At 47.6% G+C, this 70,742-nt stretch overlaps 3 protein-coding genes and 1 long non-coding RNA gene across 5 annotated transcripts; 1 reads left to right on the forward strand and 3 right to left on the reverse strand.

Moving 5' to 3' along the window:
• Positions 1-21,149: 21,149 nt before the first annotated feature.
• On the reverse strand, positions 21,150-24,217 carry LOC109777579 (uncharacterized). Its single transcript, XR_012204311.1, has 5 exons — positions 23,918-24,217; positions 23,367-23,564; positions 21,795-21,880; positions 21,486-21,572; positions 21,150-21,370 (listed from the first exon to the last, which is right to left on the reverse strand). It is a non-coding gene; the product is annotated as an uncharacterized lncRNA (long non-coding RNA).
• A 19,465-nt stretch (positions 24,218-43,682) lies between these two features.
• Positions 43,683-48,445, forward strand: LOC109777352 (uncharacterized). Of its 2 annotated transcripts, XM_020335993.4 has the most exons (4): positions 43,683-44,143; positions 45,056-45,202; positions 45,575-45,840; positions 46,345-48,445. In XM_020335993.4, exons 1-4 carry the CDS (start codon positions 43,879-43,881, stop codon positions 48,193-48,195), a joined length of 2,529 nt encoding a protein of 842 aa, XP_020191582.1. In that variant the 5' UTR covers positions 43,683-43,878; the 3' UTR covers positions 48,196-48,445. The 2 variants fall into 2 exon arrangements, with proteins under 2 accessions (XP_020191582.1, XP_020191583.1); XM_020335994.4 differs by lacking the exon at positions 45,056-45,202 and having other exon boundaries at positions 43,734-44,143.
• Positions 48,446-49,586: 1,141 nt separating this feature from the next.
• On the reverse strand, positions 49,587-54,297 carry LOC109777351 (uncharacterized). Its single transcript, XM_073511603.1, has 6 exons — positions 54,222-54,297; positions 53,451-53,519; positions 53,333-53,346; positions 50,311-51,153; positions 50,168-50,230; positions 49,587-49,961 (listed from the first exon to the last, which is right to left on the reverse strand). The coding sequence occupies exons 1-6, from the start codon at positions 54,295-54,297 to the stop codon at positions 49,587-49,589; spliced, it is 1,440 nt and encodes a 479-aa protein (XP_073367704.1).
• A 2,015-nt stretch (positions 54,298-56,312) lies between these two features.
• On the reverse strand, positions 56,313-56,699 carry LOC141042726 (uncharacterized). Its single transcript, XM_073511604.1, has one exon. It carries the CDS (start codon positions 56,697-56,699, stop codon positions 56,313-56,315), a length of 387 nt encoding a protein of 128 aa, XP_073367705.1.
• Between the last annotated feature and the right edge of the window lie 14,043 nt (positions 56,700-70,742).

Genomic DNA, 70,742 nt, shown 5'->3' on the forward strand with positions numbered 1-70,742 from the left:
TACGCTGATCGGATAGAGAATACGCCGCGTCTGTCATAGTGCCAGGCCCAGAAGTAATCCTGCATCCTAGAACTGATTGGTATGTTGAGAATTACTTCGACATCCCCAGCAATAAAATGATCCTCAACAATTTGCTTGTCCCACGTGCGAGTAGCTGGATTGAGGAGGTCAGAGACCAAAACCGGCGGGTTAGCTGATTGAGCACATATGGGGCGAAGCTTATAGTTCCTCGGCATCCAATTTTCTTCCCAAATGCGAGTGCTAGAACCTGTGCCAATCCTCTTGATTAGACCCAATGACAATACATCTCTGCCTTCTAATAATGAACGCCAAACTTGGGAGGGAGCCGAACCCAAAGTTGCGTCTAGAATGCTGGTATTGGGGTAGTATCGGGCTCTAAGAACACGTGCACTGAGAGTCTCTGGCTCTTGTAACAATCTCCATACTTGGTGAGCAAGAAGTGCCAAGTTGAAAAGCTCCACATCCCTAAAACCCAAGCCGCCCATGAACTTTGGTTTAGACATTGTTGTCCATGACACCCAGGCTGGTTTCCTCTAGCCATTCTTACTTCCCCACCAAAACCTTCGAATAATGCTGTAATATGCTCACAAAGTCCACGAGGTAACTTCAAGCAAGCCATCGAATAAGTAGGGATGGATTGAACCACTGACTTGATTAAAACTTCTTTACCTCCGGCTGATAGGCACTTCTCCATCCACCCTTGAACACGTTTCCAAATTCTGTCCTTTAGGTATTTGAAAGACCCTTCTTTTGCTCTCCCCACATCCGAAGGCAAACCAAGGTATTTTTCTGACAAGGACTCATTTTGAACCTCGAGTATGTCCTTGATTGTGCCCTTAGTGGATTCAGGCACACCCTTACTAAAGAAACTGGAGGACTTATCCACATTTATCCTCTGACCCGAGGCATTACAATATGTTGTAAGGATCTCCTGCACTCGAGTAGCACTAGCATCAGTAGCCTCAAAAAATAGTAGACTGTCATCAGCGAAAAGCAGTTGGTTAACTAGAGGGGCACTTGGTGCAACGAAATCCCCCACACCGCTCCTTCTGCCTTTATCAAACAAGATAGACCCTCAACTGCGAGCAAGAACAGATATGGCGATATGGGATCCCCTTTGAAAGGATCGATATAGTTGACTAGAGGGGGGGGGGTGAATAGGCAACTAACAATTTTTAGCTTTTCTTTACCAATTTAAACTTTGCATCAAAGTAGGTTGTCTAGATATGCAACTAGGTGAGCAACCTATATGATGCAACAACACTAAGCACAAACGCAAGCAAGAGATAAAGCACAAATAAGCTTGCACAAGTAAAGGCACGAGATAACCAAGAGTGGAGCCGGTGAAGACGAGGATGTGTTACCGAAGTTCCTTCCCTTTGAGAGGAAGTACGTCTCCGTTGGAGCGGTGTGGAGGCACAATGCTCCCCAAGAAGCTACTAGGGCCACCGTATTCTCCTCACGCCCTCACACAATGCGAGATGCCGTCATTCCACTATTGGTGCCCTTGGAGGCGGCGACCGAACCTTTACAAACAAGGTTGGGGCAATCTCCACAACTTAATTGGAGGCTCCCAACGATACCACGAAGCTTCACCACGATGGACTATGGCTTCGCAGTGACCTCAACCGTCTAGGGTGCTCAAACACCCAAGAGTAACAAGATCCACAAGGGATTAGTGGGGGGATTCAAATTTCTCTTGGTGGAAGTGTAGATCGGGGCCTTCTCAACCAATCCCTAGAGAATCAACAAGTTTGATTGGCTAGGGAAGGAGATCGGGCGAAAATAGAGCTTGGAGCAACAATGGAGCTTGGAGGTGGAAGAGATAGTCAACTAGAGGAGGAAGACACCCTTATATAGTGGAAGAACAAATCCAACCGTTATCCACCAACTCAGCCTGCGCAGCGCGGTACTACCGCACCTGAGGCGCGGTACTACCGCAGGGGCACGTGGTACTACCGCAGTGCCCCGCGGTACTACCGCCCACGCAGCAGAGACTAGAACAGCCAAAAATGCACTAAAGCAGAGGGCGGTAGTACTGCTGGTGCGGTACTACCGCTCCCCCTTGCAGTACTACCGCAAGGCAGGGGCTGTCCAGGGATGGGAAGGCACGGATATAAAAAATTACATCCGTGACTACTTCCGCAGAGTTGGAGTCGATGCAAAAACCCGACGCGGTAGTACCGTAAGCCAGCAGCGGTACTACCGCGCGAGGCGCGGATGTAAAAAATTACATCCGCCCCTTACTGCCGCGTACTTGCGGAACTATGTCAGAGACCACGATACTACCGCTTACTAGAAGCGGTACTACCATGGGCCCTTGCGGTACTACTGCACCAGCGGGCGGTACTACCGCTCTAAGGAGCAGTACTACCGCACGCCCTAGTTCAGCAAGCAAGAGCAATATTTGCATAGACAAGGAAAACATAGGATACTCCAAAGGCTAGAGGAAAGGAGGTGCAAAGGAAGATGTGTACGTGATGAATCCACCCAACCTTTCCAACGCGGACCCCCTCTTAATAGTACGGCTTCCCTACGACTCAATACCACCGAAAAGAAACGAAGAGAAACGTCGTCTTCTATAGCCTTCGAGGGAAACCAAATCATCTTGTGCCTGGTCAATATATCTGAAATATTCGATGCACATGATTAGTCCGCAAAAGCATTGTCATCAATCACCAAAACCAACTAAGGGATAAAAATGCCCTTACAATCTCCCCCTTTTTGGTGGATTGATGACAACACGGGATTTGCAAGAGGGTATAACGCAAAGAGCAAGGGCAAACCCCAAGTCTCTAAAATATAGACGGGCTCCCCCTAGATGTGTGCTATCTCGATGAGTGCTTTGGACTGCACGGCACACATACTAGGATCAACACTCCCCCTATATTTTATAGACATGGCAATTGTTGCAATAAGGCTAAAGCTAAGCAAGATAGACAGGAGCATAGTGTAATAAGCACAAGATAGAATAAGCTCACTACGGTACGATAGAGGGCATATGTCTTACACCATATGATCGAAGGTCTCACGAGCACAAACCAAAGCAAACCAAAGCAAACGAAATAAACGAAGTTCAACTGACCCAAACACGACACAACTCGCAAATCCTACACTCTCTCCCCCTTTGGCATCGAGACGCCAAAAAGGCAGAGAGGACACCTACAGCAATAGTGGTGGCTCAAGCGGAGTAGTCACTTGCACGCTCCCCGTCATACTCTGCAGCTGGGACGGACTCCTCCTCAGACTCGGTCCACCGATAACCCTGCTTGTGCATCCATTCTGCCTCTGGGGTGATGTTCACCTCTGACCCGCTAGAAATGTTCTCGCCAAAGGTCCTGAAAATCCGCTTGTCGCGGCGGCGAGTCTCCTTGGAAGCCACATGGGTCTGGTACTGCCCCTTTGCCTGCATACAGAACAACATCTTCATCTTGTTCTTCAGTCGCTTAGCCCAAGAAGGCTCAGAGGTGGGAGGGATGTAACCCTCAGAGTTGTCCTCATCTGCTGCCTCCTCCTCATCTTCACTTGCATCCACGTCCATGGCAGCCGCAGTATCAGCACGAGAGGTAGTGTTGGCCCACTGAGGCTTGATACGGAGGTTGATGGGCTCATGCCGGATCCAACCAGGGGCCTCAAACTCATCCTGAGGGTAGACCCGCTCCCAAGTAGCCGAGATCAACTGAAACAGATAAGGTCCATAGATGGGGACCTTGCGGTTGTAGACCGCAAACCGAAGCTCATGCCACATGATATGTGAGACATAAAGTGGTAGTGTCTGAGAGTTGCGAGCATCTTCACACAGGAGCATCATATCCACAAGATAGGCATGCACCTTGTCCTTGTCCCCAATGCGTGGGAAGAGAGTGTTGCGGAAGATCCGGTGCATGATGTCAAGAAAGGAGTTGAGAACCCAAGATGACTTGCCATTGGAGAGCCTCTTCTCCACATAGAAAGGCATAAGCTTGTTCTTGTTGGCAGACTCGGGATTGGCATGAGGGCGAACACCTTGGGGTGTGGCGAGCCCCTCATCCGGAACCCCAAGCAAAGTCATGAATTCCTTCCAAGTAGCAGTCAGCTGCCGACCATTGGTCATCCAAGTCATGGTCCTTTCCTCATTGGGAAGAAAATGCACTGAGGCAAAGAACTGAGCAAGGATCTCAGGATCATAGTCTTTGTGGAATGAGATGATATGCTCAATGCCAAATTGCTCCACTAGGTCCAAAGCCTCACCAAAGTATTCCCGGTGCGCCTCTTTTTGCATGTGATGCATGTTGATCCACTTCACATCCACATAGGTGTTTTGCTTGGCCTTGATGACATCCAGATAAATGAGATTCTGCTGCTTGGTCCAGAATAGCTCATTCCCTCGAAAGTTGGCACGAGGGTTTCCATACGGATTGATCTTCCTCCGAGCGATGAACTCAGCAAGCGGTATCTCATCCATACCCATGGCGGGTTCCTTCTCTTTGGTGGCGGTGGTCTTGGTTCTGCGTTGGGGGCATTGGAGCCCTCTGCTGCCTCTGTGTTGTGCATACGCTTGGATCCCGTGTCACGTCTTGGATTGGAGCGGCGAGCCGGAGCACCTGAGCCACCACCTAAAACACACACCACAAAACAAACACGCACGAAACACGAGAAGGATCAATGCAAAGACCACAGCAAAGCAGGTGAAACAAGTAGACATGGTACGTGAGAAGTGCCACAAGAGGGATTTGAGACAACGGTAGTATCGTGTGCTGCGCCACGTGCGGTAGTACAGCTCCAAGGAGCGGTAGTACCGCACCAGCAGGGCGGTAGTACCGCACCTAAAGAGCGGTAGCACCGCACGGTTGCAGATCTGAAACTGCCACGGAGATCTGAGCACAACCGTGTCAATACGCGGTACTACGGTCGATCAAATCCATCACGGGACAACTATAGCAAGTACCATCACTACACAAAACTGCTCTCCTACATCCTACTCTTGCATAGATTTGGCCTAAAATCTCAAGAACAACTTGCATCTCCCCAAAACCTAAAAACAACAAGACGAACAAGAAAAAGGGAGGGATTGGGGAGAAACCTTGTTCTATGGCAAGAGGGAGTGGTGGGGAACGATCCCACCGGTCGGAATCCGAGGAGAGCGGCCGGAGACGGAGATCCGGCGAGGACCTCCGGCGCGTTCTTGAGAGAGAGACAGAGTGGGGAGAGAGACGAATGGGTATGGGGGAGTTAGAACTCCCCCTGCCCGTGTTTAACCCCCCATGCGCCCTCGACCGCACGGTAGTACCGCACGTCATCGCGGTACTACCGTCCCGGGCGGAAGTACCGCACCGTGACCTAAGTACCGCTCCCCCAGGCGGCAGTAAAAAATTACTGCCGTGTTGGGTGCAGAAGTACCGTGCCCTCCTCACGCGGTAGTACCGCACGTCATTGTGGTAGTACCGCCCGGGCGGAAGTACCGCACCGAGGCCGTAGTACCGCTCCCCCAGGCGGCAGTAAAAAATTACTGCAGCGCTGGGTGCGGAAGTACCACGCCCCCCCCTTGCGATAGTACCGTGGCAGGCCGCGGTAGTACCGTGAGCTCAAGAAAAGACAGTTTCAACCAAAAGAGAGAACACCGAAGCACGGAACCTTCAAGCGAGAGACCACACCAAAGAGCTAACACACTGGACACCATAAGCACAAGCTCGGCACGAAGGAAGAGAGGCAAGAGACAATACAAACCAAAAACGAGACACAAACTCTCCAAGGAGAGGGCGGTGGCCGGAGCCACCTATGTTTGAGTCAATTGGTATGGCACCGCGAAGAATTATCCTTGGGCCCATGAACAAAACTCGTCTTTGAAGCACAAGTACCATCAAAAATGGCTAATGTGAAAGAGTTGATCACTTTATGCATAATGGGGGGAGGGAGAGTTCATTGAGAGAACAACACTCCCCCTATGTCCATGCCTACACCTAGATTAGACAACAAGTTGAGTGTGGTGGGGTGTGCAAGGGTTCAAGCAACATTGCTCGAATCAATGATATTTAGCTCATGCCTTAACTCGCGAAATCTTGCTTCATCCAAAGGCTTCGTGAAAATATCTGCAAGGTTATCATGGGTGTTGACGTAGTTGAGCTCGATCTCCCCTCGCCTAATGTGATCTCGGATGAAGTGATACCGAATCTCAATATGCTTCGTCTTGAAGTGTTGCACGGGGTTGAGAGAAATCTTGATGGCACTTTCATTATCACACCAAAGAGGCACTTTGTCACAAATGACACCGTAATCCTTTAAAGTTTGCCTCATCCATAAGAGTTGTGCACAACAACTACCTGCCGCCACATACTCCGCTTCGGTGGACGAGAGAGACACACAACTTTGCTTTTTAGAAAACCAACTTACCAAAGAGCAACCAAGGAATTGGCACCCTCCGGAAGTGGACTTCCTATCCACTTTGTCTCCCGCCCAATCGGAGTCCGAATACCCTACAAGCTTGAAGTTTGCTCCTCTTGGGTACCATAAGCCAAAGTTTGGGGTATGAGCCAAATATCGAAAGATTCGCTTGACCGCCACAAAGTGGCTTTCCTTAGGTGCGGCTTGAAACCGTGCACAAATTCCCACACTCAACATGATATCCGGTCTAGATGCACAAAGGTAAAGCAAGGAACCAATCATGGAGCGATATACCTTTTGATCCACCGCTTTACCATTGGGATCGATGTCAAGTTGGCACTTGGTGGGCATTGGAGTGGACGCCGACTTGACATCACTTAGCTTGAATCTCTTGAGCATGTCTTGAGTGTATTTGGCTTGGTTAATGAAGGTTCCTTCTCCTCTTTGCTTCACTTCGAAACCGAGAAAGAACTTCAACTCTCCCATGGAAGACATCTTGAACTTTGAGGTCATGAGTGCGGCAAATTCCTCATTGAAAGCTTTGTTAGGGGAACCAAAGATAATGTCATCAACATATAGTTGGCACACAAACAACTCCCCTTTGACCTTCTTAGTAAAAAGAGTGGGGTCGATTAGCCCAACTTCAAACCCACGATCTTGTAACAACTCGGTAAGGTGGTCATACCACGCACATGGGGCTTGTTTAAGGCCATAGAGTGCCTTATCGAGTTGATACACATGATCGGGAAAGTAGGGATCCTCGAACCCGGGGGGTTGCTTGACATAAACCAACTCATTAATAGGACCATTAAGAAAAGCACTCTTCACATCCATTTGTTGCAACTTAAAGTTGTGATGAGAAGCATAAGCAATCAACAAACGAATAGATTCAAGGCGAACAACGGGAGCAAAGGTTTCACCGTAGTCGATACCCTCGACTTGGGAGTAGCCTTGTGCCACCAATCGTGCCTTGTTGCGAATGATGGTCCCATGAGCATCTTGCTTGTTCTTGAAAATCCACTTGGTTCCAATGACATTGTGGTTCCCCGTTGGCCTCGGCACTAATCTCCAAACCTTGTTGTACTCGAAGTTGTTGAGTTCTTCATGCATGGCATTAAGCCAATCCGGATCTTCGAGTGCTTCATATACCTTTTGGGGTTCAACACAAGAGACAAACGCGTGATGTTCACAATAGTTTGCCAATTGTCTACGAGTGCTTACCCCCTTTTGAATGCTTCCAAGCACATTCTTCATGAGATGACCCTTGGTGGAGAGCTTGGATGCAATCTTGGCGGTACGACGCTCCAATTCCTCCTCGGTGGTGAGTTGAGGAGTGGTTACTTGATCATCTTGAGCGCCGTCTTGAGCTTGTTCTTGATCTTGAACTTGCTCGGAGGAGAGAACTTGACTTTGGGCATCACTTGGTGTGTCACCACCCTCTTGAGCATGATCTTGCCCTTGGTCTTGTTCATGAGGTTGAGGGCCTTCACTTTGTTCTTCGGAAGCGTGTGGGCCTTGGGTTGGTGATGGCTCCACTTGAGTGGAGCATTGTCCTTCTCCTTCGGCCACAAGGGGTTCCTCAATGGGTAGTATAAAACCAACACCCATTCTTCTTATGGCTTGAGGAGGAATTTCATCACCTACATCACAAGTGCCACTTTGCTCCACTTGGGAGCCGTTATTCTCATCAAACTCCACGTTACACGTCTCCTCAATAAGTCCCGTGGATTTATTGAGGACACGGTAAGCATGAGAGTTTGTAGCATAACCAACGAATATGCCTTCATAAGCTCTAGCCTCAAATTTAGACAACCGAACACCTTTCTTGAGAATGAAACACTTACACCCGAACACCCGAAAGTACTTGAGGTTAGGCTTGTTACCGATGAGTATCTCATATGGAGTCTTGTTCAAGCCCTTGCGGAGGTAGAGCTGATTAGATGCATGACACGCGGTGTTGATGGCTTCGGCCCAAAAGTTGTATGGAGATTTGAACTCCGCCATCATGGTCCTTGTCGCATCCATCAACGTCCGGTTCTTCCTCTCCGCAACACCATTTTGTTGAGGGGTGTAAGGTGCGGAACATTGATGCTTGATCCCCTCATCACTAAGAAACTCATCCAAGGTGTAGTTCTTGAACTCTGTGCCGTTGTCACTTCTTATTGTCAAAATCTTTGCATGTGTTGACGTTGGGCTTCATTCGCAAAGTCAATGACGATTTGTTGGGTCTCGCTCTTCCTCTTGAAGAAATACACCCAAGTGTATCTTGAATAGTCATCCACAATCACCAAGCAATACTTCCTACCCCCAAGACTATCAAAGGATGGAGGCCCAAAGAGATCCAAATGAAGGAGCTCCAAAGGCCTCTTCGAGTAAATGATAGTCGTGGGAGGGTGAGCCATCTCATGTAGCTTTCCTTCGATACAAGCACTGCAAGCACAATCTTTAGCAAAACTAACATTCGTTAGTCCACGGACATGGTCACCCTTGAGAAGACTTTGCAAAGATCTCATATTGACATGGGCTAAATAGCGATGCCAAAGCCATCCCGCGTCAACTTTAGCCATTAGGCATGTCGCGGTCTTAGTGGGTCGCTCCAAAAAGTTAATCACATAGAGACCGTTCTCGACATGCCCAACAAAGGCTACTTTAAGAGTCTTGCTCCACAAAAGGGCCACGGTATCAATATCAAAGAAAGTGGCAAAGCCCATGATTGCAACTTGACGAACGGAAAGTAAATTGTATGCAAGGGACTCAACAAGCATGACCTTCTCGATCGTGAGATCATGAGAAATGACAACTTTGCTGAGTCCCACTACCTTAGAAGACGAGGCATCACCCCTCTCGACATTGGTGGGCATAGATGGAATCTTGTGCACGCCCACCACCAAGTCCTTGCTTCCGGTCATATGATTTGTAGCTCCACTATCGAGCAACCATGATCCCCCACCGGAAGCAAACACCTACAAGAGATCAATGCTTGGTTTTAGGTACCCATTTTGTAATGGGTCCTTTGATGTTAGTAACAAGGGTCTTAGGAACCCAAATAGACCATTCAATATACCATGAGGAGAACCAACAAATTTGGCATAAACATGCCCATCACTAGCACGGCATAACACATAAGAAGGATTAAAGTCGCCGGCTTTGTTGGAAGGGGTGGCATTGCCCTTCTTGACACCGCCACCCTTCGCATTGTTCTTCTTCTCCTTGGAAGCACCCTCTCCCTCCTTCACAAAAGATTGCTTGAGAGGAGGAGGTCGTTTGGTCTTGTCATTCTTCTTGTTCTTGGGCTTGGGTGCGAACCCAATCCCCTCCTTGGCCACAACTTACTTTTGATTGCTCAAAAGGTCGTTGAGGTTCTTCTCGCCTTGTATGCATGACACAAGGCCTTTCTCAAGTTGCTCCTTCAACTTAGCATTCTCCTCAACAAGATGCACATGCTCACAACAAGGGTTAGTAGCATTTGCATTATCAATTAACACCATATGAGGAAAGGTGGCTTTCTCCTTAGTTAGCTTCACTTGGAGTTGATCATGAGACTCCTTGAGGCTAGCATGAACACCCTTAAAGACTTTGTGAGCCTTGTCGAGAATGTCAAACTCCTCTTTGAGTCTAGCAAGATCAACCCCAAGCTTTGCCTTCTCGGAGTTTAGCACACGAGAAACAACAAGAGCATGATCAAGATCTTTCTTTAACTTAGCGTGATCATCTTTGTGTGACTCCTCAAGAGCCAAACGAAGACCACACTCTTCGTCAAGAGCATTGGAAAGATCCGAATCTCATCGGCATAGTCGCGACTATGCCCCTCCATCTTAGAGATGGTATCTTCGTGAGCCTCGATCATGTCATTGGCTTCACCAAGTTGTTCCAAGAGAGCAACGAAGTGCTTCTTGGATTTACCCTTGAGTTTACCCATAAAGGTCTCAAACTCATTCTCCTCCACATTTGTCCCCTCATGTTCATCAATGCTATCCGTCGAAGAAGGATGATTAATGATGGTAGTTTTGATGTTGGGGGTTACCTTGTTGGTGGCTTTAGCCATGAGGCACTTGGCGGTGATGTTCTCATTGGGTGAGTCGAAGAGAGACATCCGTGGAGTCATCGCAATGGCAACGGAGGCCATGGCAACCGACTCACCATCTTCATCATCGTCATCATCCTCATTGTACTCTTCTTGTACCACCAATGCCTTGGGAGGAGTCTTCTTGGTGAAGTTGCTCTTGTTGGGGAACGACTTGGCCTTGTCCTTTCGGATGAGTTTGCCACCATTGTCTTCCCTCTTCTCGTAAGGGCACTCCGCAACAAAGTGGCTCACATTGCCACAATTGAAGCAAGTCCTCACTCGTTGCTTGCCCTTTGCGCCACTTGAATTGTTCTTGTTGAAGTTTGGCCTTGAGTTCTTCTTGCTCCAAAATTGCCTTGAAGCAAGAGCCATGTGTTCATGATAGGCATACTTCGTATCTTTGAGGTTGCTCTCCTCTTCTTCCTCTTCATCCTCTTCCTCCATACTAACCTTGTCCTTTAGAGCAAGGTTGGGCTTCTTCACTCTTTGAGAGCGAAGAACCTCATTGTCGGCGGTCTTGTCCAAGATGCTCATAGCAACGAACTCATCCAACACTTCACTTGAGGTCAAGGTGTGGAAGTCCGGCCTTTGACGAATGACGGAGGACATGGATTTGTGGTAGGGCATCATTACCTTGAGGAATTTGCGCTTGATCCAATTGTCATCCGTGTCCTTACTTCCATGATCTCGGAGAGAGACTGCGAGTTTGCTTACTCTCCGATAAAGCTCACGAGGTTCTTCATCTTCTTTCATTGCAAACTCATCGGCTTCATCTTGCACCACTTCATAGTTGGAGCGTTGAATGCTTGCGCTTCCCCGATAGAGGGAAACCACTTGTTGCCAAGCATCTTTGGCAATGGTGTAGGGCCGGAGATGGGGAAGATCTTCGGGTGGGATTGCTTCTTGGATGATGAAGAGAGCATTCTCATTGAATTGATGGTCCACGGCTTCTCTAGGAGTGAAGTTGCTTTGGTCATGCGGATAAAAACCTTCTTCAATGATTCTCCAAAGGTTAGTGTTCACATGATTTAAATGACGCTTAAAACGATAGACCCAAGAATCAAATTCTACATTCTTCTCAATCTTAGGGGCCGGGCCGGCATGATTCAAATGAGTGGAAGGAAGCGGTCCACCATAGACAGGTGGAGGTTCCACATGGGCAAAGATGCCGGTGCCATTTTTACCACTAGAAGAAGGAGCTTTCTCGCTAGTAGCTTCCCCCTTGTCGGAGGTAGCATCCGTCACCTTGTTAGCGGGATCACCCACCTTCAACGGTGCGGTGGAAAGTTTAAGCCCTTCTAAGAATTTATTAAACATGCTTTCGACCTCGGTCGTCATGGAGGTTTTCAATGTGTCCAACGCCACATTGAATTCCTCATGAGAGACCGCGGTTCCCCCATCTCCCGTAGACGAGACCGGATTCACACCGGAGTGCTCCTCCACACCGTCTACGATGTCAACCATACTCTTCGGACGGTAAAGTCCTTAATAAAGAGACGAAGCTCTGATACCAATTGAAAGGATCGATATAGTTGACTAGAGGGGGGTGAATAGGCAACTAACAATTTTTAGCTTTTCTTTACCAATTTAAACTTTGCATCAAAGTAGGTTGTCTAGATATGCAACTAGGTGAGCAACCTATATGATGCAACAACACTAAGCACAAACGCAAGCAAGAGATAAAGCACAAATAAGCTTGCACAAGTAAAGGCACGAGATAACCAAGAGTGGAGCCGGTGAAGACGAGGATGTGTTACCGAAGTTCCTTCCCTTTGAGAGGAAGTACGTCTCCGTTGGAGCGGTGTGGAGGCACAATGCTCCCCAAGAAGCCACTAGGGCCACCGTATTCTCCTCACGCCCTCACACAATGCGAGATGTCGTGATTCCACTATTGGTGCCCTTGGAGGCGGCGACCAAACTTTTACAAACAAGGTTGGGCAATCTCCACAACTTAATTGGAGGCTCCCAATGATACCACGAAGCTTCACCACGATGGACTATGGCTCCGCGGTGACCTCAACCGTCTAGGGTGCTCAAACACCCAGGAGTAACAAGATCCACAAGGGATTAGTGGGGGATTCAAATTTCTCTTGGTGGAAGTGTAGATCGGGGCCTTCTCAACCAATCCCTAGAGAATCAACAAGTTTGATTGGCTAGGGAAGGAGATCGGGTGAAAATAGAGCTTGGAGCAACAATGGAGCTTGGAGGTGGAAGAGATAGTCAACTAGAGAAGGAAGACACCCCTTATATAGTGGAAGAACAAATCCAACCGTTATCCACCAACTCAGCCTGCGCAGCGCGGTACTACCGCAGGGCCCCGCGGTACTACCGCCCACGCAGCAGAGACTGGAACAGCCAAAAATGCACTAAAGCATAGGGCGGTAGTACTGCTGTCGCGGTACTACCGCTCCCCCTTGCGGTACTACCGCAAGGCAGGGGCTGTCCAGGGATGGGAAGGCACGGATATAAAAAATTACATCCATGGCTACTTCCGCAGAGTTGGAGTCGATGCAAAAACCCGACGCGGTAGTACTGTAAGCCAGCAGCGGTACTACCGCGCGAGGCGCGGATGTAAAAAATTACATCCGCCCCTTACTGTCGCGTACTTGCGGAACTAAGTCAGAGACCACGGTACTACCGCTTACTAGAAGCGGTACTACCGTGGGCCCTTGCGGTACTACCGCACCAGCGGGCGGTACTACCGCAAGGTCCTGCGGTACTACCGCTCTAAGGAGCAGTACTACCGCACGCCCTAGTTCAGCAAGCAAGAGCAATATTTGCATAGACAAGGAAAACATAGGATACTCCAAAGGCTAGAGGAAAGGAGGTGCAAAGGAAGATGTGTACGTGATGAATCCACCCAACCTTTCCAACGCGGACCCCCTCTTAATAGTACGGCTTCCCTACGACTCAATACCACCGAAAAGAAATGAAGAGAAACGCCGTCTTCTATAGCCTTCGAGGGAAACCAAATCATCTTGTGCCTGGTCAATATATCTGAAATATTCGATGCACATGATTAGTCCGCAAAAGCATTGTCATCAATCACCAAAACCAACTAAGGGATAAAAATGCCCTTACACCCTTGTCGCAAGCCAAGGGAAGGTCTGAAAACATCCAAACTACCACCATTAAACAAGACCGAGAATGAAACCGATGATACACACCTCATAACAGTATCTGTGAACCTGGGGCTGAAACCCATCTTGAGCATAACTGCCTTTAAATAGGACCACTCCAAGCGATCATAGGCCTTCATCATATCCAATTTTAGCGCGCAAAATTTGTTTCCCTTCACCCTCCTGGTTTTCATATAATGCAAACACTCATAAGCTGTGATGAAATTATCTGTAATGAGACGTCCAGGGACAAAAGCTGATTGCTCTTCGGAGATGACCTCGGGGAGAATAGTTTTCAACCTGTTTGTTAAGACCTTTGAGGCAATCTTGTAGATTACATTACAAAGACTTATAGGTCGACATTGTCCTAGAACTTTTGGACTAGCTATCTTGGGAATCAAAACAATGAACGTGTTGTTTATCTTCTCCGGTGAATCCACTCCTTCAAGCACTCGAATGATCATCCTCGTGACTTCATCACCACATAAATCCCAATGCTTCTGAAAAAAATGTGCCGGGAAGCCAACCGGTCCAGGGGCCTTTATAGGGAACATTTGAAACAGTGCGTCCTTAACTTCTTCTTTGCTATAAGTGTCATTAAGTCGTGCATTCATGTTGCCATCTACACGCATAGGTATATGAGACAGAACTACCTCCATGCCAACGGTGCCCTCAGAAGTGTACAGATTAGCATAAAATTCCGTAGCCATACCCTCTAGCTCGTGTCGATCCGTGCACACAGCACCATCACTTCGAGACAGCTGCATTATCATGTTTTTTGAACGTCGGGCACTTGCTTTCTTTTGGAAAAACTTCGTATTGTTGTCCCCCTCAGAAAGCCAATTGATGCGGGAGCGCTGTCTGATACGTCTCCAACGTATCTATAATTTATGAAGTATTCATGCTATTATATTATCCATCTTGGATGTTTATGGGCTTTATTTTACACTTTTATATTATTTTTGGGACTAACCTATTGACCCAGAGCCCAGTGCCAGTTCCTGTTTTTTCCCTTGTTTCAGTGTTTCGAAGAAAAGGAATATCAAACGGAGTCGAAACGAAATGAAACCTTCTGGAGAAGTTATTTTTGGAAGGAAAGCAACCCGGGGGACTTGGAGTCCACGTCAAGAAAGCAATGAGGAATGCACGAGGCAGGGGGGCGCGCCCTCCACCCTCGTGGGCCCCTCGTGGCTCCCCTGACGTATTTCTTCCGCCTATATATATCCATATACCCTAAAACCTTCGGGGAACAGAATAGATCTGGAGTTCCGCCGCTGCAAGCCTCTGTAGCCACCAAAAGTCAATCGGGACCCTGTTCCGACACCCTGCCGGAGGGGGGAACCCTCACCGGTGGCCATCTTCATCATCCCGGCGCTCTCCATGACAAGGAGGGAGTAGTTCACCCTCGGGGCTGAGGGTATGTACCAGTAGCTATGTGTTTGATCTCCTCTCTCTCGTGTTCTTGAGGTGATACGATCTTGATGTATCGCAAGCTTTGCTATTATAGTTGGATCTTATGTTGCTTCTCCCCCTCTACTCTCTTGTAATGGATTGAGTTTTCCCTTTGAAGTAATCTTATCGGATTGAGTCTTTAATGATTTGAGAACACTTGATGTATGTCTTGCCGTGCGTATCTGTGGTGACAATGGGATATCACGTGATTCACTTGATGCATGTTTTGGTGATCAACTTGCGGGTTCCGCCCATGAACCTATGCATAGGGGTTGGCACACGTTTTCGTCTTGATTCTCCGGTAGAAATTTTGGGGCACTCTTTGAGGTTCTATGTGTTGGTTGAATAGATGAATCTGAGATTGTGTGATGCATATCGTATAATCATACCCACGGATACTTGAGGTGACATTGGAGTATCTAGGTGACATTAGGGTTTTGGTTGATATGTGTCTTAAGGTGTTATTTTACTACGAACTCTAGGGCTGTTTGTGACACTTATAGGAATCGCCCAACGGATTGATTGGAAATAATAACTTCGAGGTGGTTTCGTACCCTACCATAATCTCTTCGTTTGTTCTCCGCTATTAGTGACTTTGGAGTGACTCTTTGTTGCATGTTGAGGGATAGTTATGTGATCCAATTATGTTATTATTGTTGAGAGAACTTGCACTAGTGAAAGTATGAACCTTAGGCCTTGTTTCAACACATTGCAATACCGTTTACGCTCAATTTTACCACTTGTTACCTTGCTGTTTTTATATTTTCAGATTACAAAAACCTATATCTACCATCCATATTGCACTTGTATCACCATCTCTTCGCCGAACTAGTGCACCTATACAATTTACCATTGTATTGGGTGTGTTGGGGACACAAGAGACTCTTTGTTATTTGGTTGCAGGGTTGTTTGAGAGAGACCATCTTCATCCTACGCCTCCCATGGATTGATAAAACTTAGGTCATCCACTTGAGGGAAATTTGCTACTGTCCTACAAACCTCTGCACTTGGAGGCCCAACAACGTCTACAAGAAGAAGGTTGCGTAGTAGACATCACTATCTTGCCATGATCTCTTCCCTATACGCTAGCTCGACCATGCGATCTTCTACTCTCTTCTCTTCATGGCTAGGCACCGTACGCAACGGGTCCGCACGCAGCGAGGCTAGTTGCCTTCGGAGTGATCGCGGTTCTTCACGCACGGAACCAAACATGTGTCTGCCCCACCGCTATAACCAAGCCGCGACTGTGTTCAGCTTGTTTGCTAGCTCAAATACGGACCCAGCCGGTCCCTCGCCGTTCCACGCTTCTCCAACTACATCCTTAAAGTTGCCATGTGTCTCCCACGCGCACTCGTATCGGAACGGCTTCTTCTTATCCCATCTAGGGTTGACATTGTTGAGATCATTCAACAACAGAATGGGACTATGATCACTTTTTGCCGTTGTCATGTGCTCCACACTAGCAAAAGGGAAGAGGCTCGACCAAGAAGGCGAGGCCAAAGCCCGGTCCAGCCGGACCCTGCAAAACTGTCCACCCGTAACTCATTTCTCAAAGGTCCAGTCCAGGCCCTTATACCCCAAGTCTGCCAGACCACAAACATCCACTGCTTCTCTAAACCCCGTGATCTGAGAGCTATCGCGAGTGTTTGGCCCCAACTGTTCCTCCTGGCGGAGAATTTCATTGAAGTCGCCAATGCAAACCCATGGCAGTGTACTCTCTCCACGTAGCCTTTTCATCGTTTCCCACGTCTTATATCTCAGGCTCCTATTGGCCTCCCCATAGAAACAAGTGAGGCGCCACTGATCAACACCTGGTTAAGAGATCCAGGAGTCTATATGATACTGTGAAAAATGCCTGTGTAGTTAAAACAATGTTTTACCATGTATTAAAAATATATAACATGTATTAAAAAATGTTCAAAGCATATATTTGAAAAAAATGTTTTTTGAAAAATGTTCAATGTGTATAAAAAATGATTCAGATGTACAAGAGAAAATGTAGAACGTGTGTTGAAAAAGGTAGACATATATTGAACGAAAGCAAGAAAATAAAAGGAAAAAACTGATGAAAAACATGTAGTAAAACACATAGAAATGAAATAAGGAGAAAAAACACACAGAAGATTGTAAAACAGATCCATAGAACCTTTAAATTTGCTACAACATCTACACCGTTGAGCTGACCCGTTTAGTGCAACACCAGAGCTGGCCCGTTTAGTGCAGCACCAGAGGCGAGACCGAAGGATCTCTTGCAGTAGGCGAGAAATAGCCCTCGCGGGGGATATATTGCAACAGCACTTCAACGCTCACAATTCGATAGATGGCCTATTAATAGCCCATGCCCAACATTAGAAAACAAGCCCACCCGCTAGCCCTTAGCGGCTTAAGCCACGGGAGCCCCTATACGGCGCTTTCCGCTTGGTGCTCCTGGCGCTCGCGCGCACCCCCAGGCGGGCCGACCCAGCTATCTCAACAGATAGCGAAAACAATATGATACCCGCACTAAAAATGGGAGTGGTGGGAATCGAACACACCTGCCAACGTCGAAACCTCCTCGCTGGCGCCTTCAGTGCCCGATCGCTTTCCTGGCTTCACGCGCACCCCTAGTGGGTTGTGGCCCATTCGCTTGATCGCTCCTCGCTCGATCGCTGCTCCCTCCATTGGTAGCCCTTTTTTTTTCTTGAGAGCACTTGTAAAAAAAGCCTTGTTTTTTAAAAAAGGAAAAATGAAAAAACTCGCAAAAAAACGTGAATTAAAAAATGGACATGAATTTTCATAAAAGTTCACAAATTTGAGAAAAACTTCATCGAATTTGAAAAAGTTCATTGAATTTGGAAAAATTTCATCGAATTTGAAAACCAGTTCATCGATTTTGAAAATAGTTCATCGACTTTTAAAAAAAAGTTCATCAAATTTGAAAAAAAGTTCATCGGATTTGAAATTTTTTCATCAAACTTATAAATTCAAAAAAGTTCATTGGTTTTGAAAAAAGTTCATCGAATTAGAAAAAAATGTTCATTGGTTTTGAACAAAGTTCATCGAATTTGAAAAAGTTCATTGAATTTGAAAAAAAAAGTTCACCGAATTTGAAAAAAGTTCATCGGATTTCAAAAATCCCATCGAATTAAAAAAACTTCATTGAATTCGAAAATATTCATCGAATTATAATAGAGTGCACGAATTTCAAACGAAAATTCCTGTATTATAGAAAAAGGTTAGAAAAGGGTAAAAAGGAAATGAATGAAAATAGAAAAAAAGAAGGAAAAAAAAGAAAGAATAAAAGAAAAAAACCTACAACTAGACATGTCAACCGCAGGTGCCCGATTGGTTAAGGCAGCGAAGGTTCCTCCAGACGATCACAAGTTCGACTCGTGGTACGTACAATCATTCTTTTTTGCGTCTTTAGAACCAAAAGTTGCACAGAAAACCCTTTATCGGGCGCTAAAGGCGCCAAATAGGGTTTGGCGCCAACCTCTCTGCGACTCAGCGCGATAACCACTAGAGACCAACGCCTTAGCTGTCTACAATGCGAAAACATTTGTATGTAATACTTCTTTTTAGACAACATTAACACATATTCTGTACCCATATAAATCAATTGAAAAACAAATCGTATATTTGCAATACAAAATATTCACCACCATGGAAAAAAAGTTCATTGGATTTGAAAAAGGTTCATCAAATTTTGAAGAAAGTTCATGAATTTGAGTAAAACTTCATTAGTTTCAAAAAAGTTCATCGATTTTGAAGAAAATGTTCAATGATTTTGAATGAAAATTTACAAATCTGAAAAAGTCCATTGATTATCAAAAAAGTTCATCGATTTTGGAGAAAAGTTCAAAAATCTGAAAAAAGTTCATCGATTTTGAATAAAAGTCCATCGATTTCGAAGAAAAGTTCACAAATCTGAAAAAAGTTCCTCGATTTCCAAAAAAAGTTCATCGATTTTGAATAAAAGTTCATATATTTTTAAGAAACGTTCACAAATTTTGAAAAAAGTTAATCAATTTTGAAGAAACGTTCAATTTTTTAAAAAAAAGTTCATCATTTAAAAAAACAATTCATCGATTTTCAAAATAATGACAATTTTATTCTGAAAATAGCAAATCGAGTATTAAAAATGTTGACATGTTGTAAAAAAGTTCATAAATTAGGAAAAAGTTCATAAAATTTTGAAAAAGTTCGCAAATTTCAAAAAGAATTATCAAATTTTAAAATAGTTCATTAATTTGAATCTTGATTTGAACAAAAGTTCATTGATTTGGAAAAACAATCATCGAATTAGAAAAAGTCCGTGCATTTCAAATAAAAGTAAAAATAAATAAAAAGAGAGTAAAAGAAGAGAAAAGAAATAAAAAATAAAGGAAAGACAGAACCAAAAAGGGAAATGGATAGGAGTCACAACATGTGTGTTGACCCGAGTGGCTAGTGCAGCTTGAACAAAAAATGTAGGTTGCTGGTCTGACTCACCGCGGGAACGAGTTTTTTTTTTTTTGCAGGATTTTAGAAAAAGAAAACAGGAAAATGGGCCGGCCCAGCATGGAGGATGGGTGTGCGCCCGTTTGCGGGTATGGAAGGAATGGGCGCTTTGAGCGCTGTTTAGGAAATGCCTTAAGCCACGCCACCACATGCTCCACAGAAAATCCAGATGAGCTTTACACCTCAGACGCACCACCTTTATCTTGGGGAGGTCCTATAAGACACATTTTGCGTTGAATTGCCTCCCAATTGCACACTAGTAAACGCCCGTGCGTAGCTACAGGTTATGCATATAAATCTCTACTCTTAAAAAAAACTGAGTTGGTGATGATGATGTACCTGCCATCTTGCAATATAGACCGTCCGATCTATATCTGACGGATAGAAAGCAAACTATAGCAATTTTGTAAAAAGATACCCGTACCTCTCTCCACATTTGCAGATAAGGCCTTCTCTCGTTCATCCCTATCCCACAACCTCATTGTTGAGCAATTAAAAAAGGAAGTCTCTGAAACAATCTAGCATGGTGGCCGCTGTAGGCGTCGTCCATCCCCATGCCTCCGCTCACTCCGCTCACTCCGACCATCAATCACCACCACGCCCAACTCCTCCTCACCTTATCTCTCCTCTTTCTCGAGATATCATTAGTTTTTACACATGGGATTACTCCCGCATGGGTCAATCACAACAGTTGTTTTGTAAAAAAATACATCTTGATGTTCCGTGCAATGCACGGGCATCTTACTAGTAAATAAAAAATATTAAGGTTGTCTTGGTCGGCACCCTTGATCCTCTAAACCCGCCACCAACTCTGGCGCTCGCGACTTTCTGCCTAGGCACACTTGAATATGTTAACCCCTGCCTTTCCTCCGTCGGCAATGACCCGATGTTATTGTTCTTTTTCCTCCCGCCACTGCCTTTTTTTGTCCACCCTGCAAAAACGCCCACCTTTCTCTTCCTAACCCCCAGCCACTGCCACCTGCAATTGCAAGTGCTGACACTCATTGCTTCCCAGCCCAAGTCACCGCCGCCAACGCTACCCACAATTGAGGAGTGCTGATGCATTCCGCCTTGCCGCCCCGTTGCCCAAGTCACCGCCTACATCATGCGTTGCTACGGGAGACAAAAATCGTCGATGATCGTCACATTGTCCACCTATTCTCAATGAATATGATATCCCAAGTCAATGAGTGGCGGAGCTTCCCACGAATGCTTGGAGGGGCAAAAGACTTTTAGGATCCCGTGCACATCAAGCAACATTGTCAAAAAATAATATCATTATAGGACATTTTTTCCTTTCCTTCTTCTCAACCCACATATCAAGTAACCAATTCTGGTCAAACATAGTAATTTACGAATTTTTATATGATCGCAAGAATGGCACTGACCGAGACATTCTAAGAATGCCATTTTCTGTGAATAATCTCAAGCAGCTACCCCCTCTGTCCCAAAAAGCTTGTCTTAGATTTGTGTAGAAACGGATATATCTAGACACGTTTTAGTGTTAGATTCATCTATATCTAGATAAATCCAAGACAAGATTTTTAGGACGGTGGTAGTATAATTTAGTCTATATGCATAACCTTTTCAGCATGCATAGAGCAATGATACACATTATGCCAGTAAACCTCAACCGGATCATCTTTGTGTGCATGTTGAACTTAGTACTATATATATACAGCTAACTTGAATGATAACAAATATTTGCACACAAATAAGATGGATGTTTTAGTATAACTGAAGTATACCCGGCACGAAAAAGAGAACTGAAGCATACAAATGCACAACAGGAAAAGCATTTTATTAACATTCAGAAGACGTTTTCAGTACTGATTCTTCTAACTTGTAGTTGCCCACAACCCGTCGCAAGTAACTGGGGAGAAAGAAGGCATCCAAATATGGATTGTTAGTAAAAACAAAGAATCACGAGCGTACTTTTGGCTGTTGCAAACCCACATATATGAATATGAGGGAAAGAGAGAGGCAACCTAGCAGCTAGCTCAGCCAGCAATGGTAGCTGTCGCTGCTTCTTGCTCCTCCTGGTCAATGCTAGTCACTGCTCCTGCCTCAAGCAGCTGCGTATGCAGCCAACAACAATTCAGAGATATAAGATGACAGATAACAGAAAACCAGAAAGCAAGACGACGGCACAGTAAAAAATGTTCAGATTGCAATTCGTGTATACCAAGCTATGCTATGCATTTTGGCATAAGTTGTGGAACCACGCACATATTTTCATTTAAATAAAAGTAGTACTCAAGGTCTGAATTCAGTTTCAGAGAACAAAGCATGCATACTGAAGTTCGATGACAGGTCGACCGAGGTTGTCCCTGCAGGGCACCTTGTCGGACAGCGTTGAACTTGTTGCCGGTGATGCTAGGCACTGGGGGGACAGCACGAACAGTAGCATCGGCGGGAACGGCCCGACGAAGCATTGTTAAAAGCATTCATACAGAATATAATCTTCTAGCATGATAACAATAAAAAAATACAAATGCAATAATCCACCAAATGTAGGAAAGCATTGTTACTGAATATATATTCTAATCTTTGATAAATAGAGAGCTGAAACCATTGATCGCATGCAAGAATACAGGAGGAGGAGGTGCACAACTACATGTAGGGCGTGCAGACGCCGTCAAACTGCGCAACCTAAAAATCTTGAGAAAATGTAGTCATGAGCAAAACCAAAAGCAAGCTGCAGCAGCAGAAAGCACTACCATTAGTTCTCAGTCATGTTCAATTAGTTTTGTTGTACCTCTTAGTTCTGAATTGCTGCATTTTACTGTTTTCTAACTTACTGTGATCAATCATAAGTTCATAACTGAGAAATGACCACTTTCCCGTGTTCTGATTTGGCTCTGCGCCATTGTACTGATATAGTGATATCATTACATTTTCACTATCTCCAGCTCCACTGATGTCTACCATGGAATGAAATTGAAAACATATCTGGCAACCCCGGGTACGTATTAGCTTTTGAGCACCAGCTAGGAAGAAAATACAAAGTACCTAGGTCAGTGTTTCTTGTATATCCTTGTCTATAATTTGAAAATATTATGTACTCTGCTACTTGGAAACATGTTACTGTCACAGCCCAGCCTATGATAGCTCGGTAGCTTAGTCATTTTGGTTATGCACTGGGCCTGTCAGTGTGTTAGCCTTTTGTTCCTGGAATATGTGACTGGGAATATAGGCCTTAGTCTGGCCTTTGGGGGCATATGGAGGCGTGGCTTTAAGGAGTTGTACCTCAAGCGAGTAGAGAAGTGAATAGTGAGATGATGAACTCCTCTATATCCCCAACTGCCATCATCATAAGATCGTAACAGTTACTCGAGCAATTCTTTTGAGGTTCTCTAACTATTACTGGAAATGGCGTTTTCCATCTCAAAACACATTCCTTCACTGTATTTAAGTTTTTCCACATTTGCAGCAAGGGAACCTAAGAAGTATATGTATTCCCTATAAATGGTGGATAAACTTATACACCAACATGCTACAACATACCATTGTGTCAACTTCACAAAAGAATTGTTTGCTCCTTGAACCTATAAATGGACAGCCTAGGGATAATCTATATTTCTTTTGATAAAACCATACGCAAGGAAACTGAACTTCTATGCGAAAACTGAATGATAGATAGTCTATACTAATTTATAATACCCTCAGAATCAAAAACATGTATAATATACTAATATCTTGTATAGACAAAACACTGCCATTAGTTCCATACTTCTAGTGCGTGTTGTAGACATAGAGAAGACAGTCGTTTACATTGCGGTATTTTAATGGCTGCTAAAAGAACAAACACCTTAAACTACAGAGAGCATAGACAGCAATGAACACCTAGTCACAGAGGCAACACTCACCAGCAAGCAAGCAGGGCACGCCCAACGCAACCGTCTTAACCCCTTAACTCACTTCTTCATCGTGCAGTTGAACTGCTTCCACCCCAGGCATCGTCCCTGAGGAGCTCAAAGCTCAGCTAGAAGAATGTATTCTTTGAGGTCGCACCGGATGCACCAGAACACCGGATATAGTAGGCATAGGCTAGCCCGCAGGCGTGCCTGCACCATCCGATCATGAGGTTATCAGGCTATTAGATCAAAAAGTATTAGTTTGTAAGAGATACACTAATTGATATAAACTCAATATTCATCGATCTGAGTCTCCAACAAGTATGAAAAAGTAACTCTGAATTGCTAAAAAATAAGAACGAAACTCTTAATTGCTTGAGACAAACTGAAAAGGGTAAACTTGTGACTGTTTGCCAATAAAGTTTCCATCTCCTATGAATAGATGGAGAGAGGTAGCAAAGATCATAACTTAGTAGAAGTGGTGGAGAGAGAGGGACGGATCCAGCAGCAAGGTGGGGGAGACCGGATCTGCAGAGAGGCAAGGAGGGGAGAGATCGACGGACCTAAGGCTGTGGCGGTTTCCATGTGTATCCTTGTCCCCGGCGGCAGCGGCGGCTCCCATGTACTCCGCAGGGACGCTGGTGGAGACCGTGGGGTGGCGGCACAGAGGAGGCAGCAACGCATGGAGAGGAAGCTCGATGAGCCTAGGGCCAGCGAGGAGACGGAAACGTCGGGCGCACATGAGGATGATGGCGAGGCCGTTGCTGGCGACGTACGGGTGGGCGGCGGCGGCGGCATGGCCAGGGCGACTGCGTCCTAGGGAGGGAGACGAGAGCGGGTTAGGGATAGGGCTTTACGCGGCGGCGGCGTATGGGATGACTCGGGTTTTCTTTTATGCCTGTGCGTGAAGAAGAATGACGTAGAAAAACCTAACATGAAGGGACGGTGGTAAGGTAGGACGAAAAAAAAAGAGACGAAAATGGTGGGACGAAATTTAACCGGCGAAGACTATCAATTGAGACATTAAAAGTAGAGATGCGCTAGGGGTTGAGCGGGCTCATTAAGCAACGTTCATGTGCGTTCGATTCCTATTTTGTGTTATTTTTCCGGTTTGTCCATTTTGTACGTATTGTAGCTACTCGAAGCACTGAAGCGAGACAAACACTGTTGCACATAGTTTATTTTTTTAAACGTGAATATTTTTTTAAAGGCATACAGTTTGAAATCGGTATTTTTGAATATGCTAATATTTTTAAACTCAGAACCTTTATTAAAAAGCATGAATAATTTTAAAATTGTGATTTATTTTGATAAATACCAAACATTTTTCAAACATGAACATTTTTTGAAATTTCAAACATGTTTTGAGAAATATGAACATTTTATATAAAACGTGAACATTTCCTGAACGCAAACATATTTTTGATTTTTTCAAAATGTTGACAAAAGGGAAAACCGGTAAAGTGAAGAAAAAAAAACTAGACCGGAACCTGGATGTTTTCGAAAACCGGACAAGAAAACAGGGATCTGTAGACGTAAAGTAGCTTAGATGCTTAAATGGGCTGGGCCATCTCACCTGCCCTCTCGTCGGGGCAAAATTTCGTGTTTTGACCCTTTTGTCAAACAAAATCGATCTAACCCCTGTTTCAATTTTTTTTGAAATCTGATCCTTTTGCTACCGCCACAGGGCTCGGCGGTAGGGTCAGACAACCTACCGCCAAGGGTTCTGGCGGTGGCATAAACGGCCCACTGGCGTTACCTAACGGTCAGCGCACCACCCTACCGCTACAGGCCTTGGCGGTAGGTTATGATATCCTACCGCCAGGGCGCTTGGCGGTAGGGTCCAGTGGTTTTGGGTTTTTGCAAGTTTTAGTGATTGTTTCTTTTGTAAAGTTTTATCACAGGAAAGAACACAGTTTCACAAATATGTTGTAACAAGAATATATATTTAAAAACCTTAAATATGCAGAGCTCACACAATATAACATGTATCACACTCGAGTAGTTTCACATAGTTTCACAAATAGCAAAATATGAGGTCACATATTAATAAAGGTTCCACGTAGCAAATATCAAACAGTTTACACATAGTTTCACAAATAGCAAATAGCAAACTTGTCCACATAGTTTGACAACCCCAACTAACGCAAGTACTTTCGCAAAGCCAACAAACGGTGCAACAAGTTCTTCAGACAAGTTTAGAGAGCGGGCAGACATCTTCAGAGCTCCTCGTATGTTAGGCCTGGCCGTGGAGACAGAAACGGCAGCGGATCCACCGGTTCAGGCGGAGGCAGAACGCTGGTCGGCATCCGACCGTTCAAGCACTCTCACCTTGCCTTGCCCGCTGGAGTTTTCGCCTCCGCCCTTCCACAGTTGATGATCTCGAACGCCGATGCACTTGGGGGCGGCATCCTGGCTCTTTCCTCCGCATTGCTCTCAAAGTAGATTCTCCGGCCCAAATTGTGCAGCTCCCAGTCGGCGTGCTGCTTGACAGCTTCAATGCACCATTCCCGACGGACACGGGAGATACTTGCATCTGCCTCCATCTCTGCCTTCACTTTCTTCCACTCCTTCACACTCTGCGACCAACACTTTACATCGTCGAGGATCCGCTCCGCCCTCTCGTGCCACCGCATTGCCCTCGTCGCCTCTAGGACCTCGTCTGAGACAGATCCCACCGGCTACAGCAGCTCGGGGAAGGCCTCGTACACGTACGGGAGCGGCATCTCTGACGGGATGTGCTGGAGAGGAGTGGGAGGAGCGGGCGGTGATGGAGTGGGCGGTGCTTGTGCCACGGTTCCGTACCTAAACATATGGATGCATCACACAAAGTTTCATCATATCCAAAAAAATCTAAACCTAGGGTTCATCATGTGGTCAAAAATTATAAACCTAACTTGTATTATCTAGAAATATCAATTAGCGTTCATCACCTTCAAAAAAATCTAAACCTAGGAAATATGAATTAGGGTTCATCATGTGTTCAAAAAATATCAATTAGTGTTCATCATGATTCATCACCAAGGATCATCACCTAACTTGTATTATCTAGATGCAATCACCTAGGTCCATCATATCAACTAGGGTTCATCATGATTTTTAACATGAACATGAACATAAATCATTCTTAGGCTACAAAAAAGGGGAGTGATTTGACTCAAAGTAATTGGGGGGATCGGAGGAGCTTACGTTTCTCGCTTCAGGGCCATCTCAATCCGCAAAAACGGTGAAGAAATGAAGAAGATCCGAGGGGGGAGTGGAGGAGATGAGAGAGGGGCGAGAGGAAGAAGAAAGGGCCGCTGAGTGGGGGGATAAGGGGGTGGGCGGGCGGCATGGCTTATAAATGCCCCAAACCCTACCGCCAGGGCCCCAGGCGGTAGGGTAACACATCCTACCGCCGTAGTGCTCGGCGGTAGGGTCGCGGCGCCTCTGGCACCCATTCTGTGACAAGAAATGCGTAAACCCTGGCGGTAGGGTTCCACATCCTACCGCTAGAGGGTTTGGCGGTAGGGACCTATCGCCATGAAGCCTGGCGGTAGGGTGTGCAACCCTACCGCTGATTGGGTGGCAGTTTTGGTCACAGGAGGCAGGCGTGCGGGGGGAGGCCCCTTACCTCTAGAGGGTATTGCGGTAGGGTGTACAAACCTACCGCCATGAAGCCTAGCGGTAGGGGGAGGCCCCTAGTACATTTTTTGCACCTCCTAACTTGTATTGTCTTTAATTTTTTGCACATAGCAATTTCAATACTTATAAATAAGGGACAATTACATTTTTGCCCCTAGTTGGTTCCTACCCACGGGTTTTGCCCTTACTTTTCGAGCTTGCTCGGTTTTGCCCTTACTTTTTCCATCGAGGTCCCTCGAATGCCCTTTGACCGTTTGACCAAAACTTTGAAAATTCATAACTAATTCATATGAACTCAGAAAAATGCAAATAAGATATCAAAATGTTCAGACAAACATTACCTTTATGTGCATATCATTTGCATTTAGGACAAAAGCACCCTTTAAACTACCTGAGGTAATTAATGTTATTAACATTATTAAAAATAAAAAGGTATAAACAATATTTTTTTCATGAATAAAAATTACATGCAAATGTAGGTGATGTTTCCTGAACATCCTGATATCTTTTTTGCATTTTGCTGAGTTCGTATCCATTTTTTATGAAGTTTCCAAATAATGATCCAAGTCGTTAGAACATTCATAACAAGATGATACAAACTCAGAAAAATGCAAATAAGATATCTGGATGTTTAGAAAACATCACCTACATTTGCATGTAATTTTTATTCATGAAAAAAATATTGTTTATACCTTTTTATTTTTAATAATGTTAATACCATTAATTACCTCAGGTCGTTTAAAGGGTGCTTTTGTCCTGAATGCAAATGATATGCACATAAAGGTAATGTTTATCTGAACATTTTCATATCTTATTTGCATTTTTCTGAGTTCATATGAATTAGTTTTGAATTTTCAAAGTTTTGGTCCAACGGTCAAAGGGCATTCAAGGGACCATGATGGAAAAAGTAAGGGCAAAACTGAGCAAGCTCGAAAAGTAAGGGCAAAACCCGTGGGTAGGAACCAACTAGGGGTAAAAATGCAATTGTCCCTATAAATAATAAGCATATGTATCACATATATGAAGAATAGCTGATGGTAAAATGGTTCAACTAAGAAAGATGGTTTACATAGCAAGCACACATCCACAAATGTTTCACGAAGTTTTACATAGCAAGTTCAACAAATACGAAATAGTTTCATGAGCAAATGGTTCATGAAGCAAACATGAAATGTTTCTAGTTCAATGGCACGACAGCAACTTCACTCCCTCCTTCCCCTCTTCAAGGTACGGTCCTCGTTGGTCTTCGATCGCTTCTCGGCTGCCTTCTTCTTGCGGCGAGTAGGACGCGCTTTCTGAAACAGGGATGGACTTTTCCAATCCTTCTTCGGCACATTCCTCTTCTCACGCTGGGTTGTCTGAGTTGCTAGAGGTCCGTCTTCATCATCGTACTCCTCCTCCTCCTCATTTTCCTCTTCCTCCTCATTGTCCTCTTCTCCATGTTCTTCTTCTTCTACTCCCTCATCGCCCTCTTCTTTATCTTCACATTCTTCATCATCGTCCTCGTCCTCGTCTTCTTGAACCGCCCTAGACGACGAGGCTGCATGGCTCGATGAAGCGAGGCTACGCATCAGTGTTGCAGGAGCAAAAACATCCTCGGTGTTTGTAGCGCACCCAAGCAGGTCCACAAGCCTGCGAGCTTTGTTGACGTACTTCTGCAATGAGAACGAAACAATGAGAACTTCTACAATGACGAACTTCTGCAAATGAACTTAAGAAAATGAACTCCATGTTACCTTCATTGTTTCCCTCAACTTGTTCTCACTAGCTCGAGTCCCGGGGATAGTACTAAGCGCATCAGAGGCTTGAAAAATGCTTTTGTTCAGCTCCGAAGACTGCAAAGTAACAAATGAGTCAGTAGCACTAAAGCTGATTTCATCCAACCGTTAGTTGAAAACAGATAAAAACAACTTACCACTCTGTTCATGAGGGGTCTGATGTCGCTTGAAGCTACGTCGGTATTTCCCCAAAGAGGAAGGGATGATGCAGCACAGCGGCGGTAGGTATTTCCCTCAAATACGAAACCAAGGTTATCGAACCACTAGGAGAACCAATCAACACAACTTAAATAGCCCCTGCACACAGATAACAAATCATCGCAACCCGGCGTGTTAAAGGGGTTGTCAATCCCTTCCGGGGCACGGCGCCTCAAGATAGGCAAACAGACGTGAGATAAATTGTAGTAGATTGATAGATCGAACGCCAAATAAAATAAATAGAAATAAAACACAGCAAGGTATTTTTGTATTTTTGGTTTAATAGATCTGAAAATAAATGCAAGGAAAAAGTAGATCGCAAAGGCAAATATATGAGAAAGAAGACTCGGGGGCCGTAGGTTTCACTAGTGGCTTCTCTCGAGAAAAATAGCAAACGGTGGGTAAACAAATTACTGTTGGGAAATTGATAGAACTTCAAATAATCATGATGATATCCAGGCAATGATCATTATATAGGCATCATCCAAGATTAGTAGACCGACTCCTGCCTGCATCTACTACTATTACTCCACACATCGACCGCTATCGAGCATGCATCTAGTGTATTAAGTTCATGGAGAAACGAAGTAATGCAATAAGAACGATGACATGATGTAGACAAGATCTATCTATGTAGAGATAGACCCCATCGTTTTATTCTTAGTAGCAACGATACATACGTGTCGGTTCCCTTTTTGTCACTGGGATCAAGCACGTAAGATCGAACCCACTACAAAGCACCTCTTCCCATTGCAAGATAAATAGATCAAGTTTGCCAAACAAAACCCAAATATTGGAGAAGAAATACGAGGCTATAAGTTATCATGCATATAAGAGATCAAAGAAACTCAAATAACTTTCATGGATATAAAAAGATATAACTGATCATAAACTCGAAGTTCATCAGATCCCAACAAACACACTGCAAAAGAGTTACATCATATGGATCTCCAAGAGACCATTGTATTGAGAATTCAGCGAGAGAGAGGAAGCCATCTAGCTACTAACTATGGACCCGAAGGTCTACAAAAAACTACTCACGCATCATCGGAGAGGCACCAATGGAGGTGGTGAACCCCATCCGAGATGGTGTCTAGATTGGATCTGGTGGTTCTGGACTCTGCGGCGGCTAGATGAATATTTCGTCGACTCCCCTAGGGTTTCTGGAATATTGGGGTATTTATAGAGCAAAGAGGCGGTCCGGGGCCTCCTGGCGCGCTCTGGTCGGTTGTGCCTCCCTCGGGGCACCCCCCAGGCGCAGCCAGGGCCCGTTGTGTTCCTTCTGGCCCATAAAAATTCTCCGTGGAGTTTCGTGGCATTTGGACTCCGTCTAATATTGATTTTCTGCAATGTAAAAAACATGGAAAAAACAACAACTGGCACTTGTCACTATGTCAATAGGTTAGTACCAAAAAATGATATAAAATGACTATAAAATGATTATAAAACATCCAAGATTGATAATATAACAGCATGGAACAATAAAAAATATAGATACATTGGAGACGTATTAGGGTCCGTACTCCCTAAACCTGCCTTGAAGCTCTCTGATGCTCTCGTTGTAGGCTTCATTCTCCGAGCGTCATCGAACAGGTCTTCGGCATCTACTATCGTCCACTGGGGCCTCAGACGCAGACGATGCTTGATGCCATCGTCGTACCAAAGCATGTGATCCTCGTACTCGTCCTAGTCAATCACTCTCCTCTCTGTATCTTTGCGAGTTTTCCACTCGTTCCATTCCTTCACGTATCTCGCATGTTGGTCTTCCCAATCTATGATTGACTGATTGTTCTTCCTTCTCATCCTGCAATGCATAAGAAAGAATGTAGACCACCCTAAGAATGAATGTAAAACATCAAAACAAGAACTTGGTATCGATGAGGACGCCTTGTGGTACTCACTGGTGTAGGTCGTAGCCACCGGTATCGCAGACGATGCCGACTGGTGGTGTGTGTTGTGCCGTACCAAATTGCACGGAAACGCGCTGTGGCAAGTGGTACTCCACGGCATAGACACAAATCATGGGCACGATGCATCGCCAGAGAAGTCGGTCCTGCTTGCACATGTTGTTCAGCTCGAACCCCCACTCTCGATCATCATCATACGGCCGCCAAGTAACCAAGTACCAAACAATGGTAAGCTCAAGTGAAAGTGTCATCGAAACTATTCAAAATCTAGTTCTTATACCTGGAAAGGCGTGAGAGCATCAAGCTCGTTGCTGAAGACCTTGTACAAGGCCTTGAATTCGCCCCTGTAGATACGCACCACGTCCCAAGCGTATGCGACGGTCGGGTTCCGATCATCTTCGTCATCTTCGCCATAGTCTGTCCATGCACGCGAGCGCAGCTTCTCCGGACGGCCCACCGGGATTCGCTCCCAGATCCAAATGGAGAGGCCCCATACACATCCACACATACCGGACGTGACTTCCGCCCTCTGGGTCGCGTTGTCAAGCTACAAAACAAGTATAGATGACAAGATGTCAAAATATAAAGCAGCACACGTCCATGATATTTGAAACAAAGTGATATTCACTTACCGAACGGTATAGGTAGGCGAGTCCGGCGGCCCCCCAGCTGTACCCCGCATCCCAGTCCTTTAGGAAGTCGAGATACATCCATAGGGCAGAGTTCCCGGAGCAGTCTGGAAACACTACCTCTGTGAGAAAGATACCATAGGTAGGCCTTGGCATACTGCTCCACCACCCGGGGTTCGACATCTTCCGGCCACTTCCTCCGGTGCTCGAGGATCCATGGCAGCGGTATGCCGGAAGGTTGGTTGTTTTTAGTGCGGGGGGGGGGGGGGGGTGCAGTCGCCGATGAGGGTGACAACCCTATCGTGCCAGTTCGTCCTCTCCACTCGTCCTGTGAGAGCACGACCCTCGAGCGGTAGGGCTGTAATCATTCCCCAATCCTGGAGGGTCACGGTTATCTCTGTCGGTGTCAAAACCGGCGGATCTCGGGTAGGGGGTCCCGAACTGTGCATCTAAGGTCGATGGTAACAGGAGACGGGGGACACAATGTTTACCCAGGTTCGGGCCCTCTCTATGGAGGTAATACCCTACTTCCTGCTTGATTGATCTTGATGCATATGAGTATTACAAGAGTTGATCTACCATGAGATCGTAATGGCTAAAACCCTAGAAGTCTAGCCTGTATGACTATATCTTTCTGGACTAAGCCCTCCAGTTTATATAAACACCGGAGGTATCTAGGGTTACATAAGGTCGGTTATAGAGAAAAGAATCTTCATATTTAGCCGCCTAGCTTGCCTTCCACGCTAAGGAGAATCCCATATGGACACGGGTAGAGTCTTCGGTCTTTGCATCTTCACAGCCCATCAGTCCGGCCCATGGCTAACAGGCCGGACGCCCGAGGACCCCTTAGTCCAGGACTCCCTCAATCTTCCCACATGGAAGATGGAAGCTGTGCATCTCTGGCCGCCACCGGTCGATTAAAGCCGTGAGAGCTGAGTGGACGAGCGTCGGCGGCTTACGCTTGAACTGTAGGACGAAACCCAATAGTCGGGCTCTCCAGAAGAACGGTGTGTACCGCTCGTCGTACTCCATCTTAACCGTCGTCTTGTGAGCCCTCATCCGCAGTGGCGTGCGACATCTGTGAAAATCAATAACCAAAGCATGATTAGCATGGACATAATAGTTAGCAACTTGTTTTCATCAATTCGAAAGATTTGTTTAAGAATGGTAATTACCACTCCATTCTCAATGAAACGGGCACGGTGACCCTTGTCGAACTTAGTGTCAAGCATGGTGTACTTAATACCGATGTCGTCCGCAAGAGGTGGCCTCCTAAAAAAATTGCATAAACATAAGCATAAGCATATCAAAAGAATTTTTAACATGAACTAGGAAACATATAGATGCATCACAAAGGTTCATCAAGGTTCAAATGTGTAACACCCCGATGTAACTTTCCATATTTGTAACTCCAACTCTTGCCATTTTCGGCTATGTGTTATGATATTCCCTCCGTGGTCGGGTTTTGTTTTTTTCGTTTTGCATTTTGTTCATGTCATGCATTTCATATCATGTCATCATGTGCATCTCATTTGCATACGTGTTTGTCTCATGCGTCCGAGCATTTTCCCCGTTGTCCGTTTTGCATTCCGACACTCCTACGTGCACCGGCGCACCCCTCTTGTTTCTTTTCGTGAGCGGGTGTTAAACGTTCTCGGAATGGACCGAGGTTTGCCAAGTGGCCTTGGTACACCACCGGTAGACCACCTGTCAAGTTTCGTTCCATTTGGAGGTCGTTTGATGCTCCAACGGTTAACCGGGTAACCGCAAAGTCCTTTTGTGTGTTGCAGCAAAACCCCCCTCCAAACAGCCCAAAACCCGCCTAAGTCACCTCCATGCTCTCGGTCGTTCGATCACGATCGTGTGGGCGAAAACCGTGCTCCATTTGGAGTCTCCTAGCTCCCTCTACCTATAAAAACACCTCCCCCTCTGAAATCCGGGTCGAAACCCTAGCAAAATCGCCCTCCGCCGCCACCGGACGCGTCCACCGCCGCCGGACGCTTCAGCCGCCGCCGCCGTGTCCAATCGCCGCTTGCCACGTGGCAAGCCGGCGCCGCCGCGGCCCGCGCGGGGCCCTCCCAAGCTCGCGTCCCCGCCGCCAGCTCCCGCGCCTCCCGTCGCCGCGCCGCCACCACCGCAGGTGCCCGAGCCCGTGAGCGACCCGCGCCACCGCCTCGACCTCCTCTGGCCCGCGCCACCGCCGGCGAGCTCGCCGCCCGCGTCCCCGCGGCGCCTCGCCGCCCATCTCCGCCGTTCCCCGCCGCCGGCGCCTCCTCCCGAACCCGCAGCGCCTCTCCCTCCTCTCCACGCCGGCCGCGGCCTCTTCTCCGGCGAGGAGCTCCGGCCAGCGCGCCTCGAGCCGGCCCGAAACCTAGATCCACCGGAGGTTGACTTTCTCCCCCCCCCGAAATCCTCCAAGTCCCGAAGATTGTACATTATATGCTCCTGTTTATTGCATCATAACTCTCTGTATACTGCTCCGTTTTGCGTGCATGATATATCGAAATGTTCGCCTCGAGATGCCCTTCATTTTGTTCCATTATGCCATGTTCATTTGAGTCCATCTTGATGCCCAAATATCTGGTGCAAGAGTGCTATATGCTGTTATCTGCTGTTACTTATCAGAACTTGAGGATTTGTTATTTTTGTTGCATTTATTGTGTGCATCTTATGGGCATGAGCTCTACAGGTGTTTTGATCTATGCCATGCCATATTTACGGAGGTGTATCCCATGTATTTTTATGATCTCTGTAGTGACTAGTACAAGCATGCAAACTAGGCTTCGTGATGTTTCTGTTTTCAGGGACTTAGTAATTTCACTGTCTGTTTCTGCTGTTATTTTGTTGCCATGCATCCATGTGTCTACAGAGAGATCCATACTCCTTTTGGTGATGTTCAGTAAGGATGTTTTATAGATATAGTTGTGCTATATCCATCCATTCCCCTTTTTGCAATTATGGAGTGCCATAGCATGTCTTAATCTTGCTCTACTTTTGCTATAAAATATTCCTGGCAGATTATTAACATGATATTCAATTTTGCCAAGGTTGTTGTAGTTGTTTCATACATGCTATGTATTTTATCTTATCATGGTTAGCTTCATAAACATGCCATCTTGCTGTAGGTATGCTTGTTTTGTCATGCATTGCTTTGTTGTGAGTGAATCAAGCTCACCAAGATGCCTTCATAATACTATTTCTGCCATGCTCTGTTTTCTGCTAAGTCTGAAATCTGTTAACGAAACTTGCTCTGTTTACATGGTTGCCATCATATCTTCTGATCCTTTTTGGCTTATGGTCAGTAAGGGACTTTTGTTCTATGTATTTAGTATATTTATGCCATGCCTTGTTTTGCTATGTTAAGTTCGTGTAGTATGTGTTTTTCTTGCTCTGAACATTGCTACCTGATGCTGTTTATGCCATGTCCAGTAATTTCACTAAGTCTGTGAACCTGATATCTTTTGCACTTTTGCCATGCTTGTTTGAACCTGTTATTGTGTGATCTAGCCGTAGCTCAGTGTTCATCTTTTGTCAAGCATCTCCTGTAGATTACTGTCATATGCTTTGTTGCTATGTTGGGGTGCTGTATCATAGTTACTTGATGTATTCTAAGTGCTATCATGCTGTTAATCGCAGAATCGTGTCATTCTTGTTTTGCTTGTCATTTGCAAACCGTGCATCCGTTTCCGGTGATCTTTATATCGATTTCGACCGAAATCATCTCATCTTTCCAGTGGCATACTTGGTTTGCCAAGTTACTGCCTTGTTCATCCTTTTGCTTTCGGAGCACGCATACGCATCGCATATCATATCTCGCATATCTTTCATGTATTGCATCATGTTGTTTGTGCATTTCCCGTGATTGATTGTGGTTCCATTGCTTGTGTTCTTGCTGTGGGTAGAGCCGGGAGACGAGTTCATGAACGAGGAACCTGTTGAGTACGCTTACGAGGATCAAGCTTTTGACAATTCTGAGAACCTTGCAGGCAAGATGACCATACTCTCGAAATCACTTCTATCTTTGCTTTGCTAGTTGTTCGCTCTATTGCCATGCTGCGCTACCTACCACTTGCTATATCATGCCTCCCATATTGCCATGTCAAGCCTCTAACCATCCTTTCCTAGCAAACCGTTGTTTGGCTAAGTTACCGCTTTTGCTCAGCCCTTCTTATAGCGTTGCTAGTTGCAGGTGAAGTTGAAGTTGGTTTCATGTTGGAACATGGATATTTTTGGCATATCACAATATCTCATACTTAATTAATGCATCTATATATGTAACGCCCGGATAATCATGCTACAGTAATCCCACGCTAATGGTGCCACGTCACCACGGTTACTTTGCTAATCTACCGTTAGGTCAAACCGTTTAAAAATTCAAATTCAAATTAATGTCAACGATAAAAGTTTTTCAAAATTTAAAACAAAAATGTTCGGGAGGTGCCATATTTTGGATAAGTAAATATGGTGTAATAAACACATTTTTATAAAATGCCTAAATAATTTAAATTGAAATAAAACAGAAAAGAAAATAAAGAAAAGAAAAGAAAAATATCCCCTCCCTCACTGGACCAGGCGGCCCAGCTCACAGGCCCACCTGGCCCAGCCGGCCAACCGCCGGCCCAGCCCCTCCCCGGATCGCCTTCCCCCCTTTTCCCCCGACCGGGGTCGCAACAGGGGCACGTCCCCGCCCGACCACCTCGCCGGCGCCGACGCCGGGAGGGGATAAGGCCGCCCCGACGCCTCGGCCTCCACCCATCTCTCCCACTTGCCCCCCCTCTCGCTCGCCCCTGCGCCTCCCAGATCCACGCCCCCCCTCTCTGTCTCGCTCGCCCGCCTCACCCGAGCGCCATCGCCGCCGTTCTCCGTCGTTCCCGCGGCCACCGTCATCGCCCTGCACCCCCGACATGCCGTAGGCGTCCGCCGTCGTCCTCTACCTCGTCTACGCCTCGCCATCGAGCCCGAGGAGCACCGCACGGCCGGGATTGAGCTCGTCCCCATCTTCTCTGTCGCCGGTGACCGCCGTCGTCTCCGGCCACCTCTGCGCTCCTAAACCGTCACGGGCCAACGTGTGAGCCGCGCGGTGAGCTTCTTCACCCCTTGCTCCTCTTCATTGACCTCTCGCGCCCCGTAGCTACCTTGTCATCGTTGCCGTGAGCCCGTCGCCGCGGATCGCCTCGCCGCCATGGCCACAGCCGCCGTCACGCTCGCGCAAGCCCACGGTCGAGTTCCTGGTGCTCCCAGGAGCCCAACGAGCACGAGCCCGTGCTTCCCCGTACCCCCTAGCTCTAGATCCGTCGACGCCCGAACTCCGGCGTCCGCTCCGCCGCTTGCCCCCGCCGTCTTCGGCCGTTTCCGGCCAAGCCACCCCCACAGTTCGACGCGCAAGCGTGCGCCCGTTCGAATGCGGGTAGCCGCGCACGAAACGACCCACCGAGGCGAAATCCCGAGGCTCGCCGGCGCCCTTCGCCGCGTTTTGGCTCGCCGGAGCCAACTCCGGCGCCGGCCGCCGACGTGGCTGGCCTGGGGCCACCCCAGAGCCACTGCCAGTGGGCCCCGTGGGTCCCAGTTGACTGGGTTGACCCAGTCAACTGCTGACTGGGCAGGCCCCAGCCACTGACGTGCGGGCCCCACCGCTTAATCCTATAATTAAAACATTTTAATAATTAAAACTAATTAGTTTAGTTGATTAGACACTGACAGGTGGGGTCCAGTAGTTAACTAATCTAAATTTAGTTAGTTTAAACTTCTGTTAGTCCACTGTCTATGACAGGTAGGACCCACTGGTCAGCTTGACCTGGTCAGCCGCTCTGTTGACTGCTGAGGTCATCATCACGTCATGCTGACATCATATTCCTTTTTCTGTTAAATTAAATAATTCCAGAAAATGATTAAATCTTTAGAAAATCATATAAAATAATCCGTAACTCGGATGAAAATACTTTCTACATGAAAGTTGCTCAGAACGACGAGACGAATCCGAATACGTAGTCCGTTCGTCCGCCACACATCCCTAACATATCGAACTCGCAACTTTCCCCCTCCGTTTCATCTGTTCGAAAATGCGAAACATCGGGAATACCTTCCCGGATGTTCCCCCCTTCGCCGGTACCACCTACTGCCGCGTTAGGACACACCTAGCACCGCTCATTGTCATGTCACGCATCGTCATGTTTATGTTTGCATTGTATTTACTGTTTCTTCCCCCCTCTTCTCTCCGGTAGACTACGAGACCGACGCTGCTGCTGCCCAGTTCGACTACGGAGTTGACGACCCCTCCTACTTGCCAGAGCAACCAGGCAAGCCCCCCCTTGATCACCAGATATCGCCTATTCTTCTCTATACTGCTTGCATTAGAGTAGTGTAGCATGTTACTGCTTTCCGTTAATCCTATCCTGATGCATAGCCTGTCCTTGCTTCTACTGTTGTTACCTTTACCTGCAATCCTACATGCTTAGTATAGGATGCTAGTTTTCCATCAGTGGCCCTACATTCTTGTCCGTCTGCTGTGCTATACTATCGGGCCGTGATCACTTGGGCGGTGATCACGGGTATATACTTATATACTCTATACATGATACCTGTGGTGACTAAAGTCAGGTCGGCTCGTAGGAGTACCCGCAAGTGGATCTTTGTGGCGGAGCGACAGGGCAGGTTGAGACCGCCTAGGTGAGAGGTGGGCCTGGCCCTGGACGGCGTCCGCGGTTACTTCAACATAACACGCTTAACGAGTTCTTGGTATTTGATCTGAGTCTGGCCATTTGGTCTATACGCACTAACCAGCTACGCGGGAACAGTTATGGGCACTCGACGTCGTGGTATCAGCCGAAGCCTTCGTGACGTCAGCAACCGCGCGGCGCGCGCCGGATTGGACTGGAACGCCACTAGGCTAGGTCTGCTTCCGGCCGCGTATGCAACGTGCAGGTGTGCAATGGGCGATGGGCCCAGACCCCTGCGCGCATAGGATTTAGACCGGCGTGCTGACCTCTCTGTTGTGCCTAGGTGGGGCTGTGACGTGTTGATCTTACGAGGCCGGGCATGACCCAGAAAAGTGTGTCCGGCCAAATGGGATCGAGCGTGTTGGGTTATGTGGTGCACCCCTGCAGGGAAGTTTATCTATTCGAATAGTCGTGTCCCTCGGTAAAAGGACGACCCGGAGTTGTACCTTGACCTTATGACAACTAGAACCGGATACTTAATAATATACACCCTTCCAAGTGCCAGATACAACCCGGTGATCGCTCTCTAACAAGGCGACGAGGAGGGGATCGCCGGGTAGGATTACGCTATGCGATGCTACTTGGAGGACTTCAATCTACTCTCTTCTACATGCTGCAAGATGGAGGCTGCCAGAAGCGTAGTCTTCGACAGGATTAGCTATCCCCCTCTTATTCTGGCATTCTGCAGTTCAGCCCACTGATATGCCCCTTTACACATGTACCCATGCATATGTAGTGTAGCTCCGTGCTTGCGAGTACTTTGGATGAGTACTCACGGTTGCCTCTCTCCCTCTTTTCCCCCTTTTCCTTCTACCTGGTTGTCGCAACTAGATGCTGGAGTCCAGGAGCCAGACGCCACCGTCGACGACGACTCCTACGACACTGGAGGTGCCTACTACTACGTGCAGCCCGCTGACGACAACCAGGAGTAGTTAGGAGGTCCCAGGCAGGAGGCCTTGCCTTTTCGATCGTTGCTACTTTTGTGCTAGCCTTCTTAAGGCAAACTTGTTTAACTTATGTCTGTACTCAGATATTGTTGCTTCCGCTGACTCATCTATGATCGAGCACTTGTATTCGAGCCCTCGAGGCCCCTGGCTTGTATTATGATGCTTGTATGACTTATTTATGTTATAGAGTTGTGTTGTGATATCTTTCCGTGAGTCCCTGACCTTGATCGTACACATTTGCGTGCATGATTAGTGTACGGTCAAATCGGGGGCGTCACAATATATTTGGTAAAGGGTGGAAGGCTCGGCCTTATGCCTGGTGTTTTGTTCCACTCTTGCCGCCCTAGTTTCCGTCATACCGGTGTTATGTTCCTTGAATTTGCGTTCCTTACGTGGTTGGGTGATTTATGGGACCCCCTTGACAGTTCGCCTTGAATAAAACTCCTCCAGCAAGGCCCAACCTTGGTTTTACCATTTGACCACCTACCACCTACACTTCCCTTGGGTTTTCGCGAGCCCGAGGGTCATCTTTATTTTAGACCCCCACGGGCCAATGCTCCTTCGAGTTTTGGTTCGAATCGAGCTGTCTGCGGGGCCACCTTGGGGAAACTTGAGGGCTGGTTTTACTCGTAGCTAGTCTCATCCGGTGTTGCCCTGAGAACGAGATATGTGCAGCTCCTATCAGGATTTGTCGGCACATCGGGCGGCTTTGCTGGTCTTGTTTTACCATTGTCGAAATGTCTTGTAAACCGGGATTCCGAGACTGATCGGGTCTTCCCGGGAGAAGGTTTATCCTTCGTTGACCGTGAGAGCTTATAATGGGCTAAGTTGGGACACCCCTGCAGGGTATTATCTTTCGAAAGCCGTGCCCGCGGTTATGAGGCAGATGGGAATTTGTTAATGTCCGGTTGTAGAGAACTTGTCACTTGACCCAATTAAAATACATCAACCGTGTGTGTAGCCGTGATGGTCTCTTCTCGGCGGAGTCCGGGAAGAGAACACGGTTTGAGTTATGCATGAACGTAAGTAGTTTCAGGATCACTTCTTGATCATCTCTAGCTTCGCGACCGTTGCGTTGCTTCTCTTCTCGCTCTCATTTGCGTATGTTAGCCACCATATATGCTTAGTGCTTGCTGCAGCTCCACCTCATTACACCATCCTTTCCTATAAGCTTGAATAGTCTTGATCTCGCGGGTGTGAGATTGATGAGTCCTCGTGACTCACAGATTCTACCAAAACAGTTGCAGGTGCCGACGATGCCAGTGCAGGTGACGCAACCGAGCTCAAGTGGGAGTTCGACGAGGAACGTGGTCGTTACTATGTTTCTTTTCCTGATGATCAGTAGTGGAGCCCAGTTGGGACGATCGGGGATCTAGCATTTGGGGTTATCTTATTTTCATTTGGATCTTGACCATAGTCGGTCTATGTGTGGATTTTTGGATGATGTATGATTATATTTATGTATTGTGTGAAGTGGCGATTGTAAGCCAACTCTCGTTATCCCATTCTTGTTCATTACATGGGATTGTGTGAAGATGACCCTTCTTGCGACAAAACCACAATGCGGTTATGCCTCTAAGTCGTGCCTCGACACGTGGGAGATATAGCCGCATCGTGGGCGTTACAAAATGTATCATATCATATCATATTTCTCCAACAACATCTAACATGCATCATGTCATATATTTTTCAAAAACAAAAAACATGAACGAGGGTTCATCTTGAGGGGTTCACCATTTTTACCGCGACAAAATCCACTACTTGCATCATATAACATCCACCACATGCAACAAATATCTCCAATATTCATCATATAATAAATTTTTGATAACAAAAAAGTATGAACTAGGTTCATCTTGAGGGTTCAACATTTTTTCTCCAACTACATCCACTACTTGCATCATAGCATATGAACATGCATCATCATATCACAACAAATGCCTCAAACATGCATCATATAAAAAAAACCTTCAAATCGAATATGAACTAGGGTTCATCTTCACACAACCATACCAACTAGTGACTACAGTTCATATCTAACACAATATAACATCTAGAATCAACCTAAATCAATCCTAGGGTTCAAAAAAATCCAATCTAGTTCAAAAAGGGAGTGATTTCAATCGAATAATGAGACGAATCGGAAGCTATTTGACTCAAACCAATTGGAGGGATAGGAGGAGCTTACTTTTCTCTCTTCGGAGCCATCTCGATCCGCAAAAACGATGAAGATCGGAGGGGGAGATGGAGGAGATGAGAGAGGGGCGAGAGAGGCAGTTCCTCTCTGTTCTTGGGGGTTGGGGCGGGTGGGTGTGGGGGGAGAAGGGGGTGGGGCGGGCGGCCGCACCAAATACAACCTACCGCCAGGACCTGCGGCGGTAGGGTGCGACGGAGGGGTGATGGAGGCAGTTTGCGTGCTGATGTGGACTAGTGTTATACCGCCGAGCCCCTTGACGGTAGCCTATGTAACCCTACCGCCGAGCCCTTTGACGGTAGAAAAAAGGGTCAGATGTCAAAATTCTTTCAAACAGGGATCATATCTCGATTTTGTTTGACAAAAGGGTCAAAACACGAAATTTTGCCTCCCCTCGGCTCTGCGAAAGAGCCATCATGACGCAGAGTGCCTTAAATTGGAAAGGGGAGTGTTTAGGAACGGCGCACCGGCCGAACTGTTCCGCCGGTCCCACGCGGGCCACTCGATCGAAGCGACGCGCAGTGCATCGTACGCCTCGCGCTCCTCCCGATCTCCTTCTTCCTCCTCCCGATCCCCTTCTTTCTCTTCCTCTTCCTCGCATCGCGCCGCCCTCTTCTTCTGCCCTCTCCTCCCCACCCCTTCCCCATCCCTTCCCCCTCCTCCCCCCCGCCCCCCGGTCGCAGCGCCACGCGCTCCCCTCCCCGCTCGAAGCTCGCCGGCGACCGAGGGGCGGTGACAACGGGAGATGCTGCAACCGGTGCTACGGGGTGCTACCACGGCGACGCCTTCCTCGCATGCATCGGAGCTCTGCCTACCTCGCCGGACCCGGCCACGCCGGAGCTGCAACCAGCCATGGCAGACTACCCCTCACGGTGAATTTTTGCTGGAACCGGTTGTAGCGAATTCAATCGCCGGTGGTAGCAAAAATCTACTACGGTTGCAGCAAAACGGCGTCATCGTCATCACGGGGTCGCAGCCGGTGAAGCGCTCCCTCGCCGGCCGCCATGGCTGCCTGCAGCCACGCCCGGATCCTCCCGCGTATACAAGTGTTGCAACCGTCACCTAGAAAAGCTTCAACACCCGTTGAAAAAAGCTTCAACCATAGACATAGAAAGCTTCAATGGCACTGCACAAAAAGGGAAAGCTGCAACCGTTGTTGGATTTTGCTACTACCGGCAAAGCTTTTTGCTACATCCATTAGGCAGAGCTACGACCTCGCGAGGACGACAATGATTTTTTTGCTGCAACCGTAGCAGGCTTTTTGCTACTACCGTTGGAGGTTTTTGCTACATCCATGCTAGCTTTTGCTACAACCGGGCACTTCGTTTTGCTACAGCGCACCACCGGCACCGGCAGTTCGAGGACGGCAGCGCTGCTCCGGCCTGCACTTCCCTGCTACAAGCACTGTACGTGATGCTACAATATGAATCTCGTTTTGCTACAACCACACCGGACTTTTCCTACAACGCATCGCCGGCGTCGATTTTTTGCCACAACCACACTCGCTTTTTGGTCCAACCCGCAATTTGTTTTGCTACCACGCACCACGGGCATCTTTTTTTGCTACAACCGGCGTTGCCATTTGCTGCTACGCACCACCGGCGGCAGAGAAAAAGCTATGATCGGCGAGTTTGTTTTTTTATGGGACCGGCGGCGATTTTTTGCTGGGACCGACCGAGTTTCTTGCTGGGACGGTGATGGCTACTCATCTTTTTGCTGGGACGACGAAGCTGCACCAGAGACGGACAGGAGGGCTGCGACGGCGAGTGTAAAGTATGTTGCAACCGGCGACGGCAAGGGCCACAACGGCGTGGTTTGATGCGTAGATCACGAATGGATGGCGAGAGGGTGGACGTGGTGAAGGCGACGGCCGCGAAGGCGCCGGTGATGCGTCGACGGCCATGGCGAGATGGTGTGTTGCCGCCGACGAGGCAACCTGCGAGGGGCAGTTTGTCTACAGAAGGTCAACGTTGTTCCCATCTATCTTGATCTGATCTGAGACGAGGCGGTGGGGAAGGGAAAAGATGACGTGGGATTCTAATCTAACGGCCACAAATGGAGTCATCCAGCGGTCCTGGTACGACCGGCGGAGCGCTTCGGCCGGTCGATCGGCGCAGATCAGTGCCCAATTAAAAATACCCTGCCGACCACACAAAACCCCGAGGCACCCTTCCAAACAGCACCAACACCAACAGAACCCGTGGAAAGCACACAGCCGGAGGGTGGGCTCCCCACCGAACCGACAACCTTTGGCGCACGGCCAGCGGGTGGGCTCCCCACCAGCGTGAACACCCATGCCACCCCGCAGAAAACCTCGCCAAGATTCGTGCGCGTTGGAAACTGCAGGGGCATACCCGTAATTACCCCCGTCACCCAAAGGAGATTGCCTTTGTCCGCAGTTGAGACCCACCCACTCTCTCTCCTCCGCCTCCGAGATGGCCAGCTCCTAATCCACACCACCACCACCACCGCCGCCGCCACCGCCATTTCCACTTGAGTCGGCCTCCGCCTTTGCCTCTGGGTGTGGCGCGATGGGGTACCTCCTCCTCTCGCCGTCGCCGTCGCCGTCGCCGCCGCTCGCGTCCCGGCACCGCTCCCCCGCCGCCGCCGCCGGCCGCCACCGCGCGCGGAGGGGCGCGGCCGTCGTTGCGTCGTGCGATGGCGGGCCGTCTTCGTCTCAGGCGGCCCGGTACGCGCTGGCGCGGCGGGCCGTGCTCCTCGGGGTCTCCGCGCTGCCGCTCCTCCGCGACACCGCCGCCAAGGCCGCCGCGCCCAGCAGCGCGGGTCTCGTGACTGGTTAGTGCGATGCTCCGACCCGGGATCTGTTTGTTCATGTCAATTCCGTCTTGTGTTGATATTCGTATATTAAAGCACTAAAGCCTAGTCTGTCAGTGTATTACTTTCTGACGAAAAGGGTTTTACCCTCAATTCGTTACTTTCACCAACGTTTGCAGTACAAAGAGTCAAATACTGTAAAACCAAAAACCTTCTATGGAATTGCTAATTCAAAGAGATTGAATGTCAGCCTGCCATCTTAGACTCTCACCTAAACATATCAGGTTGAAATTTTCACCTGACCTTATGACCTGACATTTCAAAGAATGTCACAACAGCCTGAATAAAACAGTGCAATCGCACACCTAGTGCAACTAAATAACACCATATGCAACCCTAAAAAAACACCATATGCAGAGAGTTACATGTCTTGTGTTGTAGAGATGCATGTGATGTTTCATGTCAAATCTCAAGACTATTTCTGTCGAAATGCAAACTTCCTCTAACTGTGGATCTTTGTTGCATTTTGAATTTTCACTAGAAAAATCCCCCGAGGCCCATTAGTTTATAAATATTGATTGGAACTACAAATTGAGTTTGGGCTGGATTTTTTTCCATACTATTGTACTTCTACAAAAAGATGGTGATGAGTCATGACTATAGATAACTCCTCAAACTAAATCTTACCCTTGGTATGTGCCACGCCACAATGGTTTATGTCTAGGTTTTGTGAAAGGTTCATACCTGAAGCATCCGTCAGTTTGGACATGGCATAAATCCTGTACTTAGTGCAGTTAGTTGTCATGAGAATGCTTAAACTTGATATTCTGGTGGAATAGATTTGATATTGGAGTTACACAGCTATGCTCTCATTATTCACGACTTATCTCAAGTGAATTTTGATCAGATGTCACTTTTTAAATTTTCCCGCAGTTTATGGCATGTCATTACCCCAAGGGTTTATTAGAAGAAAGGGGATCCTTGCCCCGAGGATAGATCGTCATGCTCAGAATTGCTACAAAACTTTCAAGATTGGACGTAATAAAGTCATCTGTAAACCTAACGATGCCATGCTTGATGGTCAGAATTCCTGCCCTCATTTAAATAGGCATATTGAAGATGGGATTTACAGTATCATTTATGACTTCCGTAGTAACCCTGTCAGGGTCTACTATGATGCATTCCTTTGCTTTTGCTCCCTGGTATAAATATTTACTAGTGTGCCTGGAAACTCTACTCCAAGATAAGGTTATTTTGAATTCCCTTGTCTTCGTGCTGCCTCATTGTCATCACACTGGAGTGCTATTTAGTGCTTGCATACGAATACTACTAACTTGGGAACATTTTGTAAACATAAACATACTGATACTAGATTACTAGTTCATTTGTTTTCCACATTTATGATGGCTTTGGAAAAATAGATAAATAGTTGTCGTTGCTTTTCCTCTGTAGAGACAAAGGATGTCCCAAAGGTGGATGAACCTCAGGCTGGCGGGACTATGGTTGATGAACCTCAGACTGGCGGGACTCAGTCAGAAGCTCCTCTACTTGAAGCCCCTCAACCCGAATCATCCTTACCAGTGGTGCAAACACAATCTCCAGGGAATCCACTTGCCGGACTTCTGAATGCAATTGCGGTTATTGCCTCGGGAGTTCTTGCTGGATTGTATGGCACATCTCGACAGGAAAAGGAGGCCCTGCAATCTGTCGTCTCATCTGTAAATCATCTGCAAACCACACTCACTTTGACATATTTCATAATACTTGCTGATATTCTTGTGTAGTCTTGGCCAAGATCCTAAGGAAGGCAAAAGAGAAATGGACACAAATAGCAATGTGCATACCCATAGACAAACACACGTGTTTGTGCGCGTGTGTGTGCTTTGATTGCTGGGCGTGGGCATGTGTTTTATAAAAAAATGAACACTCTCAAATTAGGGTGTGCAGGAGCTTACATATATTGTACTGATTAAAACTAATTTTCGTTAGGCTTGAAAGTATAGGACTCACTTGAACCTTGCTAGCTTGAATACTCTTATTTCCTACCATGATGTTCTCAGGGAAACATGTCTTAAATTGACTCACTTTGAGAGTGTAACTTGCATATGAATGCAATAAGATTAAAAATTATTATAAGTACTTTAATACCTTGAAATTTTTATATGTTCAAATTGATCCATGAAGACATTTATCTGACATGTCTAAATTGCTACTTTGTTCAGTTGGAGATCAAATTGGCTGAAAATGAGGCAGCGATCTCATTGATGAGGGAGACCTATGAAAAAAGGTTATTAGAGCAACAAGCAGCACAGAAGAAGCAATCTATGAAGTTCCAGGAGCAGGAAGCTTCATTACTAGATCAATTGGCTTCAACAAAAAAGACTGTAACATCACTAAGTGAAGAATTCAGAAGGGAGAAGGCACGGGCTGAGGAGCTCAAGGATGAAATACGGATATTGGAGAGTAGTATTGATAAAGCTGGGGATGATAAAGATGTGCTTGAAGCCAAACTGACAGAAAAGGTTGGTGAAATGAATGATTTGCAGGAAAAATTAAGTCTACTCAGCCAACAGAATGCTAGCAAGGAGAAACGCATCGAGGAACTCAACTCATCACTTTCTTCAAAGGAAGCAGAGTACCAGAACCTGCGCCGTTTCTCTCATCAAACGAAAGAGAGTCTTGAACTTGCAAATGCTAAAATACAACAACTGGAGGAAGAGATTCATACAACTAAAAATGATCTTGCTTCTAAGATATCGTCAGTTGATTCACTCAGTGAGAAACTTCAAGTATTAAGCTCTGCAAAGAAGGAAGCCGAGGAAAAAATAAATGAGCTAATTAAAGAGTGTACAGACTTAAAGGCTTCTTCTGAGATAAGAGCAAACCACGATTCTGAACTACTGTCTGAGAAAGATGATCTGATCAAACAGCTGGAAGAAAAGCTCTCTGTTGCATTAACTGCCTCTAGCAAAGACCATGAAGTCATTGCCGGATTGAACAAGGAATTGGATGCCACCAAAGCAATGCTAGACGATGAAGTTGCGGCACTGAAAAGCCTTAGAGATTTACTTAAATCCACTGAAGAGACCCTAAGTGATTCCCGAACTGAGGTTTCCAAACTTTCCGAGGACCTTGATGAAGCAAATAGGACAAATAAGGACCTGGTATTGCAGATTTCAAATCTCCAAAGCGAGTTCAATGAAATGCGAGAAGGTCTGACTTACAAGCTTGGAGAGGCTGAATCAGTATCTAAAGCTCTATCAGATGAACTGGTCTCAGCTAAAGAGATGATTCAAAAGGGTAAGGAAGAACTTGAAGCTACCTCTAATGAGCTTACTTCTGCCGTGGAAGCTCGTGATAACCTGAAGAAAGAATTGCTGGATGTGTACAAGAAGTTCGAGTCCACCACACAGGAGCTTGTTGATGAAAGGAGAATTGTGACTACTTTGAATAGGGAGCTTGAGGCTTTGGCTAAACAATTGAATGCAGATTCTCAAGCACGAAAAGTACTCGAAGCAGACCTGGATGAAGCAACCAGATCACTAAACGAGATGAACACGAGTGCAGTGTCACTCTCTGAGGCGCTAGAGAGCACTCATTCCAAGAATGCCACTCTTGAAGCAGAGAAAGAAATGCTATCAAAAGCTCTCGATGAACAAACAAAACTGACAACCGAGGCTCAAGAGAACTGTGAGGATGCTCAGAATCTTATCACAAGGCTTCAGACAGAAAGGGAGACTTTTGAAATGAGGTCTAGGCACCTCGAAGAGGAACTGGCGTTAGCGAAGGGTGAGATGTTGCGCCTAAGGAGGCAGATTAGTGCAAGCAAATCCCAGAAAACAAGATATGTTCCCAGAGCAAGTGCATCCACAGAAACCAGCACTGCTCCCAGAGCAAGTTCGCCCACAGAGACCAGCAATGTTCCCAGAACAAGTGTTCCCACAGAGACCAGTCAGACCCCGAATGAGCAGTCTGTGAATGATGGTACTCAGAAGACCGGTGAAATTGCTGCTGAGACTCCATATACTGTAAGAGTAAAGGCTAGGAGAGGAAAAGGTGGTGCGTCGCGATGAATCTGTCTGGTAGTCCCATAGAGAAGTGCCATCTTCCTTTCATTTTGTTTAGTCATCAGTTATAACTTTATTTTTCATACTACCATCCTGTAGCGTCGGTAGTCATTTCAGTGCTATTTAGTTTACTTGTGACGTTTGAGACATCCAGTTCCTTTCCTGTAATTCACGTGCTGCGAGTTTTGAGAATTTGAGGGTTTACATGTGTACAGGTTAATTTTTTGAACTGTCAACATGATGGAGAATTCTTTTATCTGTAGTTACACTGAATTGTTCATAGGTACTATCTGCTTGTTTTATCTACTTGCTAGAATCAATTTTCTGCTATTCACTGTTAATCTAGCAGTATTGCTTATTTTCAATTGCAGTAGGCCAGTAGCGCTACCTATACTTTGTGCATCATGTGTTTTCGGTTAACCCACATGCTCCTGCTTGATCACCTCAGTTCACACATTTTCATATGCTGGAGGCAGGTTTGTTTGTTCCCTGGGGATCCAGTGGTTGCTGCTACCAATTGGTTTAAGGGAAACATGGTGTATAAAACTTGCAGAGCTTTATTTTATTATATACTACTAGTATGTACGCCAAATTTCAAGGGATAGATACATTATATCTTCTCAAGGAATATACTCATATTTTGGATGAACATACTCCCAACATCTTTTTCATGGACATGGTTCCGTTCTGGTGAACACACTCTATTTCAACAGTATAATGAAACTTTGGAAGAGTATGCATCACAGATTTAATTAATATACTTAACAGAAAAAAATGCCTCCCCCGTTCAGTTCTCCCTCATGGAGACACACCTCACCTGTTTATCTAGAGCACATGGCCCACACAGTCCAGGTTTCTGTGTTGTTTGGTTAAGTCACAAGTCAGGCCCCTACTAATAGATTGGCAGATATATTCTCAATCTAACATGAAACTGCAACACATTTTCTTATGAGTGGCAAATATTATGGGCTTAAGTCATCTTTGCATAATGGGCATGTGCCAGTCTAATTGAAGATCCCAACCTCAGGCAGTTATCCCATGGATTAAGTTGTATTGTTAATTTGTGAATCAAATCCTTGAGCTGAGGCAATCTGAAACTGAAGTCCAAGGTGAAATATGTTTAGGCATTTACTTTATATAGTTGATGATCATTGCAGAAGTTCTTGGTAGAACGACCGTCATGGCACTGGCATTGGGAGCATGTCCATGAGACGGTTCTATAGCACTATACCACTAGATGAAATAATCGGCAGATCGTCGCTTGTTTTAAAACAGTAGTGAAACGAAGCACAAAACATATACAGAAAAAAAGACTTGCACAACAGGTGAGATAACTTAATGAAACGAGCATGTAACAATACATGATTAAACATAAAAAAATCATGGTAATTTGACAATTAATTCTCAACAGCATGGCACTGGCTGCAAGGCTCCACAACGTTTAACTCAACTGTAGAGGGAACTTTCTCTAAGATGTAACTTCTCACAACCACGAGAGCTTTATGGGCTTCCATGATCATATTCATATTCCCAACTGAGCATTTACTAGCACCATCCGAACACCTAAGATCATAACAGACAGTGTCCAGTGTAAGGCGCTCTAGTGAAACCGCGTTCTCAAGAATATGGACTGTTAGCTCAACCATGCTTTTCGCAGAGCAGAAACCGATGATCTTCACATCCTTGATGCTGTCATGGCAGTGTCCTGGCATCTGCCTTAGATGTGAGGAATCACCTAAAACTGAATCATGCTCTACACTCTGTTGTGTTACCTGCCCATGATAGATATCAATGTCACTCATAACAGAGAAAAAACAAGATATGTGCTTTGAATTAACTGTTTCAATAGACACTAGATATCCTTGGGAAGATGAACATGACTTACACACAACATCAAGGTCTCCAAGGAAGGACAAGCATCAAGAAAAGAAACCAGAGAAAAGTAATCATAGTCCGGGCAAAAAGCCCCTGCTGATACCATGAAAGAAATACACAAGTGCTTGAGGTGGAGGAATTTGCCAGGTGAAAACGGTATGTCTGTCTGTATAAAAAAAAGAACACCTCAGATTAATAATATAGCAAGGAAATCGCCAGTAATAACCCAGAGTCTTAGAGTATTACCGCCAAAGATGAGGTTATGTCAAGAGTTTCAAGATTTGGGACCATCTGTGGAAGCTTGGCGCGAGCATAATGAACAACGTTCCAACCAGAAGCTGAAATCATAATGTCTAGCACCGCATCTCCAATTGACACTTCTACTACGCCACCAGTGTATTCAAAAACGGTGAGATTAGGAGCTTTGCTCTTTATAACCTCCAGATTTTCACAATCAGTGACCACCAACTGGCTGAGCCGCTGGAGCACGCAAGGTATCTTGAGGCAAGTTATCTCTTTGCAATACGTGAGTACCAATTCCTCCAAAGCAAAAGAACACGAAAGAAGGCACCCTAACTCGTCCCCTGTAATATACACTTCAGACAATTCTAGACTAGTCAGGCTTCTTAGGCAACTAAATCCAGCCATGGGACGGAAGACACAGCTGCTGAGACGAAGATCCCGAATTGTGTTTGCACTCCCATTAAGTAAAACTGAGCATGGAAAATTGTAATCCAAGTCATCATGCAGCAAAAGGGCAAGTTCTTCAATCCCTGGCTTAACAGCAAGGTGAAGCCAATCATTAAGATAACATGCGCTGATATTGGCAACATCATCTATTTCAAGCCCGAGTGCCTTCAGACCATTGCCTGAGTGGTTTCTCAGAATGTGGTAAATTATCCTGACAAGATTGCTCGTTTTTTCATCTGATGTTTTATTCTTTCTGTACAGGTTTTCATCGAAGATTGTTTCCTTACTGAAGGTGAGATCGGGATGGCATTTCCAGGAACGTTGAAACAAGTGTGACACGCAGGCAGCACGTGCAGCATCTCGCAGGGACAGCAGAGAATGTATATGAGCCCAGATTTCCTGCACGCACATGTGTTAGAGAAAAAAGTTCAACATTGGACTTGTAGAGGCGACCGGTTGCTTCAATTTGGAAAAGAAAAAATAAGGCCGTAGTGAGTACCATTCGGAACTACGTGCTTCCGCTAAGTCAAGTGCATTGCAGTAGTTAGATTGAGCATTGCGCAGAGAAGATCCTTCCCGCAATGTTATTAGTGGCTTTCCTAAGAAGTGCTGTTAGTGACTTGTACGGATTAAGTAATATGCAATCCATCCACGAAATGTGCATCCAGTAACTAACATTCAACAATGTTAGTCGGTGCATTTTAGTCAAACAAGATGCACTGGATGTGATACGTTGCACAATCGCACGTGATAAACAAGTCAGTTTTGCAACAACAAAAGGCAGAACTGAACATGTAACTTCAGCTAGGCTAAAAATATTAAATAGTATTCCCTCCGATCCATAATAAGTGTTGCAGTTTTGAACTAACCATAGTCCAAAACCGCGACACTTATTTTGGATCGGAGGGAGTATTACAATTTTACCTGAATATTTATTAATATATCTAGAAGCCCGTGTAATAGAATGCAACACCGCTAGCAGCTACAGTGAAGATACATGACATGAGCGTTGGTAACTAAGGTGAGAGGATAACAAATTACACAGACCAGATAAAATGTCATTCTACAATTACTAGAATATGCAGTTTAATCTTTAATTTTTTTACTAGAATTAGGAAGCACTGTATGAAATCAACACCTTAGTCCAAACCATAAAGCCAGTGAAAGCTTTCAGAGCAGCACTTAAATAACTTCTATCTTTCCTTGTGGAATCTAGGCACCTTGGGGCAAGAAATGGCCCTCACTTGGTCTCTCTAAAGTTTGCCAGTGCACATGTTTGAAATCACATTTGTCCTGCCCCAATTTTATTTTGCACTAATTTTGGTAAAACAAAACTGAGCATTAAACCAAGCATACTCTAGATCATGGCGCAGTCATTCAATAGTGTAGAAATGTATCCGTTATGATACGTTTAAACTTCAAACTAGTGGTTAGATATAGACACCCAAACAACATCAACATTCGAACTAGTAGTCTCAAACAACATCAACATCCAAACTAGTGGTGATATAGACACCCAGATTCTGGATGGAAGTGATATAGTGGACACATAATGGAACGTTTATTGAACTACCAAACATCAAGAAGCACCCTTCATAGAGAATAGTGTGTCATGCTTTATGAGATTATAGGCCGGACGAGGATGGCATGTGCCAGATCTAAATGAGAAAAATACTAAGGACAAGTTACAGATTGAAGGTTCTGCTAAGTATAAATAACAAAGATCGTGAATATAATCACAACAGGAGAATATGGTATAAATGTGTCATGTGTGGCCCTAGGAAAGTAGGAAGTCTGCTCCTTATCAAGTAATATTTGCATTTACATAGCATCAGTGGCGAATCTAGAAAGAAAATTGAGGGTGGGCTCAAAGTTTACGCTGAGAAAATTAAATGCTCTTGTGAAGAAATAATCCTTTTGCGCAAATATACTAAAATTTTCCTAGATTTCTACTAGAAACATGTAGTATTTACTAGAATTTGTTGGAAAATATCAAAGTTTGAACAAAAATTCGAACATGTTCACTAAAATAGTCATTATCTCCCAACTAGAACTAAACTAGCTACTGGCTTAAGGGAAACAACCACTGACTAGAACTAAACTAGAAAGCAATTAGTTCCAGATGATTGACATTTCTACTGATTAGAACTAAACTAACTAAACTACATATGCAGAGAAAAAACTAAACTACAACAGCAATCGTCCAAGCACAACACTAAACTTGCTATTGACTAGAAGTCTAGAACTAAACTACCTAAGTGGAGAGAAGAAATTGGACACATGAGGAGATATCCACCGGCGAGCTGCCGCACAAGGGAGCCTCGAACACAGGTCCTCCCTGGAATTTGGATCCCTAGCTACCTCAGATTGTCAGCGATGGGGTGCGGTCGTGCACGTGCGGGCTGCCTCGCTACAGCTTGTGCGTGGTGCGCCTGCTATCTGTTCCTGGCCTCGTGATGGGCTGGTGGCTTAGATGTGCCTGTCGGCCTACTATTCCTGGGTTGGGCCTGCCGATGCTTAGTAGTAAAAAATAAATTCATGATTTTTGAGGGTAGGCTCGAGCCTATCGAAGCCTCACCGGTAGATTCGCCCCTGCATAGCATAGACCCGCCAATGTGAAGCTAGAGCAATCGTTAAATATCAGAATTTATGACGAACCTCTGGAAGGCTTGGCCCTAAACGTCACAATTTTTTACCACCCAGAGGTTTGTCTTCTTGTAGGTAGGTCAATTCTTCCCTTTTGGCCAATGAAGCAATCAATCCATCTGCAACACATCGTACATGGTTAAAAAGATGTCAATATAAGGAAACAACAAGCACAGGCACAACCAATTTGTTTCTATTATCCAACTTGTGCACAAGGAAATAAAACTTCAATTAACCATAAGACGTAGGTATATCTGCAAAGCATCACCTAAACTCCGCTTCATCAATCTGCTCCCTCCCATTGCCACAAAACATTACTCCCACTTATTTCCGATCAGACCACTAATCTTTGGTCAGTTCTTGTACAGAACCACAATTTTTTTCTTCCTCCATGTCCACCATCTCAGAACTAATAATTTGCACTACACCGGACCTGACATCTTGGCCAATGTCATTGTGGCAAGACTCAAGTGCAGAGTAGATATTGTGGTTTTGTGCCAAGGAAGTAACCCAACGAGTTGGTGTTTTGTGCAATTTCCTTTTATTTTTTCGACAAAGTAGAAATAGAGTCTAAGATGGAGCTCAAACAAATAAAGGAGCTCTTGTGTCAGGTACTAGAGGGAGTACATGGAAGAGGATTGGATGGCTAAGACTAAGATGACTCTTAATTCTATCTAGATCTATGGCTATCTGTGTATCTTCTTGTTACTGCTGCTATTTTTCCTTTTGCTTCCAAGTCACTCTTAATTCCCTACTCTTAACTCAGTGAACATCGATTCCTTTAAGCAGATACACGCGGCGTAAACAGAGAAGAAGCTTACTGCGGTGGGGCTGGATCTGGTGGTGACGCCGATCCCGCTGCATCGACATGAGCCGCTGGAGCGCCAGCAGCCCCATGACTCGATATGTCGATGACGACTGAGGGTGGGATGACCAAGCCTGGACAAGCGTTCTGCCTCTCGGTAAACTCGCTCTATCTAGAGCATCTTTAATAGATGGTTCAAATTTTGACGGTCCAAAACCGGAGATGTAAATTTTGGACCGTCAAAAAGTGCGTTTTGGAGTTCCGAAAAAAAGCCAACTCCAACAGATGATCCAAATTCATGGTCCAAATGAGCAACTCCAATAGACGGTCCAAATTCATGGTCCAAAACCGGCCAGCAGCCACCCGGCAACTGTTCAGCCGCTGTCCAGCCACTGTACAGCCGCAAATATTTGAAAATAACATAAAAAAATTCATGTCCACAATATCAAATTATTACATAGTTCTTCAGATCCAGGAGATGCAATGCAACACAAATACAACATAGTTTTGTACAAATACAACATAGTTTTGAACAAACAAATAATGAATCTATGCGGATCTTTTGCCATGCCATTTTACCGAAAAAGGCTTTCGCCCCGCTTTATAGATAAAGCAAACCGCCCGAATCAAACAGCCAACAGAGTTCATACACACACACAAAAACACACACTCAAAGTCACAGCCGCACAGAACGCACGGTACCAAAGGGGTTAATGCTGAGGGCACAGCTCAACAAGCCCTAAGAACAAAAGGACACACACACAAAAAAACCGCCACGGATGGGTCCAGCCTAATCAGGTTCCGGCGGTGGTGGCGGAAGCGGGGGCGCCATGCGGAAGGCCATCGATCGAAGGTCGGTGAGGAGGGTGTCGATGGTGCTCCGGTCCTGGGGGCGGCTAAGCGGCCGCCGAAGCTGCAAATAGCCACACATTTTGAAGATCGCGTCAGTCGCACGTCGCAAAGGAACTTTCTGAATAACGAGCTTGTTGCGAATATTCCAAAGCGTCCATGCAAGGATCCCAATGCACAACCATCTAATATGGCGGTAACGCGGGGAGGAGGCATTGATCTCCGCGAGTAGGTCAGGGAAGTTGGAATTGCACCACTGTCCGCCGACCGTTTCACGGAAGCACGACCACATGAACTGGGCAGTGGAGCAGTTGAAGAAAACGTGGTTCGAATCCTCCACCGTGGCGCACAGGGGACACATCCCATCCCCAGGGCCATTGCGCTTGCGGACTTCCACCCCAGAGGGGAGACGTCCCCGAATCCACTGCCAGAGGAATATCCGGATCTTGAGGGGGAGATGAATGTCCCAGATCAGGCTAAAGGGTTCAGGGGCCAGCGAAGGGGCAATGGCAGCATACAAAGACTTCGTGGAGAAGCATCCTGAGGGCTCCAGACGCCACGCCATGGAGTCGGTGGCGCCCTCTACCTGCATTGGCAAGAGAGCGATGTCCTGTAGAAGGGCGTCCCACGCGTCAACCTCCTGGGGGCCAAAGGAGCGCCGAAAGGCGAGGCGCCCTAAGTCAATAAGGGCCGCTTCGACGGAAATTCGGGGATCTGCCGCAATGGCAAATAAGCCCGGGAAGCGGGCGGCCAGAGGGGAATCTCCAAGCCAGCGGTCGAGCCAAAACAGGGTCGAGGACCCGGAACCCACCGAGATGGAAGTGCCAATCCGGAGCACGGGGAGGAGCTGAATCACCGCCTGCCAGAACTGGGATCCCCCAGAGCGCTGGCAGAAAGCAAGAGGTTGTCCTCGGAGGTACTTATTCTGAATGATCGTAAGCCAGAGGCCGCCCTCCCCGTTGGCAATACGCCATAGCCATCGGGTGAGGAGAGCAATGTTCATGCGACGGGAGGATAAGATCCCCAGACCTCCCTGGTCCTTGGGTTTGCAAATGTCCGGCCAGCTCACCATATGGTATTTTTGCTTGTCCCCCTCGCCAGCCCAGTAAAATCTGGACTGATATTTGGCCACCTCCTGGTGAAGCGTCTCATGGAGTCTATAGAAGATCATGAGGAACCAGAGAAGGCTAGCCAGCGAGGAGTTGATGAGGATTACCCGCGCCGCCTTCGAGAGCCACCGGCCCTTCCAGGGCTCGACTCAGTGTTGCATCCGGGTCACGGAAGGGCGGAGGTCCGCTACGGTGAGGCGAGAGTCACTAATGGGGATCCCCAGATAGGTCGTGGGGAAAGAACCCAAGCGGCAATTAAGCCGGTCCGCAATGCCCTGGGCCTCCACCGGTGGGTATCCCAGCACCATCACCTCGCTCTTATCAAAGTTGATGGTCAGACCGGACATCCGTTGGAAGCAGAGGAGGAGGAACTTCAGGTTGGCAATATCGGACTCGGAGCCCTCAACCATTATTATGGTGTCATCGGCATATTGTAGGAGGGAGACCCCCCCTCCTACAAGGTGTGGGACCACGCCGTGAATGTGGCCGGCCGATTTGGCTTTGTCAAGAATGGCCGCGAGGGCATCGGCCACCATGTTAAACAGGAATGGCGAGAAAGGGTCGCCTTGGCGGACCCCATAGAGTGTGGGGAAGAAGGGGCCGATCTCACCGTTAATGTTAATAGCGGTCCGACTGCAGGAGACAAGCTGCATAACTCTGGTCACCCAACGGTCATCAAAGCCCTTACGGAGTAAAACTTCCCGAAGGAAGGGCCAGTGCACAGTGTCATAGGCTTTATGGAAATCAAGCTTCAGGAATACCGCCCGTTGGTGCTTGGAGCGGACTTCGTGAAGGACCTCGTGGAAGACCAACACCCCATCCAGGATAAAACGGCCCTGCATGAAAGCCGACTGATTTGGGTGGGTGATCGAGCTTAGCACAGAACTGCCAGGAGTCCACCGCCGACATGGATCGGTGGGGAGAGGAGCGCGCAGAGGTCCACTTGGCCGCAACCGCCTCCCTGAAGCCCGCTTGGTTGAGCCAGAAGAGCTCGAACCTGAAGCGAGGCGGGGTGGGAGGACGTTCATCGGCGATGGAGAGAAGGAGAGGGACGTGGTCCGACCCAATCCGGGTAATCGCACGAAGCGAGGCCAAGGGGCATCTAAGTTCCCATTCCGGGGAGACTAGGACGCGGTCCAGGACGGACCGCGTCGGGTCGGCTTGGCGGTTAGTCCAGGTAAACCTGGCACCCGTCCGCTCAAGCTCGCAGAGGCCGAGATCCGCGATGCAGTCGTTGAACATCTGCATCCTGGGGAGGTTGATTCGGTCATTATTCTTATCATCGGGAGAGCGGATGAGGTTGAAGTCCCCTCCAACAACCACCGGGAAGGTGGAGGCGGAGACCTTCTGTTGGAGCTCATCAAGGAAGGTCGGGGAGCGGCGGTGGTCCGCCGGCCCATAGACAATGACAACCTCCCATTTGAAGTTGAGCGCCCTCTCGAAGAGCTCCATGCTAACGAAGAACTCGCCCCGGTCCATCCCGCCAACCTCAAAGGTGGCATCCTTCACACCTAAAAGGATGCCTCCCGAGTGCCCCGTGGTCCCACTAGAAGGGAGCCAATGCCAGGCGAATAGGTGGGGGCTAAGACGCTCCAGCTCGGGAAGAGAAAAATCCGTGCGCAAGGTTTCTTGAATGGCGATGATGTCAATGTGTTCGTCACGCACGTAATCGACGAGTTGGCGGCGTCGGCCATCATGGCCGAAGCCGCGGATGTTCCAAAAAAGGGCCCGCACCTAAGCCCCCATCGGGGGGCTGCTTGACCCCAGAACACGAGATGCGCTTTGGGCGCGGAGAGCAGCAGTGCGGGACCGAGTGCGCCCACGAATGGCCCCGTCGCCCACCGTAGGGGCCTGATCAGCGGTACGGGCAATCTGCTCCTCATGGGTCCTACGCAGGCGAGCCCGGGTCTCAGCCAGCTTGCCATCAAGAATCTCGCGAGCCCTAATGGCCGCGATCTGCTCTAAGGGGGGGACCCGCTTCCCCCCTAAAACGATGGCCGAGTCCGTGGCCACCTTGGCAAGGTGTCTAAGAGGAACGGCCTCAAGCGTGGAAAAGGGACAACAGGAAGAACTGGGAAGGGCGGAATCCACACCTGACTCGAGGTTCCGGGCAGCCGCCCGGATCTCAGCACGCTCGGCGATGGACGGAACCGAGGCATCGACCGGGCGAGCCGCATCGAGGCGGGCGCTGCGGCGAGACGCAGTCACCAGCGTCGAGGAGGAGCGGGGCCGCCTGGTGTACGCCACCGTCGGGGGAGGGATCATGGAGACCGGAGTGGTGACGACCACGGCCACCGCCAAAGCCGGGGAGGCAGGGGAGGTGGGGTGGGCGTCGGGGACCACCAGCGGGGGGAGCGGGGCGACGAGCTCCAGGGTGTCGCCAGACGCATCCCCCGCGGGCGGGGGCACCGGAGAGGGCTCTCCGAGGGGTGGGGTACCACCGTCACCACCCGTGAGGGCCGGGGAGGTCGGGGCCGGGGGGGGGGGACGGTGGTTCCGGGCCCGATGGAGAGGAGCGGCGAGCGGAGTCGGCGGAAGGAGAGCGGGGCGACGAGGGGGGGCACGACGAGCAGACCAACACTCGAGATGTCACTGACCGACTCCGAGGCAGGGGGAGAGGGCGCCACTAGGGGTGCGGCCAGCTGGAGGGCCATCGCGAGGTCCGCGGCGGACACTCGGGTGCGGCCCTGCCCGGAGCCGCCGCGGCCCGAGGGGGGGTTGGCGGGCTCACGAGACGGGGAGCGGGAGCGCTCAGAGATGTCGTCGTCCTCCTCGTTGTCGTCGAAGCGGGAGTGGCGGGGGCGCCGGTGGTGGGACCCATCGGCATCCGCGGGCCCGCCCCCCTGGAGGCTGTCAGCGGAGAGGCGGGGGCGGCCGATGTGGTTCGGCGGCTCGGGGCAGATGGTGAGGTCGTAACCGTCGTCGTTGAAGAAGACCCGAAGCGTGGTGTGGAGCTTGGAGGCGTCCAGGCATTTCACCTTGACCCGGACCTCCTCCTCCTTGCGCAGAGAGAGCTCGTCGACCACCACCACCTTGCCCAGGATCTTGGACATACTGCGAATGACCCTCTCAGACCGGGCCACGTCTGGGAGGCCGGCGATGAGGAGCCAGGCCGTGTCCAGGACCGCCACGGCCTTGGGATCCCACCTCGGCTCGGAGATGTTCACCACAATCCCGTTGAGGGCCAAGGTGATGTTGTCGCTGCGGGTGCAGAAGCCCATGCTCATGGCGTCGGGTAAGATCACCGAGAAGGCGTTGGGCGCGGTGGAGGTCACCTGCCAATCCCACTTGCACCGGCAGAGGTGGTTGAGCTCGGCCTCGATCAGCTCCGGAGTGGCGACGCCCTCCCCCACGACCGTCACAAGGGCCAGGAGCGAGGGGGAGGGAGGCGGGAGCTCCGGCACCTCAATGTGGAAGAAGCCCATGTCCTCGATGCCGTGGCCGTACATCATGATCTCCTCCGTGACCGGGCGCTCCGGACAGAGAACCGCGGGGTGCCCGGCCTCCTTGCAGAGGTAGCAGGTCGGTGGGTTGGGACAAGCCACCTGGAAGTGGCCTGACAGGCCGCAGTTGAAGCACGGCGGACCCACGGAGGTGGCGACGGCACCCGAGGCCGGAGTCACCACGGCGGCGGCGGAGGCGGCAGGAGGAGGGCGAGGCGGCCCCTTCTTCTTCTTCTTAGCGCCCGGGCGCCCACGGTTTCCGTTGCCGCCGTTAGAGGGCGGAAAAGCGGCTTGGGCGCGCGGGGGCTGGTAACGCCGGTTCTCAGGGGCGGTGGACTCGGAAGCGGGAGGAGCTTGACGCGGAGGAGAGGGCCGGCGGTAGCCACGGCCATCGCGGGCCGGCGAGCGCCGGGTCGGAGACCGGCCTCGGGCAGGGGAACGCCGCGCAGGCGAGTTGCCCCGGTCCCGAGAGTCCTCGCGAGGCGGATCCCGGCGGGCAGGCGAGTGGGAGCGGCGGTCATCCCGCGTCGGGGAGCGGCGGGATTGGCGGGGAGGGGAACGGCGGGGGTCACGTGAGTCGCGGGCAGGGGATCGGCGAGCCGAGCGGGAGGTGAGCTGGCTCCGGAGGTCAGCCTCCCGCCGGAGGCCGTCGGGGGAGGAGCGCGGAGGGTCGCGGCGGTCATCCGCGCGCCGCTTCGGGCGGGATTCGGCGTCGCCCCACTCCCGGGTCATGGCCGGCGGCGGAGGCGGGGGCGAGGGGGCGCGGCGGCCGGAGGGGACGAGGGAGGCGGCCTGCGAGGCAGCAGGATGGGAAGCGAGGGTCGGGGCACGGGAGGCTCGGGGAAACCCTACAGGGGGCCAAATCAAGCGCCGGGACGGGCCAGACCGCGCCAGGGGGCGCAGCTGGGCCACACCACGCGCGGCGGGGCTGGGCGGCCGGCCCACGCGTCGGTCAGCGGCCCGCCTCCCGCCTGGGGGCCCATCGGCCGACAGCCCGAGGGTAGGTCCAACAGGATGGGCCCCAGGGAGGCCCATAAGCAGAGCGGCCCGAAACGACCTGCCCGGGGCAACCAACCGGGGCACGAGGGTTTCCCCAGGCGCCGCCGCGGAGGTCGCCGCCGGGGCAGGAAGGGGACGACGCGGCCAGGGCACGGCACACCGGCCGGCCGGAGATTGGGAGGGAGCGGCACCGAAGGCGGAGATGAACGGACGGAAGGGAGCTCGCCGGACAAGGATGCCCGAGAGCGCGAGCGCCGCCGCCGGCGACGGGCCGGCCGGAGCAGAGGCGGACGCCGCCAGCGCGGGGGACCACCAGGAGGCGAGCGCTGCACCACGGTCAGCGCGGCCGGCGACGCCCCAGCCGCCAGCACGACGCCGCCGGGGAGAGGCCCGAGACCCCAAGGCGTCCCCTTTTTTCGACCCAGGAGACGGCAGCGCGCCCGATGGCCGCCGGTGGCGCCGATCGGTCCCGCGGGAGGCCGAACTCCCACCCCTGGGAGTCGGGCCGCCGGCTGGGACGGATGGAGGTGGCCGGACCGGGGCACGGGGCGGGATGCGGTTGCGGCAGGCGATGGGGCGGCCCGCAGCAACATCGGCCGCCTCGGCGAGGTCAGTCCAAGACTCGCGCGGAGGGACAGCCGGAGGCGACGGCGGGGAAACGGGCGAGGGGGGTGCCGGCGGGCCGGCCGCGGGCGAGGTCAGGGGCGAGGGCGGCAGCGGCGGCGGCGTCGCCAGAGCCAGCGCACGCGAGAGCCATCTCCTTTTTTTGAGCCATGCCATTTTCAATGCTCTTCCATCAAATCTTTCTGGAGTTGGTCATGCACATCGCTGTCTCTAATCTCGTTGTACACCTTCATGAAACATCTGATGTGCTGTTCTTTTCGCATGGGGTTAACAGGAATGCCCATCAAGTGATAGAAGTTGTAATCTAAATCTTTTCCACGCTCGTTCTCAATGATCATGTTATGCATGATCACGCAAGCGGTCATGATGTGCCAAAGGATCTTTTGATCCCAAAATTTAGATGGTCCTCGCACAATAGCAAATTGGGATTGCAAAATCCCAAATGCCCTCTCAACATCTTTTCTAGCCGCCGCTTGTGCTCGAAGACTGGGTTATGCTGCTTCACTTCATTGCAAATGCGAAAAAACAAGTCTTTCGACATTCTGAAACGGCGTCGAAAGTAATTCTCCGGAAAAACAGGTGATGATACAAAGTAGCTGCGCACCAACCGTTTGTGTGCATCAATCCGTTCTCTCCGAATGAACGCACGACCATAAACGGAACCACTGTGCTTCGATTTCTTCCTCTTGTGCATGGCCACTAGCATAGCAATCTCTTCTTCTTCATGCAAATCAAATTCCTCGTCCGACGATAAATCATCCACGAAAGAGGAGTCAACCGAGCTCATCTACAATGCACACAACCACCGTCAAACATACTATCCAATCCCAAGTTAAATCATCAAGTTTTGTCATTTTTTTACCTTGGGGAATTCCGTCGAACACCTTGTGCGCGCGGCGGAAGAAGATGGCCGCCGGTTGGATTGGCTGCTGCTGACGGCTGCGGTCGGCTCCGGACGGCGACGGTGATAAGAAATGAGGTTGGAGGCCGGCCAAGAGGAGCTCGGCAGGCGGCGAAGACTAGTTCGGCAGCCGGGCGGGGGGCGGCGGGGAGGCGGTCGTGCGGCCGGCGCAACGGCCGTGGACAGACTCACGGGCGACGGGAGGAGGTCGGCGGCAGCCTAAAAGACCCGGCAGAGGCCTACGGCGGTAGCCGGACCGCCGGAGGGGCCGAATCCCGCGCCGGCTACCACTCAATTCGGCGGCGGACGGGCGGCGGCGGGGAGGCGACGGGGGCGACGGGCGGCGGCGGAGGGGATGTGGGGTGGTCGCGGCGCCGACGGCGAGGTTTTGGGCGGTCACGGCGGCGGATTCCGGCCGGCTGTGTCGCGGGCGGGCGGACGGGCGCGGGCGGGAACGGAAATGAAGTGGCGGTTGGGCGTTCGTGGACGACGGCTAGTTTTGGACCAGATGCATCATATATATTTGCATCGCGAGGTGTTGCATTTTACATCACGAGGAGGCCGCGGTCCAATTTTTTTTTACATATGAACCGTCTGTTGAAGCAGCGTTTTTTCCCTAGACGATCTAAAAGTTAATTATTTTTACATTTGGACCATCTATTGGAGATACTGTTACCTGCAGCAATTTGAACGAGGGGAAGAGGGTGAAATCGCATCGGAGCCGCCGCCGATCGCGAGAGGAGGGGAAACGCACCCGTGATGCAAAAACTGTCTTTTGGGCCTTTTTGACGGGGGAAAATCGTTCCACCACAGCCCCTATGGGCCTGTTTGGTGGGCGCGGCTATACCTCGCTTCAAGCCTCGCTTGAAGGATGCGCGAAATGGGTGGCCCGGGTGCGCGCGAGGCCACAGCCTCGTTTTTTCCTTTTCTCATGTTTTTCTTTCTTTCTTTTACTTTTGTTTATTTATACTTTCAAATATTTTAAATAAGTATATTATAGAAAAACACTTTATGTAAAGTACATTTGAAAAAATGTTAACAAAGCATTTAAAAAATATTAAATACATATAGATAAAATAGTTCTCATGTATACAGAAAAATACAAATATACATGCTGGTTAAATATTAAATTTGTAGGTCACAACACCAAATGCGCCTTTTGCAGGTCACAACACCAAATGCGCCTTTAAAATTTGCAGGTCACAACACCAAATGCGCATTTTGCAGGTCACAACACAAAATGCGCATCGTGTATTTAGAAAATGTTAATCAAATTTGCAGGTCACAATACCAAATGCGCCTTTTGAGCAGACGATTGGCCTCGCTGGGTGGCTCGCCAGGTACAAGCTAGGCAACTCGCTGCTTCACCCCCTCGCTGCTCCAGGCCGTCAGTACCATGGACGAGGCTGCATGCTAGCGTGCGGAGGAGCAAGTGGCATGTCCAAGCCAGCGCGTGGTTTAACAACTAGTTTCTCCAGGCCGACACGTGGGGGAGCACGGAGGCACAGACATCGTGGCTGCCATGGACGAGGCAGTGTCGTACTGCTCCTCCCGCGCCATCTGTTGTCGTCAACATGTGCGGAACCGCGCGCTGCCGGTGGAAAAACAAGCTGGCTTCGCGGAGATCAACAAGGCGGCCAGCACGTCCGTGGTCGTCGTCGATAACGAGGAAAAGTAGATCATGGGAGGCCGTCGCAACTTGGGTCCATAAAGGCCGCCGCCGGCGTGCACAGCCGGTGTCTTGCCTGCTTCGCAGCCATCATCGTCCCCGCCCTAAAGACCAACTCTGATCCATGCTTCACGGAAGCAGAGGCCACCCTTCCCCTCTGGCTGAAGTATATCGCTCCGGTGCCACTCGGGGGGGGGGGGGGGGGGGGGTGGAGGCTGGTCTTGCCCTTTGCGCTGAAGCATATCCATCTGGGACTCATGACGGTCCGATGAGCGGGCTGCCAGACATAGGGAAGACCTGTCGTGGAAGGGGAGATCCGCCGCGGCTAGCCGTAGACTAGTTTTTAGTTAAAATATGTCCAAAATGTAAATATTTTCATCCTGTTTGTATGAGTATCATCTGATTTTCATGAATTTCGTCCAGTTTATTTAAACAATATTTGAAATGTATACGGATAACATTGAATGACCAGCTCTCGTATACATGTCCACGGACTGGTCCCGGTCCATGGAATACGGTGTCTGCTTTGCTGGTCAGTCGTTGGAGACGCCCTAAACAGCACCAAATGCGCCGTAGCTTGCAAAATACGTAAAAGTGGTGCTATAACTTGTCTCGTGGTGCATATACGGTGCCTCCGTCCGTATGCCGCCGTATGTGCAGTCCGCGTGGCGTGACAACTGGCGACTGGCCCACATGTCCGTGGGTGTGAGGGTCGCTTGCGCTGGGTGATATGCATGCGAGTTTTCTTTGCAGCAAACCCCTTAGGTTTAATTAAATGTCCCCGAAAAGCCCTTGATCTAAGCTAATAACATAGGAAAAAAATAGTGCGTAGTTGAACGGGTTACGAACCTGGGACCTTCAGGTTAAATAACATGCACGCTAGCCAGCCGGACGAACAGTACTTTGTGTAGAACTTTTAGCTGGAAACCTTTTTTTGAGGGAAACTTATATAGTCTCTGTCGCTTTACAATTTCCATTCTGTTTTTTTATTCAAGTTACTGTTTTGTTTTTATGATATGTAGATTTTTCCCATAAAAAATACAACAATTATCAATATGCGATTATTTTATTAATTGGTTATTCTATTTTTACTATTGTGTAGTTCGAAGAGGTAAACATGAACATTTTCTAAAACTTATGTGGATTTAAACAACTCAACCTTTATTATAAAATATGTGTAATTTTTTTGTATCTTCATTCAGGATAACAAGCACGCACAATTTTTGTGTATCTTCTTCACTGTAATTTTAGAATACATAATTATTACAAAATCAATAACCATGTATTTTGAAAATTGTTCAACATGCATTAAAAATCATTGTGTAAAAGCAATGAATTCGATAAATGTGTTAAAACATGCTAAATGTGTTTGTAGAAATGTAAGAATAATTTTACACAATATTTGTTTAATACATGTTGAACATTTTATGAAATAGATGTTGTAATTTTTCTGAATACATGACGGGCATTTTTAAAAAATACATTTGAAATTTCTGAATACACATGATAATTTTTCAAAAATATGTTGAATGTGTTTCTCAGATGCACTAACACTTTCTTTAAATTTGGGGCAGTTATAATATTTGCTTACATATCTTTATTCAAATGGGAAAAATAATATCAAAAAATAAACATGAAATTGAAAAAAAACTTGTCTAGCCCATAAGAGCGCAATATATATAAAAATCATAATAAGAGAAATAGTGATACTATTCATCACCCAGGATGCAGAATAAGTTATTCTTCACCCGAGGTAATTTAGCGATCATTTCATAATTAAATTACATTTCGAATTCAAATAGTTACATTTTATTGATCCACTACGTAAAATTTGGCATAAGAAAATAAAAATATAGGTCATAAGACAAGAAAAATTGCAGTTTATGTGTATTTTACACTATGTTTTTACGTTTGTAATTTTACATAACATAAAATATTTTTTGCGACGATCATATATTTTTTTACGGTCTCTTTTTACGTCGGAAATAAGACAAAACTTATGGAACGTAAAATTACGGTGTATTGATGGTAAAATAGAGGGGGTAAAGAATAACTATTCCTCACCCAGGGTGAGGAATAGTCAATCCCATAAGAGAAATGCTTGAAGATGTAAAGAGCACCTCCATATACAGATGTCTAGCTCATAACGTCAGCTTGGGCGGGCTGTCTTGTTTGGTGGGAGTGTATGTATCTTATGCACCAGGGCATTAAAAAATGTTTGAAAAAAATCCAAAAAAATTAGTGCATTTACACAACATCAATTATGTTTTCACCAAAATTCAAATCAAAAGTCTAAACATTGCTTGAGATACAAAAATGACAAATTCGACATCAATGTGCTAATGGGCCAAATCTGAAGCCGAACTTGTCGTATGTACTATTCAATGTCGAATTTGTCGTTTTTGTATCTCGAGCAATGTTATTGTTATTTGAATTTTTGTGACAACATTCATTAACATTATGTAATAAATGCACTAAATTATTTTCGAATGCCGCTAAAATTATTTTCAATTTTTTCGGAACATTTTTGAATGTGCAACGGGGTCCGGTGCATAGGCAACACCAAATACCCCGGTCCACCAGATACGTCCGCCTTGTTTGGTTTATCGGCTAGCTCGCTACAGCATTCCACCCTAAAAGAAAACCGAAAACCTCAGAAAAAACATGTGCGCCCAAGTAACCTTATTATAAATAGGAGTGTATTTCCATATTTCACATACATCTATTGTTGGTGTAGTGGTTAACACATGTGCGCCCAGGTACTGGGTTCTAACCTTGCCAACACAGAGGCGAGATCATCTACAACGCATGTAGGAAGCTACGTACATGCGACAACGCTTTAGAGGCGGAGCTAGAAGCGTGCAGAGAAGGCTTGGAGCTGGCCTTGCACCGATCTAACCTACCTATTCTGGTTGAGTTGGATAGCACGGAGGCGGTGTCGATGATTACAGCACGCGAGATGGATAGATCGTCACATCATGCACTTATAAAGGAGATTCGTAGGTTGGCTGGAAGCGATGCTAGGGCGATCTCTTTTACTCTTTCACTAGTAGAAAACTGGGCTTTGGTCACAGGGCAATATTCACATTAGTCCCGGTTTAGTCACGAACCGGGACTAATGTGAGCATTGGTCCCGGTTCATGCGGCCAGGGGCCTGCCGGGCCTCGTGGGGGCATTGGTCCCGGTTCTTCCGGACCCATTGGTCCCGGTTGGTGGGACAAACCGGGACCAATGGGCCACGCTCCTGGCCCATCACCCTTTAGTCCCGGTTCCTACCACAAACCGGGACTAAAGGGCTGGTCCTAGTTGCGGCCAGTGTTTAGTCCCACCTCGCCAACCGAAGGGCGCTCACACCAGTTTATAAGCCCGTCCCTCTATGCCTTGTTGAGCTTCTCTTAAAGTGAAAATAGATGCCCTTATAAAGGGAATTTCACCTAAATTCACAGTAAATTTTATAGAAATTTACTATCAATTTAGGTTTAATTTTCTCTATAAGCGCATCTATGTTAATTTTTTTATATTTATAAAATAAATAAACCTTAATAAAATAAATAAAACTAAATAAACCTTAATAAAATAAAATAAAATAAACTATAGTAACTACAATAAATAAACCTTAATAAATTAAGTAAAAATAGCAGCAGTAAAATAAATAAAAATAGCAGCAGTAAAATAAATAAAAATAAAATAATTAAAGTAAAATACATAAGTAATTAGAAATAAAATAAATAAGTTTTTTGTTGTAAGTAGAAACAAAACAAAACAAATAAAGCAAAAGAGAAAAAAAACACGAGCCATCAACTCCATAACCGCCATATCTGGGATAGAGAAGGGCGATCCCTTGGAGTGGGATTCACATACAGTTGGCCGTAACATCTACCATTCGAGCCTAGCAGGTGGAACTCGGATCTGTCAACAGTGTCAAAGCGGCAAATAGCAGGCGGAGGAGAAGCCACCGATGTCATGTGTAGATCCCTTCTAGGTCTTGCGGATCGTGCTATTACAGCAATTTGGTTGGTTGATCCCAAATAAAAGGAATTTGGTTGGTTTTCTTGAAGCCCTAGCTTGTTGTGCCGTCCTATTCTCTCAATGCAATTTAGCAAATGCTACTACAGTACAGTAAAGGGCACAAAGAAAAAGCACGCAGAGAAGGAAAATACCTCCATATCAAAGTTGCTACTTATCTTGTTGGTTATCAGGATGTGGATATGTAGAATTTTCTCTAGCCACGGCAACAGACATGCATTCATCGAGGGGGTTCACTACAGAACAAAATAAATGCTGACGTTAGTTGTTGAGGGTACGTTTGACATCCCTGAGAGACTAGATAATGAAAAGATGAATCGTCAAACCTGGATGAACAAAGACGCTACCAAGTGGATGAATCTGATGGCCTGTCCTCCCTTGAAGATCATGCGTCCTCCCTTGAAGGCGCCACCAGGGCCATGGACGCCTCATACACCGCCGCCGACGTGTTGTAGTGATGAGGTATCGTGCAGGATCTGACACAGGATCACCTTCAGGCAAGATGAATAGGTCTTCAGGGGCACGATGGCAGCGGCGGCGCCATGGCCGGGACTGGTGACGACGGCGGCGGCGAGCGAGCGGGAGGGTGGCGGCGGCTGCGTGCGAGTGGGAGGCCGGAGGATCACCACTCATTGTGCTCGACATATCACTACAAGAAACCTGTTAATCCATGACGGATTTCTAATGACATTTTTGGAAACTCTCATCGATGACCTGGTAAAACCCCACAAGCCCGGTGAAAGCCCGCTAAAGCCCGTCTAACCGTTCCCGTATAAAAACTTAACCCTAAATTCCCTCCTCGGCCCCTCCTCTATGTCCCTCCTTGGCCCCTGCATCGTGTCCCACAGCACGTCGCCACCCCTCGTCCCTCCCACAGCTCGTAAACCTTAATAAAATAAAATAAAATAAACTATAGTAACTACAATAAATAAACCTTAATAAATTAAGTAAAAATAGCAGCAGTAAAATAAATAAAAATAAAATAATTAAAGTAAAATACATAAGTAATTAGAAATAAAATAAATAAGTTTTTTGTTGTAAGTAGAAACAAAACAAAACAAATAAAGAAAAACAGAGGAAAAAAATTATGCCACCTACTGGGCCACCACGGCCTGAATACGACTAGAAACCCATCAATGGGCCAGGATTCAGGCCCGCAGAAGGCCCAGTAGGCCCCACAGGCAAAGAGAACAGTTAGGCCCGAAAGCCTGTAGTTGACAGGAGTTCGAGAGGGTGGGCGCAGCAGCGCTTATAAACCACTCTCGAGCTCTCTCAACTAGCGAGGTGGGACTAAACTTTTGACGCGGGGCAGCACAAGGCCTTTGGTCCCGGTTGGTGCCACCAACCGGGACCAATGAGTTCCCTATATATACCCCATCGCCACAGCAGAGCACTCCACAGTGCTCTGTTTTTTCTGGCCGGCGAGGGGAGGGCATTTGGGTGCTCTAGCTCACCTCCTATGCACATGAGGTGTTCGATGAAATGTCTGAGCCACACTAGTTAATCTTTGTCCTCTCGAAACTCGACCTCCGAGCTCCATTTTCCCCGAGATTTGTCTAGGTTTAGCGGTCCGTCACGTCCCGTCCCCGTCTTCACCGCCGTCGATCGCCCGCACCGATCTCGTCGCCAGCACCACCGTGGTGAGCCTCTTGTTCTTATCTTCTTTCTGAAAGGAAAAAATTCTTACTTTAGATAGTTACTTGTCTAATTTTGTTACTTTTATTATTCCTTCTTATTACATAGTGCGATGGTTTTGGTATCCGCCCCCGTCGGCCCTCGTCCTGTCTATGATTCAGATGTGGTATATATTATCTTTTTATAACTATTTAGTTCATTTATTGTTTATGACAAATATACTGACCAACGTGACATAGATTTTATTTATCTAGGAGGTGGTTGAACCGGAAATTCTAACCGACCCTATTGTCGAGAGGTTAAATTTAGTTGAAGAAGAAAACAATTACTTGAAGGAAAAAAAATTGAGGAGGAGAAGATGATATTGGAGTTGCATGTTGCGGATGTCGTCGATGATCACAAGATCAAGATGGATGCAATGCGCTTGAAGATTAGAAAGATTAGAAAATATGCCATTCATACCGAGGCTTGGTATCATTATGCCGTTGGATCAATTGTTACCTTGGTTGCGATTATGATCGCATTTGTTTTCGCATTGAAATGTTTTACATAGTTTCAATGTATGGTTTAATTAATTAGATGCTCTGGAGAGCTATATATATGTTGTTAGATGAGAACTATGTATGTACTTTGGTTCTAATGTGATGATGAACTTCTATTAATTTGGTCACTTAATTATCTATTCATGATGTTCTGTAATGGTTTTTGACACACTTAATTATATATAATGCACGCAGATGAACCAGCAATGGATGTACGGTGACAGACACACCTCCGAGTACATTAAGGGCGTGCATGATTTTCTCGAAGTGGCTGAGGCAAACAAGCAGAATGGTTTTATGTGTTGTCCATGCCCTATATGTGGGAATATGAAGTCTTACTCTGACCGGAAAATCCTTCACACCCACCTGCTTTACAAGGGTTTCATGCCACACTATAATGTTTGGACGAGGCACGGAGAAATAGGGGTTATGATGGAAGACGGCGAAGAAGAAGAGGACGATGAAAACTATGTGCCCCCTAAATACGGTGATGCTGCAACGGGGGAAGCTGCTGAAGATCAAGAGGAACCAGACGATGTGCCCAATGATGCTGCAAGGGGGGAAGCTGCTGAAGATCAAGAGGAACCAGTGCCCGATGATGATGATCTCCGCCGGGTCATAGTCGATGCAAGGACGCAATGCGAAAGTCAAAAGGAGAAGCTGAAGTTCGATCGCATGTTAGAGGATCACAAAAAAGGGTTGTACCCCAATTGTGAAGATGGCAACACAAAGCTCGGTAC

The sequence above is a fragment of the Aegilops tauschii genome, chromosome 3, assembly GCF_002575655.3.
Source record: "Aegilops tauschii subsp. strangulata cultivar AL8/78 chromosome 3, Aet v6.0, whole genome shotgun sequence".
Lineage (NCBI taxonomy): Eukaryota > Viridiplantae > Streptophyta > Magnoliopsida > Poales > Poaceae > Aegilops > Aegilops tauschii.

Excerpts from the sequence above, each read along its gene's own strand:
- LOC109777352 (XM_020335993.4), top strand. The coding sequence starts at position 43,879 with ATGGGGTACCTCCTCCTCTCGCCGTCGCCGTCGCCGTCGCCGCCGCTC. Across the intron at positions 45,203-45,574 it reads TAACGATGCCATGCTTGATG|AGACAAAGGATGTCCCAAAG; the intron begins GTCAGAATTCCT and ends TTTCCTCTGTAG. Across the intron at positions 45,841-46,344 it reads TGCAATCTGTCGTCTCATCT|TTGGAGATCAAATTGGCTGA; the intron begins GTAAATCATCTG and ends TACTTTGTTCAG.
- LOC109777351 (XM_073511603.1), bottom strand. The coding sequence starts at position 54,297 with ATGGGGCTGCTGGCGCTCCAGCGGCTCATGTCGATGCAGCGGGATCGG. Across the intron at positions 50,231-50,310 it reads ACATAACCTCATCTTTGGCG|ACAGACATACCGTTTTCACC; the intron begins GTAATACTCTAA and ends TTTTTTATACAG. Across the intron at positions 49,962-50,167 it reads ACTTGTGTATTTCTTTCATG|GTAACACAACAGAGTGTAGA; the intron begins GTATCAGCAGGG and ends TATCATGGGCAG.
- LOC141042726 (XM_073511604.1), bottom strand. The coding sequence starts at position 56,699 with ATGGTGGCCGATGCCCTCGCGGCCATTCTTGACAAAGCCAAATCGGCC.